The sequence below is a fragment of the Ptychodera flava genome, chromosome 5 (assembly GCF_041260155.1).
Source record: "Ptychodera flava strain L36383 chromosome 5, AS_Pfla_20210202, whole genome shotgun sequence".
In the NCBI taxonomy this organism is placed as follows: Eukaryota; Metazoa; Hemichordata; class Enteropneusta; family Ptychoderidae; genus Ptychodera; species Ptychodera flava.
Window position 1 is genome coordinate 4,609,742 of NC_091932.1, and position 72,089 is coordinate 4,681,830.

At 36.2% G+C, this 72,089-nt stretch overlaps 2 protein-coding genes across 2 annotated transcripts; one reads left to right on the plus strand and one right to left on the minus strand.

Moving 5' to 3' along the window:
- Positions 1-773: 773 nt before the first annotated feature.
- Positions 774-4,871, minus strand: LOC139132800 (uncharacterized). Its single transcript, XM_070699060.1, has 3 exons — positions 4,134-4,871; positions 2,458-2,744; positions 774-1,814 (listed from the first exon to the last, which is right to left on the minus strand). The coding sequence occupies exons 1-3, from the start codon at positions 4,483-4,485 to the stop codon at positions 1,494-1,496; spliced, it is 960 nt and encodes a 319-aa protein (XP_070555161.1). The 5' UTR covers positions 4,486-4,871; the 3' UTR covers positions 774-1,493.
- Positions 4,872-11,889: 7,018 nt separating this feature from the next.
- LOC139132801 (neurofilament heavy polypeptide-like) lies at positions 11,890-59,647 on the plus strand. Its single transcript, XM_070699061.1, has 7 exons — positions 11,890-12,174; positions 40,140-40,479; positions 50,536-50,855; positions 51,842-51,955; positions 54,583-54,919; positions 55,569-55,715; positions 56,711-59,647. The coding sequence occupies exons 1-7, from the start codon at positions 12,013-12,015 to the stop codon at positions 56,767-56,769; spliced, it is 1,479 nt and encodes a 492-aa protein (XP_070555162.1). The 5' UTR covers positions 11,890-12,012; the 3' UTR covers positions 56,770-59,647.
- The last annotated feature ends 12,442 nt before the right edge of the window (positions 59,648-72,089 follow it).

Genomic DNA, 72,089 nt, shown 5'->3' on the forward strand with positions numbered 1-72,089 from the left:
TTGCCTCTATTGAACTCTGGATTAGTTCAATATGCAAATCAAAACTGTGTTTTTAACAAAAGATGTGAATTGTAACACTGCATTATCAGTGATCTGATTTTTACCACATAAACTAAAATGAAGTCACTGAATTTTTTGCCTTTCAAAGAATAATTATCATATTGCAATGCAGTGCCAATAGATTTTGTCCATCTTGGTAAAGACATTTTTGGAGTAAAAGTATGCCATAAATGCAAATATTTCTGAACGTATTAACACTTTTATTAAAAAGTCTCCTTCCACCAGCTATCTTTCCCCAAGATAATCCCATCACAACAAATACTTGGCATTCTGATGTTCTCTTTTTTTACCTCCAGCATAGACTTGACAAATCTACCAGATGTTTTTTTCATGGTACTGTTGAAACTGATATGAAATCATTCCAAATTTTTCATCTCTCACACTACCGTAAACAGAAATCACTAAAACTTAAATACCATTTTTCAAATGGATTTCATTCTCGCAGGCCAGAGCAATAATTTCTGCTCCGCTGACCTACGCAAAAATAAAAAAAACGCCTTTTCGGCGTTGGGTGATAAGACTCGCCGAAGATGGCGTGGTGTACGACGATGATGGATTTTAGCATACACTGCATCACACTCAGTTACTCAACCACATCCTAATCCTGTAAGTTACTACCCCTCGCATAGTAGAACTGTCTGTTGATGCAGCTACCAGTAATGGTACTAATATCATGTCAACAGTATGGAAATAGAAACAGACAAACACAAACATTTTACCTTTTTCAACCAGCACACATTTAATATATATATCAGATAGTTGTTTGATGTATTCCATCAAGGAATTATCAAAAAAATATATGAAAACACTGAATTTCTTCTTAAAAAACAACCCATATAACAGGTTTTCCTTCAAATCTGTACAATGTTTGTTCAAATTATGGATGGAATCGGACAGGAAAAAAATTCCTTTGGCAGCATAATCTTTTTTATATTTTTCATGTTTTAGTACACAAACTATCTCTAGATATATTACACACTTTACTTAGACCGGCTGATTTACCTCCAAAAAATGCATTTTCAGGAGATTTTTATGATGATGGTGAGTTCGTTGGAAAAGTTGTTCATATGGCTATGTACCAATTTCAAAATCAGTTTCCCTTGAGCAGAATACTGTCAAAAGTATTTGCATTGTGAAAGATTGTTACAAAGTTTAGTATCCCATCATGAACTTTGGAAAATCCTTATCAACTATTAGCTGGAATACTTTGTAAATATCAGACAGACCATCCATGTACATGGTCATTCTAACTTACACTCCTTAGAAACAAACCTACATGCAGTAAACTTTTTAAAAAAACCAAACTATTTATGAATGCGAGACCATTTCAAGTATTTCAGTTCAAAATTCATCAGTATAATGAAATGATCAACTTGATTTGTAAAAACAAGTGAGTTTGCATAATTCTGTGGAGTACATTTATACACAGTCATCTACGATTCTACTGCAGTTTCTGTTTGTTCAGTTTGGTTTTCACCAGAGTCATTCGTTCCCTGTTCTTGTTCTAACTTTGCAGCCTCTGCTTGTCTTTGCAATTTCAGCTGTCTCACTCTTTCAGCATGTTCTTTCCTTTTCTGTGCTTTTTCTTGCAGTGCTTTCATCTTAGCTTCACGATTTATCGTTGCTCGGTCAACTTTCTCATGTGATTGTTCAGCTACTCTTTTCTGTGACTCAGCGAATGCATCCAATGCTTCTATCTGTTTCTCTCTGCTTATCTGTGCTGCAAGTTTTTCCTTCATTTCCTGCTCTTTAGCCTGAAATTCCAAAACAAGATATACAGAATGATAAGACAGTGGGATAAGATAACCTACTGTAAATTATAAAATTGATAAAAATTATTGAAGTTCAACTCACAGATATTATCAAATAATTAAAATCTTGATGCTTATAAGTACGATGTGAAGGTTAAATTTCTGATATGAAAGTAGGGCCAAAATTCAAATGACATAGACGATGCCTTCAGTAATTACAAGTAAATTTTTATATTATATAACAGGTAAATGTACAGTACTTTTTATGACTGTTCGTCATAGAAATTATGTATCCTTTTAGCTTTAATTCCAACATACACTAATTTTAAAGAGTTAGTGATTTCAAAACAGATCTCATCAAAAGGGCTTGTTACTTTTCAAATCACATTGTCAGACATCATCAATGTTGTTGGGCACTGTCACAGAATAAATGTATCTAACTCATATTCAGCAGGTTTTGTCCAAATTCTTGAGGATCCTTCCCATACCAACATTAATTAGTTTTAGGTGTCACAGATTTTATGATACTGTTCAGGTTTCTCCTTGAGTTCTCTAAGCTATGGACTGGGCATATAGATCTGGTCATGCATGAAACTATCAGATCTCCTATGATTGTATTTCAAAATAGATAGTAAAGCTATCTTACCTTTCTCCTTTCTTCAGCTGCAATCAATTTGGCTTCCAGTTGCTCCTTTGTCAATTGTTTCTTCTTCTTGCTTCTCTTCTTAAGCTTTGCAAGTCTTGGAGGAGGTCTTTTCTGTTCCAGACTTCCCTCAGGTGATAACAAAACTTCAAAAGCTAGTCCACCCCGTGACTTTGGACGGCTTGATGATAGTAATCCTTGCTGTTGAAGTTCTTGTAAAATGTCATCTGAGTCTCTTGTCTTACCGCTACGTTTTCTTGTTTGTATTTGTGTACCAGTTAGCGTAAATTCTAGTCAGGGAAAAAAATTGATAATAAAGTGTTAGAAATATAAATTACACGCCTGTCTTTGATTATGTGAATGTAATATTATATTTCTGCCGAGACCTAGATGAGCCAGTCCTTGTTATAAAATTATTCTTAGTAGTTGAACCTGACAGATTAATTACCCTGAATTATTAAGTCTCTCCATGACTGTGATCTGCAAATTTAACATGAGCTGCACATGACCGTAGATGTAGCAACAGTAATGTAACTATGATTATATAAACACACCTGCTACTCATACTGTTTCAAAGATAAGAAATTATTGATTTTAGTGTGCATGGCTGACAGGTGAACTTTGCTAGGATTAAATGTTCCATTTTTTAACAGTTCATTTTTAATATATACCTATAGTATCTAAAATACCACGAATTTGGTGATGGCCCATAGCATACACCATCATACCAGTTTTGTGAGGTTTGAAACATACATGGGGAGTTGGGACCGGTGCATTTGAGGCAGAGCACAAGAGATTTTTTCTGACATCCCTGTGTAAACATACCAGAATCGGTAGTGCAACACAATGTTTTCTGTTGGAAAATGCCTAACTGTTCCCATGTCAAAAACCCATGGATTACCGGACTCCTCAGACACTCTAATCTACCCAATGCTCTGTGAAAGCCAGCTTTGTGTTGACACGTTGAGGTGGCCTATCTTCGAGCCCCCATCAACATACTGGATCCCAAGACAAGAGGCAAATTTATTCAAGAATGAGGCCATACAATTACAATACAAGTTACAACAACAGGTTGTACTGAAAGTATATGTGCAATTACGTTACTTTGGACTACAATATTCCATTGCAGCTGCATAGACAAGGACCGGGTCATCTCTTTAACAACAATATTATTTTTACATTTTGACATATGAAGGCGAGTGCTTTATAGACGCGTTTGTTTAATCCCGCAACGGCACTATAGTCGCCATGGGGGTCAACGCAGACATAGCAACGTTGCCCGAATAACAATTATGGTGACCTCTGACACACGAATGAAAAGCCGCTGCAAAGTTTTAAGTCTTATGCGGTGTATTCTCCCATCAATAAATAAGTGCCGAAGTTGTCGACAAGTTGAAACAAAAGCATCAGATCTTTCCGTGTGACACTTCGGTCATGGCCTTTTCTCTGTCTTTATTCGTCTTCATAGCGACAGTAAATATGAACGGCATTGAAAACAGTCTGACGTCACGCGCGTCAAGACACAATGTCGAATGCGCCGCACAGTCTACCGCTTTCAGGTGCGGGGACATACCAATTTCAAATATGTGCGAAAATTACACAAAATTAGCAAATCAATTAAAACTCTTGAAGAATTATACCACTAAATATATGTATATCATAAATGTTCAGATATTTACCTGGCGTACTAGGTCTACCGTCTTCAGCGATCTTATGATGAGCTGGGTCGGAAGTTTCTGTGATAACATGGGCGTAATCTTCGCCGAGACCACTGTCATATGTCCTGGAAGACACCTTACTCGTTGCAGAGCCTACAATTCGTGTCTGTCCTTCTACGTCGCTTTCAAGTGAAGATTCCGAACCCGATCTCTTAGTTTTGTCCTTATTACCATCGTTATATTCTTCAACGAGAAATACATTCCGTTTAGGTTTTTTACCGGATCTCGGTTTAGAGGCTTTCGGATCGATGGACTTAACCCATGCTTCATTTTTTTCGTCGACTATGGCAATTTTTGATGACTTGCAACCCATTTTAGTTGATTAGCTGCGTGGACGGAATACTAAAAGTTGGGCGTATGGTGAACCGAAGTTTCCCCGTATATAGGATTCAGTCAACTGGTCAGTACAGTATGTACACACAAGTTGCAGCAGCCTCCTTCGTTGGTGCGATCCTTCCTTTAGCACAGTCCGGATCCGGGAAGAAATGGCTGTAAAATGTACTGTGGTGGGTGAGAAACTTGAGATGTACTTTGGCGGAATAGAAGAAGAGTAAAGTACCCACTGGACCGAATTTACAGCGAAATCGGTACAGGTGTCTTCCTCTCGTTCAAAAAACGGTGGAACAAGATTGATTGTTGGCAGAGGAGTTGAACAGCTGCACTACAATGCAATGGAATGACTGGGCCGGCGTCAGAGCTATGTATCATGCAAACCCTGCAGTGATTGGCTAGGTGCCGTAACTACGTAAACAATTTGCATACAACAATCCCGTTGTCATGACACGTAACCACAATCTCGTAAACTAAAACCCGAGGAGATACGGAGTATTCCGAGCGTATCCGAAAGCGCCATCTTCGACAAACTTTGAATAACCATGCCATACACCTGCCCTGCCCACTGTATACTGGACACACTGTACACCTTACTCACCTGCTTACCGCGCACTACTATTATTCAAACCATTATAGGCGGAGGAGTAACCAGTTAGCGGGAGTTCTATACTTATGGTATAGGATTGTATGTCTTACAAATTAAATTAGAATAGCTGTAAATGTCTGCGCTGAGTTCTCCTCTCCAAAACTAAACTACGATCTCAAAAATGTTAGTTTCTTTCACTCCCCATAACAGAACTCCCTGCTTCCCAACGAGAATCTACCCGCTGCTGACCGCTGTCGGCTGCCCTCTCCGCACTCGCTATCACTTTGTCTTTGCTTTCCCCGCGACCCGGCCCTCATCACCAGGATCATATTCCTTGCCTGCCGTGCAAGATAATGAAAAGTTGCCCGTCCGCTGATCTGGTAAAATGCCGAGTTTTAACCGCAAAATCATCACGAATAGCTTTTTATTTGCACGAATGGCTTTTTTACTGCCTCTGATGAACTCATGGTATGCAGTTTTCCTCTTCCTTGAGATCTCATCATCGACTGTTAATGCAACTCATTTCAATATCTGCCGATATTAAATATTCACGATTTTAGCGCACTTGGATGGACACCCCGTCCCCCGTAAACGTCTAAAATGACAATATTGAGAGCCCGTGTAGAAGCATACAAAGGTCAAAGTTTTGGTATAAATCTTCACGAATTTCACGCTAAAAAGTAGGCAAGAGCCAGAGAATCGAAGACATGGGTTGGTTTAATTGTCAGTGCTGATCATGCTGATTGCAATGTTAACCCTTTTCCTGCCAGACAGTATCACTTCCCCATCAGCCAAGTCAGTAAAAAGCGGTATTGAGCCAAAACATGACGTATCTTCACCCACTTGGCTTGGTCTGTTATAGCTTCTTTAGTCCAAAAAAATCAAGTTTACAGTATTTATGTTTTCAACAGCTTGCAAATGTACAGTATTATGTTAAAATACACCATATGGAATATGTTGTGTTTCATTAATTTTAACCATCTTGACCTGACGGTGACTGAAATATGGACTTGGCAGGAAAAGGGCGGTAGTGGTTTAGTGACAGTGAGTGGTCTCAGTGGCGTTTGTCGTTATGATTATGATCAACGATATGATTATGATATAATAAATGGGGTGATATTTTAATATAAACTGAACAATATTAGGCCAATGCGAAACACAGAAAGTAACAATACCAACAGATGTTAAAATGACAATGCACATCCTCTGCAAATAAGTTACAGTTAATGGGGATATGCTTTTCAAGTCGCTAACTTCATCATTTTGCTTTCAAAGGGAAGTAGTCTTTGTAAACAACATACACATTGTTGACAAGGATGTCATACTGCACTTATGTATATTAATTGCACATCGTGAGCTGCGTTCTAGCCGATAATCACGTGCAGAGCGTAAGTTTGCCTACAGAGATAATCTTATCCAGAAATCTAACAATTAAAAATGATCACCATATATCAAATAAACGTGCGATGTGCCTGTAAGAGAGAGAGAGAGAGAGAGAGAGAGAGAGAGAGAGAGAGAGAGAGAGAGAGAGAGAGAGAGAGAGAGAGAGAGAGAGAGGGGGGGGAGGGGGGATAGTGAAATAACGTTAAGGTGCACGTTTTGAATTGTAGATATTGATGAGGTCAAGTTAATCACGATCGTCCATCTGCCCTATGGGTAATAAGTCAGTTGTCTACATAGAGCATTCAAGTAGGGACTACGATCCGAAATGTTTCACCCTTTTTAAAACAATTTCCCGCCATGCAGAACGCTAAAGAGTCGTTTTATATTCTTCAGACGAAGTTGCTTCTAAGTGAACGTTCATATTTTACTTCTTGGAGAAAGGCTTGAAGATTTTTGAATTTTTGCTTTGTGCACGTGATTCGATAATTCTTTAAAGTTCCGGAAAAACCACCTTTATCGTCTTTCTACTTTGTTTCATTCGCCATGCTACCATTTAGGCATGAGCTTTGCTGATATTATTCTGGTAAGTTTGGTCGGGATCGATATCGTGTAAATGTGACATACTGATGGTAGGACAATTACTAAGTCAATTCACGGCACCACTGATAGGCACTTAAATTGTTACCCTTTAGTAGCAGGATAAAGTCAGCTGAAGCAACTTTAACGTATACTTTAGGGAATCAAATTTGTCAAAATAAATACTGCAAACAATGATTTAAAGCCAGGATATTTATGGTGCTCGATTTTCAGATATCCAGAATCCGGTAATATTTTTTTTTGCCTACGGACACTCGGTGATCTTACATTTGAATTTGCGAATGAGGGAAGGACCTCTTCAGAAATTTTCAAAATAACCAAGAACAATATGCTGCATCGGAGACTCCCCGGCACATTCAAGCTGCTGTGTAGACGTAATCATTTGTCCGAACCGTAGACTCTGGAGCATCCCATAATATATTATGTCCGAAAGAATTAATGAGTTGCTGCCGGGTAAATTATAGATAATACGTCACTATGTTGTTCGCTTATATACCTTCTGTAAACCATGGTGGGTTTTTTTGCCCCCATATAAAGTACCCTCAAGCATCGAACATACGTACATTCGCATACAAATAAACACAGACAAAAAACATGTCACGATCGTGTCGTCTTTGATGGATAAATACAGAATATATATATATATATATATATATATATATATATATATATATATATATATATATATATATATATATATATATATATATATATATATATATTCCGTGCGCATGCACCTGTACTGTAAAATGTGACCCTCCACCTATTCCTGTGTCTAAAATGTGACCCTCCCCCTTGTCTGGCATTCTAAAACTTGACGCTCTCAAATCACTGCGGTATTCTCCCCAGGAAAAACTGAAACAGTATCAGCCAATTTACATAACAATAAGTTTAATTGTTATGTAAGTTACGGACAGAAATTACAGGGGACTGGAATTTTGGGAGGGAGGGTTGCAATCTATCACGCAAGCATTTTTGAAGGGTCATGCATTTGCCGTAGGGTCACCATACTTTGCGCAACTACAAGGCTGAAAGATATGGATGATATAGTGCTTCATCCAAAAATATCAATATATGGGAGTCTACTATATAAGCAAACTATTGACAATCCCCCACACAACAAGCTATATCTGTACATTAATATGTGTTTGATAATATATGTAAATGTATTTTGCTTGAACAGGGAAGTGAAACATGCATGTTTGTACAAGAAATTGGATTTATGGATTTCATTGAAAATGTTGATTTACTATACATGGTAATCTATGAGGAAACTATGAATAATTTTTTCCAATACAAAACTAGGTAAATCTGTGTATTTGTCTATGCTTGATTATTCATATTAATGTACTTGATTTGACTAAAGTGGTTACAAATGGATTTATGTGCAAAAATTGGGTTTTTCGAATTTCATCAAAATTTTGATTCACTATAAATGGTAGTCTGAATTGTTTGTCAATTTCTGTCTCATATGTTTTTACCTCTTGTCTTTCATCAGTTTTGACTGTTCAAGGTGTTTATGTAGGATACCACTGCATTTTCTTTACTTGTGAAGCTTGTCGATAATGTGTATATATTGAAAAGAATATAATCAACATACGTATTTCGCCGGCAATTTCCTCTTCAGGAAATATCAAATGGACATTCAAAGGTTTGGCCGTAAAATCATATTCTGTTAAAAGTGACCCTCCCCAAGAAAAGTTTATAAAAATTGACCCTACCCTTTGGACAGTTTTCTAAAAAGTGACCCTTCCCTCATTCATCCGGCCCACGTACCCTCTTGTAATTACTGAAGGCTTTCTTGTTAGTTATAGGTCTATATTGCTAGGGTAATGGTTTCCTGATTGGTTTTCTATATTTACGTGCGATGACTTTATCGACTTAGACTTTTCACGCTGTGGTGGGCGTAAGCTTAAGTCTCGACAGACAACCACCACCACCGCCACCACAGCTATAGACCCCTCAGCTATAGGGGAAGCCGAGCTGTTATGTCTTTTCGATAGCTACCGGGATTTCTGTCTATCAAAGACGTCGAGGAAACCAAATGCGTTGTATAGAGCATACAATCGGATAGACTAGTATAGACTTTAATAGTGGGATAACATAATTCCCCAAAACTCCGAAACCTGCACGTCCGACTACCAGGAATCGATCTGTAAGTCAGATATCGCAGTTCTAATTTGGATGTACATGATCACTTCGGCTGCAGCTTCATCAGATTACTGTGTACTGTCACAGACAAAAAGAAAGACTCTCTTTCTATTTGTCTGTGGTACTGTGTACTCGAAGGGCGTCGTACAAATATGCAAATTTCATTGATTACATTATCATCACCATCCTCATCAAGGTATATCTCTGACCTTTATGTGTTACTATAATTCTCTTGCAGTTTCCACATTATTTAGGATTATTTTTCCTCTCAGGTTCCCTGCTTTTCTCTACTTGCCTGAGTAAATCATGCGTATTTGCTGAAAAGCTCAATCATAGCCTTACCCTTCTATGCATATTCCCATTGTTTTTCTTTTGTTTGTGAAATACTTTTACTTGCTCTGCTCCATGAATCATGGTCAAAAGGCCTGGTGTTCAACATGTCAAAACAGGCTGTGTTTAATGTCAAGACTGAATTTTATCTTGGCTAGAATTCATCTGCCATCATATTATCAATACGGTCACATACGCAATTTGCAAGGCCGGTACTTTGTATTAAAACATCATAGGTTAAGATGAAGATTGTTGTACATGTTTTCCAGAACAAACCCATCTAAGTATAGTCACAGCTACCGTTCATTTACAGTTTCTCCCTTTTTCTTTTTCATGCCCTTGGATTCTGTTTGCATTGAATTGCCGTTAGTGCTCACTTTCTTGTAGCTTGTATTTCACACGTAAGCATTTCTTTTGGAAAAACTGCATTTTGAATAGGGTTGCTCACAGCTGACGTCATTGTATTAAATAAAATTTGTCCGCATTTTCAGATTTATAATACGCTTTTGAAAATTACGCATGCAAGAACGAAGAAAACACATCTTAGCAGGCGACTTCTATTGTAACAATGAATACTAAAATACATATTCACGACTCAGAGTACAAACTGCAAATCAGTCACGTATGCAACATTGCATCTTCGCTTGCCCAGGTCTCTAATCCGGGCAGCTGGATGTGCCCCGAAATCAGTAGCGGGAAGTAACGGACCTGTGCCAGCGGACGATAGCGTACAGCTTTATTTAGTAACAAACCTGGAACCGTAAACTACGCTATGCTGTTCTACCACGGGACGAGACCGAAAAAATATCAGAATGTAAGGCCGGCGCCCATGCAGTAGGAGTTGACCGGTCATGAAAATGACCATAAATCTATGAAAAAAAGTATTCGGTGTTCCTAAGGCAAAGGGAAGTAAAGAGATATTTCAATTAGTATGACGTAAGCCACCCACTCTTCTTTCTTAGGGAGATTTATACTTAGACATTGCAACAAAGCATTGCATCGCCTGCCTTGCAAAAGTCTCCTCGAAACGATACTAGTGTCACTTTTTTTACTTAAATTTTTGTCTAAAGAGAGCTGCAACACAAGAATGTGTACATATTTCTGAATTGTCACATGTCCCGCATTCAAATGTAAAGGCAAAATAGCTCAGGATAAGCCCAATATCGTACGATAACACATGACAAGACACAATGCACTCAACATGATACTAAAAAGAACAGCAAATTATGATGTCATGTCAAAGAGTTGCATCAATGGAACATGGAAAATGAGCAGAGAATTGATTGAGATTATTCCAAGCCACAATCCCAGGATAAGTTTAATTTCTTGAGTTAGAAATCAACAGTAATGTGTGCAGTGGCTAGAACGGAACTTTTAAACAAATATCAGATCTAAATTTAACCTCTAGTTCCACTTAGAGGCTCGCCTTGCTCAATCCAAAACCCATGCCAGAAAACCGTTATTTCCACTGCTCCTGCGCCGGCACAATTCCGGCGAGACAAGCCTTTGATGGACTGCCTAGACACTATAGGAAAAAATTGCGGGACTGGAGCGAGAAAGTGACGCTTTCTCGAAATTGGTGAGAATCTCTTGTCATTCTCACTGCTACCGTTGAGAATTTTTAATTTTCTCACCGGTGAGCAGTGAGAAATACACTCCTTGGTGAGATAATAGATTCTCACCGGTGCACCGGTGAGAATGGAAATTCTCACCAAGCACTGTGAGAATGGTAATTTTTACGGTGGGAATGAACCAAATTTCTACCAAATTATCCGATTGGAGGAATTTCTAATGAATTAATAAGAGAGAAAAAATAACACATTGTTACCGTAAGAAAAATTGCGAACAGAGGAGGAAGTGAATAATTCGAAGATGACACAAGCGATTAACAGCCAGCAAAGTTAGAGTTAAATCACCGTATTGACAGCTTGAATACATGTATGTTGAATCGCACCTTTCTCTTTCGGGCGAATCACGTTAGTTATTGCTGTAAGCCTTATCATAAATAGGAGAAAGACGCGGACACGATTTTTTTACTTTCGGTTTCTCAGTCGTATATGTTGTGAAGTTTTCATGTACAAAACTGCCTACCTAATTCAAGTAGACTTAATAGACTGCCCTCTAGCGGAGCTGTGCAAGTTTTTTTTCACGCTCGTGACTTGAGCACATTTGTTGTGGTTTTTAATTTCCTTGATAAATGTTATTTTTGTTACTTTTGGCGGAAATTTTGTGAAACCTTTGGTCGTTTTTCATGACGCGATGGTTTTTTTTGTGTCCGTATATGTGCGGTCAGTCCGGTGACGCACACATCAGTTAATAACTAATTAGGTAGTGACGTCACCAGTGTTGCTTCCATATTGCAACTAACTACTGTGGTACGTGTATGCAACTAGACTCAAGTGTCGTTCCTCTCTGAAGATTTCCGCATTCAAACCACATCTGCAGAATTTCTTCTTCCATATGGAGACAAAAGAAATCGCCACGCTGCAGTTTTCACTGCCAGTGGTGAGTGTTATCGTACTGGTTGGTCTTGTTTTCGTCTTTGGTTTCAAGTCGACTAGCCCTCCCCCGTCGTTTGACTTCGACAGTGATGACAAGAAAAGCAGGAGGCGCCGCGCTCGTGTGAGTATCTAACAGATTTTGTATGCATTCACCGACACTTTAGTGTCTATTGTCGAATTTTTGCCGTCGACAACTAAATAATACAGTATTCTTCCGATATGTGTGGAAATCGCAAGCAGTTATTGTCAGTTTTCTGTTCAATTTGATGATTTCCTCGTGTCTGTGTCCACGTCCACGTAAGCAATCAAACAGCTGATTGCAGTCAATCGTGTGATACAGTATTCATTCATTCATGTCTGTCCTTTGCAGATCAGTGGTGTTGAATGTAAATTTGCATCGATTTTCTTTGCGGTTGAAACGCCCCTTTGCAAATTAACGTAGGCAAACCACCATGTCGTGAAACATAAATCCATCCCAATCAAACCAATTTGCATCTACGCTTTGTTTTTGGTGGCGTAGGAAACAGTACACGTCTTCGACCCTGTCACCGCCAGCGAACATGTGACATGCAGCTGCTGGCAGCGTTGTCTGTCTTCCATTCCACAGGTTGCCCAATTTTTCTTCCAATGGTGTTGTGCGATCGATGAATACTAAAACAGCTCTAACTTGCAATCATCGCGTGCAGATAACGCCGTGTGGTTTGTGCATTTTATTGGCTCCTATAAAATTTTATCTCTGGAGTCTTTCCTGAAGTCGGTCGCTAAATAAATTTTGCATACAGCATGAACCCAAGTGGGGGATATAAAGTAAATAGTCACCCGAAAATGAGGTCATGGCAAGATCGCACATGTACACGACAACCCTTGAACTTTCGGTGGTTCCTTGTTAGATGGAACAGATGGACCCTACATTCAGTGAAAATTTTTGCGTTGAAAACTAGATGTAAAAATCATTTCATCAGTCCATATGGTGGCTTTTCCTTGACAGATATCGTCCCAGCTGTTTCCGTTTGCCAGAAGCAACGTGACTTGAACACAATAGTACAAAGTGAATGTATTTTTAGTAAAATCACAATTCTGAATCCCGTTTTTGAAAACCGTTTCCATCACTCCTTACCATTTATTAAATATTACTGTTGCAGTGAAAAAATGGTATGAAAATACCTCAAACAACTCAGTGTAACATTTTTGTAAAAGATGGTTATAGGAGAATCACTTTCCATATATTTTCATTTTAATAGCTATTTATAAATCCTTTTTCGTCATGAGATAAATTTGTAATTTTAAGGTCTGTTTGTTGTGTCTGTTTTTCTGTCACTTTCTAATTGCAATTCATGAGCAAAGTTGATGTTGCAGCATTATACTGATTGGCTGTTTAAGCGATGATTACATTTTGTCATGGTTACTGTGTGCATTTCATTGGGTCAGAAATTGTGCAGCCAAATGGCAAGTACATATTTGAAAAAAACCCTACAATTTAGGAAACCATAACCAAATATTGGAAAGAATCATATTTCTGGTTCAGAGTCTTCCATATTGCACACCTTAATTACTTCACTTTTGACATCAGCAAACCAAAAACTGCAAATTATTTCTACCTGCCCATTTGGCAGATTAAAAGGAAAAATTTCACCTGTCCAGAATATTTCCCTACTACATTCATTGGCAGGCAGTTATATCCCACTCTTTTAATATAGTGTTTTTATGCGAAATATTGAAATTCATTTTGTGCATGTTGAAAAAAAAAGGATTTTAACCAGTTGCTGATTAAACTTATCATGAACACATCACATTTCAGTAATGTAATGCTACAGTTGGTTTAATTCATTGATAATTGTCTTAGAGAAATGTCCAAAGTATACTTTGTAGGCACTTAGATATAGTTCTATTGAAAAAATCTCCCATAAAGATTTAAAACTGTATATATCCCTATTTGGCATTTTGAAATAATGCCTAATGGTTGGCCATTATTTCTAAAAATAGAACGGGGACAGATACACATGTTTACTAACACTAGAGTTAGCAACAAGCGGTTTTGAGTTTCCTCGAAGCACTGGCATGGCATTCTTATCTGTAATTAGCATGAACACTATCTGTAATTAGCATGAACACTATCTGTGATGTAATCCAATCATGTAAATGTCTTTGACTAATACATATCATTTTCTGGATTTTCTACCTTTCAAAGTAATATGATTATCCTGTGTCCTGTTTGTCACACAATGCTCATAAGTCAGGCCTTACAATACTCACAATCAAATCGATAATGGGCAGAATTTTTAGACATGATCGTCAAGCTTTTAAATTTTTGGCAAAAGTAGAGGGAATTCTACTAAAGCAGATATGATTGTATATAAAATGAATTAAACATTCAGCCAATAACTGAAAAGACAATACAGTTTATATGTAAGAAGTAGGGACAGTTTAAGCATGCACCCTAGAGCACTTGTCAGCACTAAGACGTAATAAATTGTTCTTTATGACATCATGCTTCCATTGAATTATGCATATGTTCTGGGTGAGCAAAGTCCATAATGGCGACTATGTAAATGACATCCGCCACAATTTATTGTTTTTTAGCTACTATAGACTATAGTCTATAGAAAGAAGCTATTGGGATGGGTATCCGTCCGGCGTCCGTCATCAGTCTGTATGTATGTATGTATGTATGTCCGTTTGTGAGGCGTCCGTCCACTCAAATATCTTGAGAACCGCAGTACTTACTGATTTGATATTTGTTGTGTAGATGTCAAATATGATTTTGAGAAACTATTTTTTTTAATTTTTTGATATTGTTGAAAATAGGCAAATTAATGCCAAAAAAGGTATTTTTGGTAAAAAATCTTCTTCTTCATAACCGCTGGTCAGAGAGCTTTGTTATTTGGTACACAGCTCCGTAGGGATAACTCAACGTAGATTTGTTCAAATTGTGATGAAATATGCAAATGTGTATTTTTAAGGAATTTTTTTGTCATTTTTGGTCAAAGTTTGACTTACAAATTTAATTCTTGTACTGTATAAACCCTATCAATTCACCCAGAAAAAAAATAATTAATATGATTTTAAATAATTGAATTAATTAGGAAATCATCAAAGCCAAAATAATTTTAGTGTGGAATTATCAGAAAGTTCAACTTTTTTTGACAGTTCATAGTGAATTGAGGATTAAAACATGTAAAGGCAACTTTCCTGAATCCCAACTTTGATATATTCTGAACCACCATTTATGTTATCTAAAAGAAATTGCTCATAATAGTTTGTCATGATAGGGTGGTCAAATAAATAGAGCTAGAGAAAGTTCTAATTTCCATTTATGGTTGACTTGGTAAGGATAAAATAAGATTACTTTTTGAGGAAAAAAATAGAGTGGTCAAAGTGATAGGGTTTTTATGGTAAAGCTGGACTATAAGATTCCTCATGTGCTATTTATAGCAATTATGCAATCTGTGTAAACAGTGCAATGAAAGTGTAACATGATTCCTTATAATGCTTTTGATGACCTTGAACTTCTTAAGTTTTAAATATTTGTCTCTTCAGTGTGCTTTCTCTGAGTACGTACAGTCTCAACTTATTCAACAGAACTTAATTACTATTATAGACTAATATAGTCTGATGAAATATGCAAATCTGTATTTTGACGGAATTTTTTTCCATTTTTGGTCAAGCCATCCTGAAATGAGCTATCAAAGATATCCACCTTCTTCATCAATACATGTGTCACAAAAGGTTATTCTCTACATAACACAGCAGAGCTCTGTCAACTGTTGAGTCGCTTGTTTTTTTAAAACCGCTGGTCAGACAGCTTTAATATTTGGTTTACATGTCCCTAGGATGACCTTAGTGAGATAATTTCATACAGTCAGGAAATACTTAATTTTGTATCCATGTCTATAGTAGCTTCAGGGACTTTGGCCCTATGTTTGTTAACTGTTTTAACCCTTTTCCTGCCAAGTCCATATTTCACCACCAGGTCAAGATGGTTAAAATTAATGAAACACAACGTATTCCATATGATGTATTTTAACATAATACTGTACATTTGAAGGCTGTTGAAAACATAGATACTGTAAAGTTGTTTTTTTTTGACAAAAGATGCTATAACATACCAAGCCAAGTGGGTGAAAATACGTCATTTTTTGGCTCAATACTGCTTTTTACTGACTTGGCTGTTGGGGAAGTGATACAGTTATTACTGTCTGGCAGGAAAAGGGGTAAAGTCAATGAACATCATTGTGCAGCATTTATGCAATAGTAGATTAACAGTGGTGGTAGTTGTAATTATTTTGTGTGTGAATTCATTTGTGTGTGCATTAGTGTTGTACGTGGTCATAGCATTGAAATGAAAGGAATGTAACTCTTGAATCGGTTGACACAATGCAACAAGGCAGTGTGCAGTATTCAGAGTGGTGTCTCTTTCTAAACAACACTAGGTACACATGTACTCTGGCTTCCATACCATGGTCAGTTTGTTTGCTTAGCTCATCAACGTGAACAAACCTAGTCAAATGCAAATACTGAGAATCACAGTCTGTGTGGTACAACAGAGGTAAAGGAGCAGGTTTTTATCAGTTTTGTCTGAGCAAATTTACTAATCGTACATCATTTTCAAAGGAGAACTAAGGACTAGCGCAACCAAACAGTCAATATCAACAAACACTAATGGGAGAACCAGGGATTTAGGACTGCCCCTTTAAATGAGTAACAACAGAAATTACATGTACTTTTCTCAAGTACTGAAAATCAGTAAATAATATCCGTCAATGGTTGCAAGCTGTGAGAAAAAAAGGAAAGAAGACGCGTGAAAATGAACTTAGTTCTGCTATGCTTGTGTAAATGGTATTTTAGTATTGGCAAACACTGTATCAAAAACCAGATGAACTTTCCGTTGTTACATTACTGTGAAACTTAGAAGTATCTGTCTGAGATAGAGGATGATAAAGTCTTAAAAGTGATGGCTGGGATTTGTCTGTCAACTTTGATGAAACTCAAACAGCCACCATCCATAGTTTTTATTGCTTAAACATTTTTATTGCCTTTATTTTAGAAAATAGGAAGCATTGTTGTAGCCTGTGTCTGTATTTTTCAATGGAAATGTCTTATATATGACAAACTGTGTAAGACACATGTCAGACACACAGTTCAGAATTCTCTAAGAGTGACAGAAATTCTTCAAGTACAGTAAAACACTGATACACAATGTGTTGAATGTCGTTTGTCCTCCAGTTTTACTATATGTCTGTCTAGTGGTTTGTGGCATGAAGAAGTTTTTTATTTTTTATCATAAAAATGTGTAAGAAAAGAATGAAATATTTCTCTTTAATATCAATACAAATTAAGTCCAGTTCTCTGGATTTTAATCAATATTGTTAACAAAGAAAGTTTGTTAGGGTGACATTTTTAACATCAAGTTAAAGTTAATATCATCATTGTACAATGTTATGAATGCTGCCTGTTACCTATCAGCTCTCCCCCAAAATGGTGAAGAATTGTGCACTGAGACAAAAAACGTGTTCTCCATAACAAATCAGCATACCATATGATACAGTGGATGTATGATGAGTGTTCTAAGTGGTGTACAGAGCCAAGTTATGCAATGTTTGCTGCATGAAATCAAGTCTGACCCCCTAAACAAGTCATAATAAATCAGGTAGAATATTTTCTTAGGTACCGTAGCTAAGGGTCTATGCATGTTGTCATGGTAATATCACATCTTACATGATATTACACTGATGGGAAAGATGTGAAGATGTTGTTTTCTGGTTATTGTACCCGAAATTTTAAAAAAAGAAGGTTACGTAGGACCAATATGGTGAATTTGTGCAATCCTGAGACCAATTTTATGGGATGTAATGTAAGTTAGAGTTCTTCATGCAGGCGTACAACAGAGGTGATATTATTCCATCTGTTACAGGTTTTGTGCATATGTTGAAAATTCAGAGATCGGTTTGATAATGAAAGAATTAATGAACCAGTGCCAGACGGCCTTACAAGACAGGTAAAGGCAGCCCCAAACGTAGAGGCATATATGAGTTACAGTAGTGCCATAATTTACAAACTGATGAATTCAAAACATCACATTAAAATGTATGACTCACCTATTCTAATTCTGATGACATAGAAGTATAACCTGCATGCTGGTACCATCGCTTTTAAGTGTGCTTTAACTTATTTGAAACTAGTAGCTTGATCAGTGTGTCCAACATGCCATTATTCAAAACTACTGTTACAGAAACTATATTGATGGAAAAAAGCCGGAGTACTACTGGAAACTGATCACCAGACTGCTTATTCCCATATAAATTTCATGAGAACGTTTATGTTTGATGTTTGATGTTTGAATATAAGTATTTTTACCGTAATTCCAGATGTTTAATGGGAATAGAATAATGTTCACTAAAGTCTTGGTAAAGCCATTGTTGAAGGATTTTTCAGCGTGAAGGTTGTTGAGACTGCTTGCTATTGTAGACGATGCACAGAGTGTGTATGACGAGATGCAGGCAGTTTCTGTCATTGGTAATGGTCAAACATTAATTATAATTTTACAGATATTGTAATCTATAAATTAAGTTTTGAGTGTTTCTTAAACTTACCATGAATAAATATTAATGATCTGTTCATTCTTCAGGACTTCCGTTGTAAATAATGCAAGCATGAATTGTGACCCAGAACCATGTATATTTTATAAATGCCCTGGTACTTGAATACATGAACCTAGGTATATCATATATGTAAGCGTAAAGTGCTTTGCTATCAGACTACACTTAAAGGTCTGTATTTTACCTTCCATGACCTGTTTTATGTTTGCCTCAGATGCTTAAATACTTCCTGCCTTTCATAATAGTCAAATTTGTATAATATGATGATTTGGTCCCCCCACTAGTATGACATTACAGTTCCTTGTAAACACTAACATCCCCATGGAAACACCAAAAATTGACCCAGACACATTTTAAATAAATGTTGCATGATGAAGACAAGAAACCTCAATGTTTTATATTATTTCTATGTAATACTTCAAATAAGTCTGTAAGTTTTCACTGTTGTGAAATGGTTTATGATAAAACATGTCTTCTTATCGTCATTTGTGTTGTTCCCGTGGGAATGGTCCAAGGGCTGATAGTTCAGCCATATTTGTCTTGATGTTATGATAACAAATAATTTATGACATAGATTTTATGGATTTGTACATGTACATCTAGTTTTTTACATTGTGGATAGGATACATTATGTGTGGATAACTGAATATTTCAGTGAATGTCATTGCCAACTTCAAACTTACGCTTCTGTTTTACTCTTGGAGTAATCCTTGTCTGTGATTGGGCAGTGACCTGAAATCATCCAATGAATGATGTGTAATGGTGTTTGTGTGTTGGAGATAAATGATTCCTTTACAACTCTTGTTATATCAATGACAATGTCAAAACCTGTATGTAGTGGTATCAGGTTTCTGTAACTATGCATTTAAAAGAAAATGTGGAAAATGTTCCATTGTTGATGCAAGTTCAAATTCATGTAAGTACAGTGAAAACCAGCTTATTTTGATGTGATCAGTGCAGAGCAATTTCTTTGAAGCTGGTTTTCTATAAGTACTCCAGTGAGTAGTGAAGTTCTGTACTCAGAATCCTTTCAAGTTGTTGCTAAATTTAGAGTTTCATCATACTGCAAGGCTCTACTTCCATCAGGTACACCTCAGGAAAATTAGTTTGCTCTGTTGGTGATTAGAGATCTGTCTCCATGGTAACAGTGTTACCAGGATATCATTTGCAATGATTCAGTAAGAAACAGAGATATTAGTGTGTTCATTGTCCCTCCACCATGATGGAGGGACTGTTGTATGTCTTGGTACAAGCTATTATGATTTACAGATGTATGTGAGAGTTTATTGACAACACAATCATGAGACGGTCACCCAGGACTGGCAGTTTCCTTGATATGATTCCTGTGACAGTAGGCAGCATTGTATTGCATTGGGAGAAACAAAATGCTGTGTAAAAACATGATTTAAGGGTAACTTGGTTAGTGTTGGAAATTTCAAACCACTACTACTCCACAACGGTTTCAATTTTTATCAACTTATTATGTCCTGAAAGTATTAAGTAGGCCAGTATTTTTGAGTTAGTATGAATGAATCCAGTAGATAGCATCATGTTTATGCTGAAAGAACTGGTGAAATGTATTGAAAAGCATTGTTTTTCAATCTGAGACAGGAACAATTTCAAAAATCTTGGCACAGAACACTTTGAGTTGACCCCATGATCTAAGGTCAAATACTTCTTTCAGTGTCTAATATTAGCAACTCTTTGCTGCCAGAGATCAAATAACACCATGGTAAATGTTATTGTTTCTGTGTAACTGATATCTCCTTCAATTGGCCAGTGATCATATCTACGGCATGCTTGATCACTCCCTTAGACTATTTTGACAATCAACAAACACAGTTTATACCATTGTTCATGGCTACCAACGTCTTCATAAATGTATTAAAGGTTCATGCAGAGACTGTGTTGGGATACCTTTGTAATATCTAACCAGCAGTTCAAATCTTGCAGATAATCAATAAAATGCACCAGTCTTTGTTGATCAACAGGTCTGTTAGATTCCATGGGATGAGAGTAAGTCGGGCAACGAGATACATGTCCTTTGTATACATGGTACATACTGTGTAGGAGGTTCCATATTTATGTACCTTCATGCATTAGCAACTTTTGTCAGGCATCTAGTGGCAAGCTAATATTTTCATGAATTCAAGGGGGACCCCAGTTGACCAAAAATGCAAAATGTCACAGAAATATTTGGCAAATACATGTTTATGGCCTATTAAAGTGATAACAGATATGCATGTACAGGTACTGGTAAATAGGTTTGTTCACAATTGACGTCAGTGTTCTCTCATTAATATGCAAAAATAAATATTAGTCTGCATTTTTAGATTACGCTTTTGAAAATTACATATGCAAGAATGACGAAAATACATCTTAGTAGGTGACTGCTAGTGTACTACAGTCTGTAGCAATGAATACTAAAAGACATATTCAAGACTCAGATTACAAGCTGCAAAAAACAGCCACGCATGCGACATTGATAAAATTTCTCCGCATTTCAAGCAGCAGTGTCTGATGTTGCGTGCGGACTGTTATATTAAGTAACAAACCTGTAACCGAACAGTGCTATATCCCAGCATGTGACAGAGCAATAGGGTTCATGGTGGCCATGGTAACGACATGTGGCCCTCAGATGACTTGACGGGGAAAGGCATCATCAACACCAAAATCAAAGCTGATGAAAATGAAATATATTGAAGATAATAAAAAAATTCTTTTTGGAAAGAAACTTCAGGAATAAGTGTAATTCAAAGTTTATTCTATTTGCACACAAACCTGCAATACTACAGATAATTTTGATGAAACTTAATTTTACTTGAATTGTCATATAGTCACAATATGATATTTTATGTAATTTTTACCGTGACATCTAATGTGACAAACCTCATTGTTCAATGTAAGTTTAAATAGCACATAGCATTCATATGTATACTGCATGTGTCATGCTGTATTTTGTACAAACAAATTTGTCACACTTTCTCTCAAAAGTTCTCTTTGGACGACCATTGATAAACAATTACAAGTACCATATTAACAAAAGGACACAATAACTGTTCGACAAGTGTAGTTTATAGTATGGAACATTTGTCTGTATTTACTGTTGCTAGGGAAATGTTACACTTATACATGACAACAGAGGAATTTATGGTTAAAAATTTGAAAGATAATGGAAGGGGTGTATGATGATTGTAGGATTATGGCTCCTAGTGTGATTGAATTAGATTTGCCCATGGCATTGACAGTGAAACCATCTTACCTTGACTTTGTGTTCATATACATGTATGGCCTGACAGCATAGTTTTCAATCTGTCATCTCCAGTACATGTAGTTTGTATTAAGGTTCAACCTGACCATGGAATACTATTGTGCAAACTGCAATCTAAATTATAAATTAAAACTTTAACCCCAAATCCCCTAAATAATCATTGGTATGATTATAAGCCCTTGAAAATAGCAAATTTTTCTCTGCCCCATAATGTACATTGAATAAAATAGCATAAAGAATCTTATGACTGTGATATTTGTATATTCAAGTGGTAAATTGTACAAAGGTAGACCATTTGATTTTGTAGGGGTGGTACCATTTGATTTTGTAGGGGTGGTACCATTTGATTTTGTAGGGGTGGTGCCATGTGATTTTCTAGGGGTGGTCTAGAAGATGAATGAGCTAGCATTGTCTTTTCTTTCATCCAGTTCAACAGGACATTATTTTTTGTCAACTTTGTGAATTCTTGCAACTTTCTTTGCACTAATCTTTGTTTTTAGTGGGTAATATTCAAAAAACATTCTGAAGAAGAAATGTATGATATCAAATGTATCATATAGATAAATGTATGATTTTTATTGATATGCCCATAAATTTTATTCAGTGTGCAAACAGTCAGGTTCTGGTGTCAGAGATGGAATATTTTGTACAGAGTAATAAATAAATAAATTTTAAACAGGTTAATAAATAATACCAACTGAATGATTTATGATAAAACCAGTACAGCAGTAATATTATAGTACCGGAGTGTTTTTATCGGGAATGATTTTATTCATCAGATGGAAAATTCAAAATAAACTATTTTATACGAAAAATTGAAAACTTCTGGGTTTTCAGAAATACAAAATGGATAATAACCAATTTTGTAAACTTTTTGATCAACTCATCAAAATTTGGTAGGTGACATAACAAATAACAATAAATAAGTTTTGTTACAAATTTTATTATTCTATTTCGGAAGCCAGTGAGGTCACACCAATTTTAATGTAAAATTAGAATTAGGCAAACTTGTTGACAGGGATGATACAGAAACTGCCTAAAAATCTTGTTCTACCGTACTTTGTGCATCAAAAGTGACATCTTTAGTATTAAGTATCCCAGTGTGACTTCTCTGTAGGTTTTCTACGTACACTTGCGAACTTATGAAAAAGCAAGCAGTATTAGATTTTGAAGTTCAAATTTATTGTGTGTCTCTGGTTCCTTGCTTTAAGGACCACTAGCAGTTCAATGATCAATGTTTTTATAACAGATTTCAATTGATGACAACCACATGACAACCACAGTATCTTATTTTAATGCCTGCCACTAAAATATCTGCCATTTGGCTTGTTTATTAACTTTTCCAGACACACACTTGTTGTTGACAACTCACTGTGCAAAGGACCAAACTTTAATTGTCAACAACCAGGGCAACATGATATGCTTACGTTATTAAGCCAAATACAGGGGCATTCCATCTAACACCGTGTATTTTTTAAAAAAATCACTTTTATGCAAGGTTTCGTTCAATTTTCAGTCATTTGTTAATCCAAGACTAAAATGTTGGTAGGGTTCACTTTCTAGCACGACAATCAGTTGTAAGTTGGATGAAAATGCAGTGTAAATTTATGCAAATATATGTAATATAAATCGGTCAATTTCCTGTCTTCTGTTTTCTCCAATTTCCAACATTACTGATCAAAAACATTTACCTCCCTTCTGGCTGGGTTCGGCTCAGGTTTGTGAAATTGTTATATTTCATCTTTTAAATACCACAATAAACAAATTTGTTTGGCAATAAAGTTCTTACATTGAAGAGTAGTGTCACTTTTTCTTACGACTTTGATCGCTTTTTAAATGTCAGTCTTTCAATTCCTGCCATTTAAGAAAATGAGAATAGATAATGCCAAACAAAATTGTTTCTTTTAAGAAGTTCTAGTTTCAAATGAAATATTAAATTTCATAACGTAATATTCTTTTTTACTTAAATTAATTTTTATTATTTTTACCAAAATTAAGCTTTTTGACCCCATATATATGTACCCCTTCATCCTTTAAGTAAGCTATTGCTACCATTCTAATCTTTAAATCCTCTGCTTTTTGAAAATTTACATTGTTTTAATGGATTACCATGTCATCTTTTCTAATAAGAATTGCTCTGAAAGTGAAAAAAGTTTGCTGATTATTAAAGTTCAACGCCAACATAACTTGGCATTATCACAGGCTTTGTTAAGAAGAAACTAGCTGAGGACCAGAACATAAAACTGAAAAGCTGTCAGTCACTGCATTCACTGTCTTGCAATGATATTGTGTAGGAGTGAAATGGGAAACACGGCATTCATTATCTTCTCTCACAACTTTGCCTGAGGGAGCACTGAAAATGTGATACTGCCAAAACATTGCACCAGAAGGGCGTGCTTAAACTGAAAGTTCATAGCCAGAAGATAACTTTTAATTGATTCTCTTTCTTTTGTGTGATCTTTCATTTTTTCATGGTGCCATCTGTATCTGAATTTTTGTAATAAATTGTTTTTAAATGTCAAATTGCGATTGATATTTTATTAAAAATCTTCCAGGACAGCATGTGGGTGTTTTTGTCAGAAAATCATATTCAATATTTTGCTGTTTTCACTGTATTAATATAATGCAAAATAATTGAAGTTATTTTCAGACTCAAGGTAAAGAGTACCCATTAGAAGTAATTGTATGTGACGTAATATGAATAGTTGAATAATCATCAAGAAGTGCAATTTCAATCCATATATTAAATGAATTGGCAAATTATCATTTTGCGTAATGTTGGCGTGTAATACTGTTATATTTTAATTTCTCGGAAGACTATTTTGTAGTTTAAATATTGTCACTAAGAGTTCAAGGAGATCACTATGTTGAATTTGTAATTATCTGTATTCTACTTGGATTCAATAGAAATGGACAAGTTTAGGTTGTCTCTTGAATCATGTACAATATATTTCTGCATACATGTATTTACTGTCTGTGAGTATCACTGGAGAGCAGTACATTGTATAAATCCAAGCAGAGAGTTCGACATTGGCCAGTTCCAGTGTACAAAATATAATCAGTCCGGGTCAGCTCCAAAATTGGAGACTCATTATGATAATGTATTCCGGCATTCAGCCAATCATCGACCAGATTACATCATTAATAAAGTACGGGTCACGCTGTGTCACAAATTACCCACCAAGTGTGATCGGCAGTTTTGGGCCGCTTATTAAGCCCCTGTCTTGTGAATTTCGACGAATTTCGACAGTCAACATAATCCACGTGTTCTGCAGAAGGTCATGTCCAACAAGGAGTCCGATTAGTGAACAAATATTCGAAATATTGACGATTCATTTCTACCCCAAGTTTATCGATTTCGCTCAAGTACCGAGAATCATTTTGTGGATGTTCGTCATCTCTATTAGAAATACTGTTATAAAGGTTATTTGTGTAGGTACGCGTATAACATTTTGCAAGAAAGAAGAGCAATGTCAGAGCTTTAGAACGATACCTGTTTTGTAGTTGTCAAACGCAGACTAAAAATGGTACGCGATTTTGAAAATGTGTTGACAGAGTGGCCACACAACTGTTCCCCATACGGTAGAATTTGTATCGCTGCCATCTCCGACACAAATGGGGTATTCTGAACGATCTGTGTAGGTACACGATTTATATTTCGCAGGACTTCAAGCCAGAGTCTAGGAATCACAGCGATATATGGGGTTTGGTTGTCTTAGCCAGAATAAAACTGGTACGCGATTTTGAAATTGTGTTTTGACAGAGTGGCCACACAACTGTTCGACATTATGACAGAATACGGCGCGGGAGTTCGACACAGTATGGCGTACGTAACGAAGGACGCATGTGGAGGTTGCCAATTTTTACTGATGGCGCGCTGGCCGCTGATTGGCTAATGAGAGGGGGAAAATATTATGGTATAGCGCTCCAATTTTGGAGCTGACCCGGACTGATAATGTATCGTAGGCCATTGAGAGTGTGTAAAATACAATTCATTGTGGGTCAGTGAGAATGTACAAATTACAATGCATTGTGGGTCAGTGAGAATCTACAAATTACAATTTATTGTGGGTCATTTAGAATGAAAAAATTGCAATGCATCATGGGCCAGTGAGAATGTAAAAATTACAATGCATCGTGGGCCAGTGAGAATGTACAAATTACATGTACAATGCATTGTGGGCCAGTGAGAATGTACAAATTACAATGGATTGTGGGCCACTTAGAATGTGCAAATTGCAATGCATTGTGGGCCAGTGAGAATGTACAAATTATGATGCATTGTGGGCCAGTTCGAATGTACAAATTGCAATGCATTAACTTCTAATAAAATTATGTCCAAACAAAATACAAACTCAGTATCATCTCGGCTATGTAGATACCCAAGAAAACATAGAACACTGATAAACTTGAGGCATCTGAGCCTTCAATATTTTGTCTACAGCAGTCCTGGTTCAAAAATATTATCTTTGCAAAATTCTTCATATTTAGGCTGTGTGCACTTTGAAATTGAAAAACATAGATCTTTTGCTCAACTTTATGAAATTAAACTATAATCTATTCCCTTTTGAAGTTAAGGTAGCGAGCGCTTTGAAGTTAAAAAAATTAGCTTTTGCTTGACTTTTTGAAAGGAAACTATAAGCTATTCGGCTATTTGCCATCGAATTTAAATACAATAGTTAGGGGTCACCATGCAAACTTTGATACTGGAGAAATAAATACCTAATATTTTAATATTGACAGTTAAAATTCAAAATGGCAACCATCCTGTGCTATTACAGAGAGGGAAAATGTAAAGTTTTGATTTTCACAAAGAAAGCCAGTGAAAACCCCATGAGCTTCAAAATGAACCCCCACAAGTGGTTGACCAAAAAAAACTGTTGTAAAACTTAAGCTGTTAAGTTGTAAGACTTTAAAGTCAGAAATCTGTCTCTGAAATACATTATAAGTACATTTAATATGCAGCCAATCGTTCTGATGGAGACGTTGGTAACCTCTGATATGGTCAGATATTATACACATCTCATATAATTGTTATTATTGCTGAAAAATTGCTAACAATGTGATATGTACATGTAGTGCTGAGGACAAATTCTCACCACAAAATTTAAAAAAAACTGTAATGAAAATCTTCCATCCATAACCAGACAAGGCCATCTTTTGACAGACCTTCATGTAAACCTGTCAATAAGATATGAAGCTGTTTGTTAGCATACAATAGTGTTCACAGATATATTGTGACCTTTGAACTGTACATGTACCTGGTGATATCTAGACTTTGGAAGTAGTTCTGATATTGTATGTAATGATACAAAAATGTATATTGTTGAATTGCTGATTTTGAATGAATTAATATTGTTGGTTCTGGCATTAAGATCAGTTGCTGCTGCTATTTGAGATTTTTTGGGTGTTGTTACCCTACAGAACAACCACACGTGCCTGTTGAAACGATTACAGGATTCAATATGCCACATTGTTTGAAATGACATTTCAAAAATGACTGAAATACACTTACCGCAAACACCTTACCCATTACTGGGCTGGTTTAAATTGTCTGAGTACGTGATGTGAAGTATGATTTCATAACAAAAATTTGGGACAATTTTGTCATAACAGGAAATCTGAAAAGAGGTTTTTATTAAAACACAATTGAATAAAGCCCAAAAAACATTACTGAACTTTACATACATGGGATATGACCCCTGGACATTTACATATATGTATGATACATATTGCATTGGTATAGTTTTTGTTTCCAAAAGGCTTTGATAGAAGAACTCTACTCATTAGAGAACGATTGCGATCTGATTGCTTGAAACAAGTGCACACACAGGCAATAGCTCTGATGAAATCAATTTGATCTTCTCAAAGGTCGGGTTGCCTCCAGATGGAATGGTGGCATGTTGAACCTAGATTTGTTTGCATCACAAATCAGGACATGTTTCTATTTATACCAAACAGGTGATCAATACATAGATTTCTTCTGAAAATCAATGGACTACGCTTCATTTGTGCATGTCTTGAACATTTCAGGTGGTACCATGCCAAGCCTATCCCTCTAAGCTTACATCCAATATAGCTAATTCAGCAAACCACTGCTAGATCTATCTTAATGGTTTCCATGTTTAGTAGTAGTAGCAGTAGTGATTGCCAAGATATTGGTACAAAAAAGATATATTTTTTGAGATAATTTTTCTCGTTTTTGGCCAAAACATCTTTTCTAATAATGCATGCATGTTCATTACCTTGGACTTTGATATTTCAAAGTTTCGTTATAGTACTAATGAAATGGGAGCATTTTCTGTACAGTTTGATACGTGGGTGGAGAATAAGTAGCTTTTACCTTTGATATTAAACATTCCTGCGCAGTTTATTCTCAGGGTTGAATACTGAAATACCATACCGATCAGTGAAAGGTCAAGTTTGATTCAATGTGAAATTTATGGGAAAAATGATATAATCCAATATTAATTGCAAAGTAAACAGTTGAAATTCTCTGTATAATTGTAAAGTCTCAGAATTGTCAGTTCTTTATGTAGTTAGCATCTTATTTACCATTTGTGTACACATAGATTTGACAAGTCCATTAAAAACTTGACAGTAGCTTTGTAAACAGAATGTTGAATTGTTGTGTTACAATGAAGAACATCATTTAAACAATATGAAGTGATGTAAGATTTGGGGAATCTCCTTTTCAACCATCACTATCTGGAGAAATTGAAATTCTAATAATCATGGCTCATTTAGGTCAAGTCATTGTAAGTTTTGCATAATGTGGTCCAGATACCAATGTACATGAATGTCAGTCTTGTCGGTTTGAAGAAAACGATACTTGTAGTATGTATCATTAGTAGAACTGGCAATATGATTTGCCCTTGTGATAATAGTTTGTCAACTAGAATTGAGGAAATTGCTGTTTTAGCTTTCATGCATGTTTTAAGTACATGACAAAATTTGTACTTGGACAGGTTACACACACTGTACATCACCTACATGTATGTACACTAACTTTATATGTATATGATGGTTATACCATCAGTAAGGATTTTACATGTGCCTATGAACACTATAACTGTACCATATGTCTGGTGTGCAAGATATGACTAACTTGACATATACTCATAGGATTTTTAATTTGAAACAAGTGAGTAATCAGGACAAATTCAATATTAATAATATTATTTCCAATATGCTAAGGCAGACACAATATGGCAGAGTAAAAAAATTTGATCTCAAGGAATTTATAAATTCTACTTGCTAGGCTGTAAATATGCCCTTCCTCTCTGTTTTCCTTTGTGTATGAAGTGCACCACAAATGGTGAAGCCTATGAGTCACCGCAGGTTGCGTTGTCTGGCTGGAACCATGCGATCAGGAATGTGATAACAAATAGAAAATGGGCAGTCAATGAGTACTTATACTACTTCAAAGTTCATTGTGAGTTCTGCATGTTTCACAGACATAATGTTCTACAACGTGCTATCCTCTTTTCACATATTCTATCTGAGTCATTATTAATTAAGGCTGCATACATGTACCAAAAGTAAAACACTTTGAATCTCGCTTGTATTATGAAAATTAATGAAAATTGAAAAGGTACCATCATTTGCTGTGACTTCTTCACTTTATTGCACACATTCAGTGTAGATTGCTGCTACAAGACCATACTTCTACACGTACCTCATGATCGAGACTCTCTATCACAAACTGTTTTTCTCCGTAAAAGCTCGATCATCAGTAGCTGTGACTATACACAGGTGTGAATCACACAGCCATTCAGGCAAGTACAGTACTTAATTAGAGGTTATTTTTGATGGCTCCACCTTCCCACCTGAACAGTTAATGGCGCTAGGTACTCATCAGTCTGACTGTGAGTGAAGTATCTCATTGGATGCTATTTATAGCTTTTGGTTCCAGACAGCTAGACATCGCAACCTGTGGCATGGTTTCTTGCTAATTCCAGTCGCGTGCTCTGCGGATTCAAAATCTGGCAGGCAAGATGAATTCAGGAGAATCTTGTAAATGTCAGGATTCTCTGTGAATTACCAGTACAACAGAAATATGGCTGACTAACAATTTGTCAATTCAGTCTATCGGCGTTACTCCATGATATGAAATGACATCAATTACAGCAGTCTTGTACTGACATTTCCAACCAAGGCTTTATATTGCTTTTATATCTAGTCGTCAGATTTCACTGTGAATATGTTCATACATGTAACGGTAGATATGGTATTTTCCTCACAGTAGATAGGATTCATTTCTTAGCTGAATGCTGAGTCAATACAGATGAAATTAAGTGAGAGTTATTATTTTGTTCATGCAACACATCACAAAATCAACTTGGGATCACAAATACCATCATTTGTACCAGAGTGTCTGTCAGGGTGCTACCATCATCCGACCAGTCAATGTTAAGATTCAGAATCAGAGCTGTTATTAAGTGTAAATATATAATGCTGAAGGGGAAATTAGAAGCTTTTGGCAACTGCCATCTGCTATGATTTGAAAATGTACTCCTAAAGACCAACCACTTCTCCAATCCCCATTCCCATCTGGACAAATTCTTCATGGAAACCCTTTCCCAATTTTTGTAATATTTCCCAACTCTTTTTCTCATCATGTTACTGTGTCTTTCACCTTGGCAACCCCACCAGCAACCAAATTCCACTCTATGCCCACCTGATGGCAGAGCCATGATGATAAAGTATTGCCCCATATCCTCTCCCCAGGGCCCACCAATGATGCCCCATAACTTGTCAACACCTGTCCACATGAACAGTGATGGCTGCTCCTCGGTGCACTGTATGTCAAGATTCTTGTGTTGTGTAGCCATTATTTACAAAGAAACACACAAATCCAAAAATGTTTGGAACAAATCTATTCAATCACTGTATCTTCCTGATTTGCTGATTTTGTTAAAATCACTTTTAGTTGCTCCATGTTGTGAGTGTTTGATTATCATGAACAGAGCAAACTGTCAAAAGATTAGCATACAAGATATCTTCAGAGACGACAATGTCTGAATGACAAGATTAGGCAATGAAAATAAATTCAAGATTTCTGTAGTCGCTGCAGTTGAGTGGAAAGCATTCTTGGATTTAAATTGATAAGAAAAATAGGATAAATAGGACCCAGGCATACATACATGTAGAGTACTGCAGATAAGAAATTGAATGAGATAAACCAGTAAGGATTGCACGACAACATGTATTGAGGAATTATCTGAAAAGCAGCCTTATCATTCGGTTCATAAATTTTAGACAAATTTACTCTTGCTTTCCTGCAGTGTTGATAAATCTTTCATGTTGCTGGTTTGGTGTTTGGTAGAATGTGACCTGAATGAAAGATTATATCACTTACCAAGATAATGATATAAAGATGTTGTATCTATTCAAGCTAAAATGACTTAAAATTGAATCTATGGTATTGGTGTAATCCTGGAGGTGACAGTCTCTCAGCGTTGCTAAGCAGATGGCCATCAATCTCAGTACATGTGTTGTATTGTCAAGGGTCAGGTACTTACCACTTAGGGGTATATCACGTTCCTCAGGGTGAAGATAGAATACAATTTAAATCTTAAATTGTTATGATTCAGTCTCTAAAATTCTTGTTTACTGTTGAAGAGTTTCAAGACTATAATGAAGTGAGTTTAAATGAAACATCAGATCTATGGATGGTATTTATAATATGTGGTCTGGTACCAAAGTTTGGATACTGTATGTATGGTAATAATTTTTCTATTTTTATGCTTTCACTCACATGTGACACTAAATCCAATAGTTACAGTAAAACGTGGATGTTTAAACACATGTTTAATATTTGTAGAAAAAAAAAATTTCCCCAGTTACAAATTCTAACAGACACAGCTTCTTCATTGGTATTTTAGCAACAGAAATTTGCTTTGTGGATTTGGACAGAATAGATACCAATAATACTGGAATTTAGAAAAACATTTCTCTTGTCGGGTTATGTTGATGTTCAATTGAGGAGGAACTGACTGTGACAGATACACGATTCCCTTTCCATCCGTACATGTACCTCTACATGTATCTGGTATCAATGATATCCCGGATATCAGGGAACAATATGTAGGAATAAGGATGTACATATCACTATGGCCTGAGCCGCCTCATTTTGATAAAGGATCAGATGTTTATGAGTGGAAATGCTTTTACCACATGTGGCAACTTGGATAATTATTCTTATGAACAGTGTTATGTGATACAACAATATTGAAATTACCAACTTAGCATGCAGATACAGTAGTACCAAAGATTATAACAAATGTAACTCTAGAGTGATTTTAATAAACTCAGGCCTGACTACCATATAGTAGAATTAGTTTCCTTGTCCAAAGTAGCCTCCCAACCTAAGAGCCGCCAAGCCTGCCTACCCAATAGTCTCCAAGCCAAAAAGCCCCTCAACCCAAGCGCCTCTTAACACAATAGCCCCCTACCAAATAGCCTCCCAGCCTAAAAGCCTTTTCAACACAAAAACGCCCCCCAATTGCAACCTCACTATGATCACACGTGACAGTATAGTAGCAGTTGTAACAACTTTGGTCAAAGTCCAGACCCACTGTTTAATTAATACATGGTTTATATCCCCTGCCCAAACATTTGTAGAACTGTGTTGTGCATCAGGAATCTTGGACATGGGTTAAATTCATTGATGAGATGTGGCTGTGTCATGGATAAAGCCTCATTATATACTTTTATTCCAAGTTTTGGCCTGGATGACATCACGCCATAACATATTCATCACTACATGGTTTGACCCAAACCCATTGTTATCAATGGTAATTGTGAACCAGCTGATAATATTTGAATTACAGTCATGGGTAGAATGGCTTTTGCCTGAAGCATTTGATGAGCACAGTGTAGCTACAGCAGCAGAATAGGATAGGAAAACAGATGATTTAACAGCTGCTTGTCTGCATATTGCTAAACTCATGTAACCTTTTAAGTCAGTGACCTGAAATACCCTTGTGTTGCGTATCCTTACAGTTTACCTCTGATTCCAGGTTAGCTTCCTATCTGTTACCTGTATGGATCAGTGATAGAATTATCTATCCATATCAAAAATGACAACATAAATAATTAAATGAAATTCTAGCTTCCATTACTGATTTACAATTTTTATTTATTCTGTTTTATTATTTATTATTTATTTTATTTATGTATGATCTCCATGATATTCATGACAATTTCATGTCTGTATTTGAAAATCCCCAATAGCTCTGTGTCTACCTGTACAAGGATTAGTGTATCGAATCTACAAACTGTTGTTGTTACTAAGAAGTTACAAGATCAGCTGTGCTCTACGTCTACCATGCTTTGCAAATTTTTCTAATCTAATGCATCAGATATTGTTTTCTTCTTTTTGTAAAATTTTAATAATGCAGCTTTGTACTGTATATTATTTATCAGATATTATTTACCTACAATGAAATAAATATGTCATATGGAATTTGTCATAACTGAGAGAAAACAACTTTTAAGGAGGTGGGTGGGGGTGGGGTTGCGTCGGGCAATGGTTCAACGCCATGGTATCTTGATTTGCCGGTATATTGTTTGAATTGATATTCAGATTTTGTAAGTTTTGTACAATTCTATAAATTCTAGTTAAATACTATAGATTGAAAGATAAAAATGTACTCTCATTGTGTATGTACAGTAGATCACAGAGTACACATACCTTTTTGAAACATATGTGACTTTGTAATGTCAAAATGGTCAGCTTTAAAAGTCAACCATAAAGTTATTTTCAAGTTCATCATTTTGGAGGATATTAGTGAAAGCTACTGTAGCTCAGTTACCCAGATTGCTCTATGGGGCTCTCTCCCGGGGGTGGCCGGAGAGAGTCTTGGTAACCGAGACTAAGTGAAAGCAAAACATTGAGTCATTGTAAATGCCGATTCTTGGTGAGTAGAGTGGCTAAAAAAATATTTTCTAAAATATTGAAATGATTGTAAAATTTGGAAGAATAGGCAAGGTAAATACAATTATACATTGTATAAGCAATTATTTTTGAGAGTTTGTGAAATTAGCAGCCAGTCAACGGTCCAAAATGCAAATAATCATGTTCAGAGCTCAGTTAATGCGAGAACTTACGGAAAACATTCAGAATATTTTCAAATCTTTGCATTGTGCTAGATTTGATGAATTTTTGATATTAAAAAATAATAAAGTCGGTTGGGTGAAAAAGTCCAGGAGGCCATTTTGGACATTTTGCCATTTACAGAAATAGAGGTTGTTAGTGTTTTTTAGGCATGCACTAAAGATTCTTTTTGTTTGGTATTTACCTAAAGTTATAAAAGTTATATTTGTTGTTACTTGAAAGTGGACAAAAAATATATAGGTTGTGTCTTTTAGAATACTAGTGTGGTTAATATAAATTTATCTATTCAAATAGGGACAAAGTTGAAGGTTTAGAAGGTCAAATGACCTTTACTCAATACTTGAAAATATAGTTTCAATACTTAAAAGTATAGTTTTTATGAAATTCTACAAATGTTATTCCAACGTATTAAAAATAAGATACCAAAATAATTAATAGAATTAAAAAAATATTCCGATACCTAGTTCAAGCATCAATTCAAAATATTGCAGGAAGTGTGACTGAGGGTATCTTTTGCTTTATCTCATTTGAAGAATGAAGGACTGTCTGTGAATCAGACACTGCAATGAAGGAGGTACTTACATGTACGCTGTGGAACTGTGTATCCGTGTCATTGTGAATGCATGGCTAATGACTGACATGAAGTGTCAATAGAAAACCAGCTAGTAGCCTTTGTGATCACAATGAGTCACAGCTTACAGGTACAGAGTTTCAATAATATTGGCTAGCCATGATGTTATTAGTGTTTCTTTTAACTATGAAATTAAACTCCCAGCCACATCTTGTAGAGCATCTTGTTCTATTTTGTGCATTAGAGTGCAAGTGGCATCAGGGAACAACAAAAATGAGTTAGTCTGTACAGATGTAAAGTTAAAGGGGCAGCCTCCAATCCCTGTTTCTCACGTTAGTTGTTGTTGACATTGACTGTTTATGTGATTTCAGTCCTTTGTTCTCCTTTGAAAGTTGTTCATAGTCAATCAATCTGCCCAGGGATAAAACTGATGAAAAAACTGCCCCTTTAAAGTGTCTATGCAAAGTGTTGTGGCAGTCTGTAAAATCACCTAGCAAGACATGATGATCACTGATATAACTATGTGCTAAGAGCACCAATCATTGAATAATCACCAATGAAGAATGAGTGAAAATGCAACATTGTCTGCTATTTGAACTCTATCGAAGTCATTCCTTTGTACTTGTGACTTTGTTGATCATTTTGATGGCCTTGGAGTCTGTATTTACTTAATATTGGTTTTCATCGGTTATAATTGGTTAAAATTGGTTATAATTCATCAGTTTTATTTCAATAACAGCTAACTACGTTAACTGCATTCCATACTGAATTTTCAACTGCAATAAATTATTTTCTTGGCATTTTACTGCAGCAACACATTAATTTTTTATTACCACAGACCAGACTAAATATACATGGAGGACATGAAGATATTACAATCTTCAGGTGAATCTTCCCAGTGTCACAATGGGCAAAGTAAAGTGGCATGCTTTTTCCAGGGGTGGGGGGTTTGGGTGATAATGGGGGGAGGAACGCAGTCCTGAATTGAATACAGGTGTACTCTTTGTTCATTGACCAACACAGGGAGATGACTATTCATTATGGAAATTCACATCTTTTGTATAGTCTTACCCTACATGTAGCTACAGGGTAAGAATCGAAAGACAATGTAATCTTGGTTTACACTGAACATGCCACACTCACAGTACATGGATTTGAGGCAGATGTTCTCTTAGGATGTCAATGGTCACATAGTTCAGATGATGAAAAGCATATATACATGCCATATATATTGAACATCATTCACCCTGTAGGATTCAATGGAAACTTGTTGATGACATATGCAGCAGGCCACGTAAAGCAACCTGAAAACATCTTCATACTGATGACTTCTGAATTAAAAAAATCAAATTACACATTCAAATAGGGAATCTTGTTTTTAGAAAATTACGCATAAAAAATTGATAGACTGCATGACAGCAATTTAAATATATCAATGCATCGTTCAATGATGAAAATTTTTCTTTTTTTTAACAAATTTTTGCCTGTCATGGAAATAAAGCATATGATTATCATTTGCAATTTTGCCCGAAAATTTTGAGCAAAAACTATGTAAGAGAGGCAGTTAATAAAAAACATAGTCCAGACAAAGCACTATATATCCTCAAGACAGGTGACCATTTGCCTAATTCCTGACATCAGTCAAATGGTCACTGCCCTCGGGCACTCAGTTTCTTGTTTAGGCTATAATGTATATTGCCTCAGTATAGGTCATTAGAATTGCTGTCTGGAATGGCACATCTAGAAATAAAACCAAGGTTCACACGATGTGTTTCATTAGTCTGAGAGGGCAATTTACTATTAATGCTTGTGAAGAGTCCTGTGATTTGATCATAATCGTTTTAATGGTGGTTGTAAACTTGCAGAAAAGGTTCCACAAAAGAGGTGACTGTATTTGCAATATCAACGTTAAAGAATTATAAAAGAAACTTGCACTTGCTACAACAAATTTGGAAGTGAAATTTACACAATGTCATGTAATATATCTTGATTTGTATTTATGTTTTAAATCATACTTCACAGTTCTTTTGCATATTAATTTTTCTCACCTGGTGATTCAACGTCTACAATTTAGATGATTGCTATGCTTTTGCCATTGTTCCAAGTGTTAAATGGAATTGCAGACATACATGTATAGTCCAAGTGCTGATTTCACAGCAATCACTGTTGCATGAAACGGTTGCCAAGGTAACCAAGCATAAGACCTTTCAATGTCCTTGGAGCGATGTTTCCAAGTTGAAACCAGATGAGACATGAAAACCTGTCATACACTATTTATACCCTTCTAAATCTTCCTGCTAAGTTCATCTTGTCAAGTTGATTTAAACCAGTAATCCCATGTATCCTGACAGAATTGTAACATCTGATGACCCACAAAAGCATAATTTTCACAGACTTGGCCTGACATGACATAGTGAGACTCTCCACTCCTCATCAACTTGGTGATTTTCACAGACTTTTACAGTACCGTACATTGAAAGTGTATATCACAACTGTGTGTGTTACAGTTGTCTGCTGGACACCTAGATTGGTATTCATATTTTGAAGGAAGCAAACACATTAATTATTGTAATAATACAAATGACAGACTTTGTTACCTTGCGAAAATGAAACATATTATTCCTCTCCCTGATGTGATATGAATATGGAGAATTATAATAACTGTAATATTCCCAGTCTGAGAGTGAGTCTTTGCCTTGGTGAGTGATCAAAACTTGGATAATCCATTTTGATTCAGCTTGCTGCTTTTTTTTGGAATTTATAAAAATATGCTGAGATGTTGAAATGTGTCACTATAACAAAATTGACATTGGACTTTTTAAAAATTATTGATTGTGATTTGAAACCTCATGCTGGCCTCTTTTAGGCAACAGCGAGGAGTATTATCTTTAATTTTAGCAGATTTTGACGTTGTGGGGTGGAAACTGACTCAAAAGAATGCATGTCATTGCCTGGTTAGCTACATTACCGGTACATTAACTTATCATTTGATGATAATCAATAAAAAACTGATACCAAGCTTGTTGGCATCATATCAACAATGGTTGCTTTGTACTGGGACCAAATAGAGATACATGTACATGCATTTGTCCTAGATGTTTGTTAGATTTTTATGGGAGAAATTATGGTAGCATTGGTCAGCCCAGCTGACAGACAGAATGGTCCAATAAAGTAGTAACATGGTGTCTATCATCTACATTTATCTCTGTATCTATATACTACTGTACTTGCATCTACATGCACCTGAGCATGAAGTGGGTAGTATGGCAGACTAGGTATAAACTTAAACCACATTGTGTAATATTTCACACTCTTTATATCAGACAGTAACTATATTTTAGGTTATGACCTAGTTTTAATGGATAAATCATGAAGATGTTCCGGTATGTGATAAAAAAGCAAATAAAAAAATCATTCCATTTCATTATCATGGTGATTCTGTCAACAGACAAAATTTTACATAGCTTTGAATATTGAGAAAGATACGTGTTCATGTGACAGGTTATGTGAGAAAAATTTTTAATATCAAAATTATACTTACTCAACTTTATTGCTTATGTAGCTTCAATGTAATAGTTCAGACATTTTTATAACAGTTGATGTTAAAATGAAACAAATCAGTGATCTGGAACCTCCACATAAAGTACAACCCTAGGGCATTGAGGTAACATAGCATATTTGTGTCACCTACTTCTCATTATGTACGGCTTTGATTTGGTCAATATTGAAAACGCTTTAGTCATAATAAATACTTAAGTAATTTTTTCGAATTTTGAAATGTTTTCTTTTCACATGTTCAGACTAAAATCTTGCTTTAACAGAATAGCTTGACTTCAGATTGAATTGAAACTTACACATATATACATGTACTTCAGATAATTTATACATATGTAGAGCTGAGTGACCTGAGTAGCGGCACACACTCACTTTAACAGTTTTTATTTCATGGGAGGCAGTTTCACAATCAATGAATATCCTGTATTAAGCAAGGATTGAATGTTTAAAAAAACCACCCACCTGTTCTCTGTCACCATGGAGACTTCACATCACGGTGATCTTCTGAAATTAGCATGGCAGTTGTCAGACACTGATGTGACTGCAAAGCGGATCATCAACACATGTCCTTTTAAAAATAAACCTGTGATATTACACAGACTATTGTTGTAGTAATTCCTCTATCTATAACTGCAGAGCAAAGTTTCAGGGTTAATGATTTAATACTACAAGCTTCTGAATGTGTTTTCATCTTTTGAGATATCATTCATAGGAATAATGTAAGGATCATGGCATATTTTACAAACTTGATATGGCATATTTTACAAACTTGATTAAAAAAACACTGAACAGTTTCATGATTTTGATTTCAATCTACACCATATTATTTATAGTACAGTATTGTACAGGCCATATTTAATTACAGCATTGAAATAGGTTTCCAAACATGCTATAAGCCAAACATTGCCATAAATTTATGATTATCCTAACTAATCCAGGACCAGTGATAAATGTTCTTATACTGTATTAAGAAATGTGCCATCCTTCAGAGGATAAATTGTTGTGTATTAATGTAAGGCTAAGATAGGTGTTCAGTGAAGTCATTTTTGTGCCCAAAATGTCACATATTTACAATGTAAATATGATTGAAGTATTGCCATAGCAATTCTAGAACATCATGCAAAGACATATGATTCATAAAAATGACAAATAATTATTCAGTATACATAATAATTTTGGTTTTATATTGATAACCATTCATTGTGATGAACCATATGTTTCATATTATATCTACAATTCATCCAGCAAGTTCTGTGGGTCAAAGGTTATTTTGGTTCAAAGGTTGTTATGTATGTAGGTTTGACAAATGTTTTTGTGGTGTAGCAATAAATGCATATTGAGGTCACAACATTTTTAAACAATATGTTTTCTATGAATCTGTTATGCCATGAGTCGTTTGATATTTGTGAACAGTTTGCAGAAAGTCTGGTCACAGTATGTCCATATGTATTAACATTGAACATGTAGGTACCCCCGATACGGTACCCCCTCGTTTGTGCTTTGTGCAAATTTTGAGTTATTCTTGAGCTACATGTATAAATCAGTGGAAGAGTGAATGATGCTGAAATGTTATGAAAGTAGGATCTGCCAGACAAGGCACATATAAACATTGAATTTTATAATCACTTAGTTACCAACCCAGTACATGATATATGTCTACTTGATGTATAGGCAATTATCCATGTACTGATTGATTATACATTGTGTATATCAAGAGTATACTTGATGTGTGTTATTGGAGACGAGACGACAGACTAGATGTGGCATGTTGTAGGCAAGGCTATAGACTTGTTGTGTGATATTGTAGACGTACCAAATACTACATCCAACTTAGATTTTCATGTTCAAATGCTTTATGTACAAACCAAATACTACATCCAACTTAGATTTCCATTTTCAAATGCTTTATGCACATTTAAAAATGCTTTGAAATTTGCTGATATCTGTGCTCTTTTCCCATTTTGGTCAACAGAGGGAGAAAGATCAAAAACCACTGACAAATGGTGACATCAGCTCTGAAGATAATGCCAAGAGAAAACCATCTCCATCACCAACATCCCGGAATAATGAGAAGAGGGAAGAATCTTCACCACAATCTTCTCCCAAGGATAAGAAACAACTCAGCAAAGACAAGAAGAAAAGCCTTGATGAGGAGAGTACCGGAAAGAAGAAAAAAGTGATGAAAGAAATCCAACAACAGACAGGTCAGCAACAAGCTGTGTCATCCACTGCAACTCAGAAACAAGCACCAAAATCACCACTGAAAGTCAAACAGGATTCTACCGAGGCAGAACCGACTCTTGAAGATGAAGGTAGGTTTTGTTTTCTAATTATACTCAGACTTTACAGACCTATGTACCATCCCATTGTTTACCAATAAAAATTATTCACTCTTTGGTCAGATAATTAGATAACATTCATTTTTTTCAAAAAAGTTGATTTCAGTCTTTTAGATTCAGTCATCAATGTCATCTCATTGTTCTCCTTTAGGAAGGAATGTTCACTCAATGGTTCATTGCTGATTTCCAAGTAGATGCTAGTCTCACAACGAAAGTGATTTAGTACTTACTTTTGACATTTAGCAAAGATGGTGACACAAACTATATGGACGTAAACCATGTCTTAAGTCCCAATAGCTGTGAATGTGTAATAAACCAATCTCAAAATATCCTCAGTTTTCCAAGAGTTTTCTTTTAATAAGACCTATTAAAGACTGAAAACGTGTATAACACTGTCATAAGTGTCGAAAGTGGTGTATAAATTCAAACATTTTAACATAATTTTAGATTTCCCACCAAAAACTAATCATATGACGGAGAAAATAAAGATTAAAACAACAAAATCTTGGCCATCGTGTGTTGTGCATTCAAGTCAATGGCATTATGCTTATTTCTGGTACGATCATGATGTGTATGTGCAAGATATGCTGTTTTTTGTACTTTTCCATGAGGGCGCCATTTTATGAGTGTGGCACCCATTTATTATTTCCACCTGTTAAAAGGTGAAGGCATGGGCCAAATCAGTGAGCAGTGATACTTCTATACACGTCTTCCAGTTAGCACATTTACATGAATCAACTTTGGTTTGAAAATAAAATCATGAAAATAATGCTTAAAATTTGCAGCTATTGGGGCTTTAAACCCCGTGCGGGGTATAAAAGACCCTAACTCATCGAAAATTCATAATGGCGCTTGAGTGACAACTGGCAACAGCAAGGTAGACCGCTCCGTGAAAATCAACCAAAGCGTTTCTCAAACAAACATTATTGGCATACCATAAACATAGACTGTTTCATAAACACGAAGGCCATACAGAGGTATGTAAGGGTGCCGGAAATCGACAAGTGCGGGGCCAAAGTGAGGGCCAGCACAATCAAAGTGCGAGCGAATGTGAGGGCTTGAAGTGAGGGCTCTCACAATCGAAGTGCGAGCAAATGTGAGGGCTTGAAGTGAGGGCTCTCACAATCGAAGTGCGAGCGAATGTGAGGGCTTGAAGTGAGGGGCGCCTTGAACCGATCAAATTCGGGCTCAGACATACGAAAAATGAGAGTCAAAGTCGTTTTCAACGTTGAATAAAAATTTGCTATCTCCAGAACACAGTCGCGGCGCGGCATGGCTCTGTGAACAGTTGAACGGCTGAGCGCGGAACGAGTACACAATGACCTGCGTACAGAACCCATTACATCATTCGTGTTTTTTAGTCACCGCATTTCAAATATCACAGATATCCTTTTTATTATTAATACATGCAACTCAAGCGAGCGATACTTCTTCTGGTACCATTGTACGACTATAGCGCGACTGATAAATGTGACTTCAGTCAAACCAGTTCACGACCTGGGCACGTGAACTCTGATACTGTTTATCCGACATGGCGTCGTATGCGGAGTTTTTGTCGGAGAATTTTCGAAGAAAGAGGAAACTTTTTTGAAGAAATTTTAGAGTGGCTTGTTCACCAGATAAAGTAAGATCATGGGAAAATGTATTTTTGGAGACTTGTCTGGTTCTCTATGATTGATTTTTTGAGGATAAAAAAAATTCAATAGCTACTAAAACTGAGAAATCAGACAACAGCAAATGACAAATCTTTTTTACGTTTGTACTGACAGTATGCTTTTTATTTTCTCTGTACACAAAGTTTGATAATCATTTCAAAAGATCAATTGCATCAGAATATCAGGGGTCATGAATGCTTGTAACCTTTACATTTTGTTAACAATGATGGATATTTTACCTCAATAAAGAATGCCATTTTGGTCAACGAGCCCTTGAATATTGTTCACTGAATCAATCTCATGGTCAATTATATTGTCACAGAAATCATAGCTATCTCTGTGTAGTCAGCGATTGAGCAGTCATTAGATAGAAATTTGACTGTCTCCTTTGTTTCATACTATATAATCAGAAAGCTCTGCGACCTTGCATCACATTCATACGTTGTTTGTCTGTAGCGGAAATGATTGTGCCGTCTCTGGCTCTGAAACTTTTAAGCCAACGACTTGATGATTAGAACAAGCAATCTATCGGCGAGCAACACATCGCGACCGAATCACTTGCTGTAAAACGAATATGCATCACCGTCCTATGCATGCATCGTGTATCAGCCTTGAGATAAACATAAACTCTGTGACAGGCATGTAGGATGCCAAAGACATTTTGTGCATTTACGTTTACAACAACCTAGACTTAGTCGATCGTAAGAAAGGTGGTGTTGAAACATATTTCAACTGAACGCAGTGGCTATTTCCCAGTAAAATACGTAACTCTCTCTCTCTCTCTCTCTCTCTCTCTCTCTCTCTCTCTCTCTCTCTCTCTCTCTCTCTCTCTCATGTGTCAATATCGGGTGTGGTCTCTCAGCGTACCGTCATTCTAATTTGTGTTAGATGGAAATGATCATTGCAGTTTAATCTTGAAATTGGCCAAACGTCATAACTAGACACTTAATTAATTATTGTCATGGTCTGGAGCAAGTTATCAGCTTGTATAAAAGTCGGAAGTTTTTGCTTCCGAAGGGGCGCACGCGTAAAATACTGAACGTGTAACTAAAACTCACCGTTGAAAATTTTCAGACTTTCAAAATTAAGCCGGTTGTACTGTCAACAATAAATAAGACAGAGCAATACTGCCGACCTCAAAGACTCCGCGTATTTTTTCAACCTTACCAATGCAGCAATGGCGAGAGTACGAAGTCTAAAAATATTACATCACGGTATTTGGCTTGAATATGCCATCGACCCGATGAACACGTTAAATTCGGACACCTGAACCCTGACGCTACCCTGACGCAAAACCTGTAAGGTGGTGAAATCTCCGATATATATCGGATATTTACTTGCGATTTGACAGAATCTATTATCGTCTAGTATCGAAGCTAGAGTCATTTCTCAGAAGTCGGGTTTGACCAGAACTGTAAGGTAGTGAAATCTTAGATATGTATCGGATATTTACTTGCGATTTGACAGAATCTAGTATTGTCTAGTATCGAAGCTAGAGTCAGTCCTTGGAAGTCGGGTTTGACCAGAACTGTAAGGTGGTGAAATCTCCGATATATATCGGATATTTACTTGCGATTTGACAAAATCTAGTATCCTCTAGTATCGAAGCTAGAGTCAGTCCTTGGAAGTCGGGTTTGGCCAGAACTGTAAGGCACAGGGCAAGTCATTCTAGTATCGTTTAGTATCGATATTTGTGGCGAAGGGAAATTCGTCTTGGTGTGACTGATGGACAGACAAGCAGACACGATGTGTTCTGTAATTCTGCTACAACACACATTTTATTCCGTGGTTCTACTTCTATATATACACAAAAGCATAGACCCTCGAGAAAAACGGGACAGGCAACTGCTGTTTTTGTTTTTTGTTTTTTGTGCGATCTATCTTGGAATATATTAAGTTTATTTGCCAAGCGGTCCCCGACAACAATACTTCGTACTTAACACTGAATCTCATTAACGATCAAACTGACGTTCTGAATATGTACACTTTGCTCTTGCATGGCACGTTCCGAGTAATGACACAGAGAATTTTGAGGGTTTTTTGATACCAGTCATGGTGAATGTTCTGGTAACGATGAAGATCACAGTTTTTCTCGAGGGTCTATGACCAAAGTTAAATGTCAAAGTCGACATAAAATAAAAAACAACGGAAAGGTCAGATTTGCATGTTATGGCTTCATTTAACTAACAAATAAACTAATAGATAAACTGACGCTGTGAAATCGTCATTAGTATGTGTACAGAACCCTGGATATAAACAGAAAATATACTATCTGTTTTGCATTATTTCTGTCGGATTTCCATTCCCGACAATATTAGAGTCCCCAAATCGCCGAAAAATATAGGGTAAATATCGGAGATTTCACAGATCCGGCGTGCCGAGGCACAGGGCAAGTCATTCAAGTATCGTCTAATATCGATATTAGAATCCCCAAATCGCCGATAAATATCGGGTAAATATCGTCGATTTAACAGACCGGGCGTGCCATGGCACCAAGCAATTTATTCTGGTATCGTGTAGTATTGATATTACAGTCCCCAAAACGCCGTGAACATCGGCGGTTAACACAGACGCGGCTTCCCATGGGACAACCGCAGTTCATTCGATTCTAGTATCGATTCTATAGTCCCAAAATTGTCGATATGTCAAACTTCGATACTAGATTGTAAATACCCGTTATTTAAAAATTGTGCAAAGTCGCGCCTTCATGAGTGTCGAGAGACACTTGAGATTTTGAACGACGTGATCAGTCGTGTGTCATTGTCATGGCATTAATATCAATAACGATAATCGCCCAATGGACTTGTCTCAAGTTTAAAAGCTTTACAAGAAAGTGTTTTTCAGTCCTGACAGTGTATAACCTAATCATGGCGATGACTGATGTTTTAATATTTCTGCCTGTCGCACATATAGCGTTTGATTTCACTTTGACAAGCACTTTGAATGTGCGATCCCTGCCCGATCAGTCAGTCGCCGATTTTTAAAATCAGCCAGACATTATATTCTTCAAGAAACTCAACGATGTAAAGATTACAAAATGCCTCATTCATATTTTTACGGTGTTTGACAATTTTTTCCGTCAGGGACGTCATGTACTTTAATAGCCGTTCGCTCATATCGTGAAGCTTCGATCGATGCTGTACAAATGTAGCTCCATGCATGCTCATACGCAGGGCTGCGCCGTTTACACTTAAGTGGAGATCGTATCGCGCTTTTAGCAGTGACTTTGATCACAAGTCTTCATTCGATCAAGGTGAATTTAGTACTGATTTTCGCAAGTCTCAACCCTCAAATACGCTCTCACTTTGATTGTGAGAGCCCTCACTTCAAGCCCTCACATTCGCTCGCACTTTGATTGTGAGAGCCCTCACTTCAAGCCCTCACATTCGCTCGCACATTTGATTGTGAGAGCCCTCACTTCAAGCCCTCACATTCGCTCGCACTTTGATTGTGCTAGCCGTCACTTTTGGCCGCACTTGTCGATTTCCGGCACCTTTACATACTGCCATACAGGTATCGCAAGTTCACAAAGCCTTTTAAAATTGCGACGATTAGGGGAAAAATCGCTTTCGTAACAAAGGAAATGGCCCCCAGGGAACAGTCGTTCCGCGATTCAAACAATTGTCAATCATTCAGTGACGCGCAGAGGTGTAAACTGGTCAAACATTTGCTGTGCATACGAGAATAATTACGATGTAAACAAACCATGTGTACGCTTAGAGTTACATGTATATTGGCGTGCACACAGAATGAAAACTTCGTGGTTGTCATAAACTATTTTACTAACAAGCGTTTATGATGCAATGACATCGCGAAAGTGAGCCATTTTCGGTCGTGACTTAGCAAGAGATGAGTCAGTACCGGTACGATGTATCCTTGCGAAAAGTGCGTACACTGTATTTTACAGAACTGCAGGCAGAGTCCATAGTTTACAATGACATCGAAAACAACTAAATATTAAAGCATGGCGGTAGCCTCCATGATCAATTTAATTACAGTCAGTCAAAGAGAGCCACTTTTTTAAACACCCCCAAATCTACGGCCGAAAGTACCGGTACGCTACAGTCGCTTTTGATATAAATGCTAGCCCTGAAAACGGCCGTATGGTTTGTGTATATGTACACGTGTTCTCACACATGGCAATGACATGTCGTGTTCGGAGGGTTGGTAAGGTTTTGACATACCGGTTGCCCCAGTAATGTTTGGACTTCTGTTATGAGAATTAAACAAAGCTGTAAAGACATCAAAACAGTATTTGTCAATGTCAGTTCAAGATGAGCAAGTGAGCGTCATCACCCGATCTTCTTTGAAAGGCTTAGGCCTATTGATAGGTGTGTCCGAGATCGGCTCATTGAGCTGGCACTACATCGTAAGATTTCGACAAAGATCGGACTTTAATTTCTTCAAAAACGAAGATATCTATGAACCCAGTCTGTGGTTCACCCCATTGCTCCGAAAATAAACATAACTCGTGATGAGTTGTCCGAGGTCACCCTCAAAGCAACCGAGCGGCCGACCTCGATCGCTCACAGATATCGTGGTACGCGAGATTCATGGAAATCTCGATCCTTCCGTGATGTAGTGAACTTATGTTATTACCTTCTCGTGTCTATTTATAGACAGAGAAGGTATTAGAGTTGAAAACAGTATGCTGGTGTCAACTACTTCCGTCTGTCAAGACTTCCGTCTGTCAAGATCCGTTGACGTTATATGCCATTGTGATGGGTTATATCATAAACTGGTGGGGGTGTTCATGGTTCAGGTTGAGGTGTAGGAGAACGATTTTGAGCTGTGACAAAAATCAAAAGGGACTTAGCGGCATAGCCACAGTGTTACATGTAAGCCTTTCTCCAAGGTTCTTAGTTGACTACAATCTATTACAGACTACTGAGCTGACGTTAGGGGTACTCACTTTGTGTTTGCTCACCCTGTGTGCGCTAGTGTTTGGTACTGAGTTGCGTGGATGATGGCCTCACGTGATATGGGCCTGTTGCATAATCTGCAGATGATCATATGCCTCTGAGTCTGAAAACGGTCATTGTGTAAGCCTGTCGGCATTTTCCTTGCATTTTTTCTCATTTAATTTTGCAAAATATCGGCGAGTACCTCAATATTTCAAGATAACTCTTTCTTCCCAATCGTTTCCTTGAGTTTCAGAGTCATATGAACGAAAATGAGTGAAAGTTTTAGACAGGAAAATCGGACGTCGGCCATGTTCAATGTTCACAGTACAATCAGAAGTTTATGTGGAGGAAATAAACTAACAAACACTATTCATGATGCCCGCCCTCTAGAGGCAGACCTTCCTATATGAAGTGCAACATTTGATGCTTGTGGAAAGCTTGACCACACAAAGGAGCATTCTAACTTTAGAAAATGACAAAATGAATAAGAAGCTATTCTGAAAATGTCAAATACTGAGAAAAAATGCGCAAATATTCAAAATAAACAGGTTAACTGACTGGTCAGCTATAAAAAGCAATGAAAATGTTTATGATCAAAAGTTTTTGAGATGCGCACATTTTAACAAATACAGAAATTATTAACATTATAAATATAAGACCAAACTATTTTTCAGGGATGGGACAGGTTGGAAATGAGGGGTGAGAGACAAAGGCACTCTTATGCTGCATGTGGATGCAGCCACACCATTTCATTTACAGCATACTTATTCACTGTGTTGTGTTCAAGTTCCATATTGTACTGACTGTCATACAAGGATAACATAAGCAAATCAAATCAAATTAGAAAAGGATCAATGCTGTTGTGTGGATTTTGCTGAACACGGCTGATTTTAATATTTCGCCCTACATATTTGGTATCCAGCAAAGGCATATTTTGATGTAAAGTCAAAATTAACACTACATTGCTTACAATATATGTTACCGTTTCTGCATGAACTTTATTTTTTAAATTATAGAAAGTACTTCGAACAGATTAACAATTATCGTGATGTCAACCCATGATTTTACATCACAAAGACTGTAATTCTGCCAATTTTTTTATTTTTCAGTCATTTTATAAATTTTGCACTGCACAAGATGATTGAACAAATTGCAATGTTTGAATTTGTAAACTCAAAGAATAAAAATCCTTTGGTCACAGATTAAATTATTTTTTGAAAAGAAATTTACTCTTAAACACTTTTAGCATATATTCTTTACACGGTCATGTATTTCAAGGAAAATATGCCTATTAAAAAACAGTAATTTCTTCACTTTCAATTTTTTTTGTATACTATGACAATTATCAGCCATGAGGTTTTACAAACACAAGACCAGATAAGCGTTTTCATCATTTCCACAGGACTCTTTGGAATATCCTTAAAAACAGTTAAAAGTGACTTAAAATGATCACTTGGTATACATTTAATTTACAGATGCCAGGTTGTGTATTTCACATGCACTCATGTCAGTAGGAAGTGCATCATTACTATTTTGGACTGTTAATTCTTATTTCTGAATTATTTAACTTTTTTTCCACATTGAACTATCTTTAGGCAGTTTATACTGTAGCTTAGAATTTTTTTGATTGATGTATTTAATCATCTTTTGGGTTCTTTGGGTCCATATCCTACCTCATGCCCCTACATCATCAACTATTTACCAATAACTCCATGCCAACAACCAATTACCTGACCTGGCCACACATTAGAGAAGGTACAGCGTCATTGACGGTATTTTTATTTTAGCGATCGGTCATGACGTCGCGTCGTTCACCTGTTTTCCTACCATTTTTCCCGAACCGTGTTCTCAGTCAATATTCAGATAGGTAATTCGTGTGATTTCAACATACGAAATTGCCAGCTTCGGATTATTTTTATTTTATTACTTTCTTGATGATTATTTCCACTACGTACGGCGCCATTTCCGTCTGTAGATATGGTGGTCAGTAGCCGAATCATTGTCAAACGATGACATGACCTGAAACTTCAGTAAATCAACTCAGCACGTTCCTATTTTTATGAAATTGATATTTTTTCCTTCTTTCTTTTTTCTTTCGCGTATTGCGAAGGCTGTACCTAAGCTTATAGTCAGAGCGTGATTTGAGAGCAAACAGATTACGCAGATAATGCGAACGATAGCAACCGTTACCAACAGACTCATTATGCAGAGCCATGCCCCAAAACGCCCACCCAAACTTGGCATTAATCCGGATCCCGGTCCATTTCGCCCCGGGCTTTAATGTCTCATATAAGTGTCGCTCTGCATGTCCATACATTGCAAAGTAGTGCATTCCTTATTATTGTACTCGCAACACATACAGACTTCATTGCGAATAAGGAGAGATCATTAATATCATTGCATTTTAAAGATCACTAAAATTGTTAGAATGCCTAGGAGGGAAAAAGGTTGACAATAAAAGGAGTCATTGGTTGTTTAGTGGGTGTGTTTTCCCTGTCACTGATTGTCATGAAAGTGAAATCTATAAAATATTTACTTCACGATAAGATTTTGTTTAATGAAGTTTATTTATGTCTTTGGTCACAACCTAACCAGGGAATTCTGTAGATTACCTCTGAGAAAATTAGACAGATAGTACATAAAGTACAAACATCCTTCGGGAAATGATTTAGGTAAACCTGTCTCATGCTGGCTTCTACCATGATAGTGATCTCCATTATCATACATGTATTATTACTCTTAAGTCTTAATCACTGAAAAAAATGAGATCACCAAAAGTGTTGAAATCAAAAGTAGAACACTTTGACCCCAACCTCTTATAACTCATTTAATCATAATGGAAAGATTTTAATAGGGTTTTTATTTGTTCCCACAAAAAAATGCCTCGTTAATTGACATATTTTTGAACACAGGAAAACTTTTGATTGATCTCAGAAAATATTGCAAATATACATCATTTATAATTTCTTTTAGATTTGAAATTTTACCAGAAGTGTAGAGTAGTAGAATACAGACATTTGAAAAAGCAGAGAGTGTGGATAATGAATGTTGTAGTTTTCAGGTTGTAAAATATTAAGGTAGTATGCGCCTCAAAAGTGATAGACTTCAACTTTTGCTCAAACTTTCCTAAAGGACCTTCCACCATTCTCTTTCAAAATCAAGAGTAAAAAAAAGGGGCCACCGTGCAAATTTTGGTACTAGAGAAACAAATAACCCATGATTTATGGATATTTAAAATACAAAATGGCTACCATCCCTGTGTTAACTCTATTGAGAAAAATAAAATTTTCGAATTTTGAAAAACTAAGGTTGTGAAAAGTTTTCTTACACCAAGAGCTTTAAAATGAACCCCCCACAAGTGGTATATCAGAAAAGAATTGTAAAAGTTTGAGAGTCTGAATATCTGTCCCCGAGGTGCATTCTACCTTAATGAAAATGAAATGCTAATGTCACTGTGAATGCTATTTCAGGGGAATGGATAACTCCTATGACTCGTCGGGAGAAGAAATTAAGTCGTCAGCACCAGAAGGAAGAAGAAGAGGCTGCCAAGAAAAGCAGTGTGGAAGAAAAGAAGATGACAGAGAAAGTGATTCCTAAGTCTCCTCGACCAGTGAGTGAGAGAAACAGAGAGGAGAAACAAAAGGAAATTGTCAGTGATGAGAAAGAGAAGCCAAAGAAGATGACAAAAGATGAAGCTAATGAAGAAGACAAGGAAAATGTGGAGGTACAGAATGAGGAAGATAAAACACCAAAGAAGAAGAGGGAAATGAAAGCTAAAAAGGAAGTCAAGGTATGAACAGAGAGAGAGAGAGAGAGAGAGAGAGAGAGAGAGAGAGAGAGAGAGAGAGAGAGAGAGTGAGAGTGTGTGTGTGTGTGTGTGTGTGTGTGAGTGTAGGGGAAAGATAGATAGATATGACAGAGATGTATGTATGCATCAGAAAGTGAGGAAAGACAGCAGAGGGGCAAAGAGGAGTGGATGGGGATGAAAGAGGAAAAGAGAAAAATTTGAACAAAAGAACAGGGCGAGATGGAAGGAGAGAGATGCAGATAGACTTAAAAAACTTATAAACAGATAGACTAACAAACATATAAACAAATAGCCAGACAAACTGTGGTAACACAAGGATTATATGATGCAAAAAAAAGTAGAAAAGAAACCATTCTATATTCTCTGCTTTGATATAATGCAGGGCTCGAAATACTTTTTTTCAACCACCTGTCCACTGGACAAGTCAAAATAAAAAGTACCTGTCCCAGTGAGAAAAGTAACTGTCCAAAATGGCATAATTTATTCTAAGAAACTATACTAATTTCAATTCAATTCAACAAACTCATGCCTGTATCATATGCAAACTAGCTTAACAGCGCCCTCGGTGTCGAGATAGCTTTGAGAATCTCCCAATCTAAGATATTTGAGACGTGACCTTAGATAAATCAACATGGCTGCCTCCTGTAAACAGTGATTAGATATTATCGAACTTTCTTTTACTTTTTTCTGACAGGTAAATATCCAAATAATAATTTTCAAAATTGTAAAAGGTTACAGGTATATAAATTTAAACTTATGAATATTTGCTGTAGTCAATTGGTTGAAATACTGGTTGCAGGCTGAAAAAAACCTACCTGTCCACTTGGACAAGTACTTTTCAAAACTACTTGTCCCAGGCCAAATTTCACTTGTCCGGGACAGGCAGACAGGTATTATTTCGAGCCCTGTAATGTACATTAAATTTAACTATTGCCAAAGTTTGACACTTGAAATTTATGTCTGCTTAGGAGGAGGAACCAGATAAAGATGCCAAAGAGTCTGGAGATGTTAAGAAAGATTTGCAGACAGAAAAGAAGAGTCCAGAAGCCAAGGAGTCTCCATCAAAACGCAAGGACAAGAAGGTAATGCTGTAAAGCTGTTCATCACATTGTGTACAGTTAGATTAACACATGACATACTCGGTTTGTAAGAAAAGTCTGTATTGTGTGCTGTTGGTTATCATTGTAACATTTTAGAAAATCTGACACTTGTTTAAACCATCCGTAGTGTAGCAAGTCATTTAGATAAAGCATTTACCCCTAAATAGGGAAAAAAGAGAGCAAAAAAGAAAATAGAAATAAGAGTTTGATATGAAATATAAACCAATAGCTCAGTAGTTATGGTATTCAATAGTCTCTTGCAGGATATGGTTTCATAGTGATGTGTGTTAAACAGAGAGATATGGTATCATATGGTTTCATAGTGATGTGTGTTACACACAGAGATATGGTTGAAACGTGATGTGTGTTAAACAGAGAGATATGGTTTCATAGTGATGTGTGTTAAATAGAGAGATATGGTTTCATAGTGATGTGTTTAAATAGAGAGATATGGTTTCATAGTGATGTGTGTTACACACAGAGATATGGTTTCAAGGTGATGTGTGTTACACACAGAGATATGGTTTCATAGTGATGTGTGTTACACACAGAGATATGGTTTCATGGTGATGTGTGTTACACACAGAGATATGGTTTCAAGGTGATGTGTGTTACACACAGAGATATGGTTTCAAGGTGATGTGTGTTACACACAGAGATATGGTTTCATAGTGATGTGTGTTACACACAGAGATATGGTTTCAAGGTGATGTGTGTTACACACAGAGATATGGTTTCATAGTGATGTGTGTTTTACACAGAGATATGGTTTCATAGTGATGTGTGTTAAATAGAGAGATATGGTTTCATAGTGATGTGTGTTACACACAGAGATATGGTTTCATAGTGATGTGTGTTAAACAGAGAGATATGGTTTCATAGTGATGTGTGTTAAATAGAGAGATATGGTTTCATAGTGATGTGTGTTACACACAGAGATATGGTTTCATAGGATGTGTGTTACACACAGAGATATGGTTTCAAGGTGATGTGTGTTACACACAGAGATATGGTTTCAAGGTGATGTGTGTTACACACAGAGATATGGTTTCAAAGTGATGTGTGTTAAACAGAGAGATATGGTTTCATAGTGATGTGTGTTAATAGAGAGATATGGTTTCATAGATGTGTGATAACACAGAGATATGGTTTCATAGTGATGTGTGTTATACAGAGATATGGTTTCATAGTGATGTGTGTTGAACAGAGAGATATGGTTTTCAAGGTGATGCAGACAGATCTGCCATCAGCAGGTTGTCTGGTGTAGAGTGGATGCTGCAAATATGGATGTGAATTCTTGTAACATCTTTGTTAGGGTGGGATTGGATAAACGGGCAGTAGTGGTTGGTAATTGGATTGTGGAGAGACCGTAGGTGGATCAAGAGATACTCTGATCAATTACTGTCTTCTTAATGGTTGCTTTCAGCTTATAAATCAAGTGGTTTTTTTTCACAATGTTCCAGCACGTCATTAGGCATGATTGTATGCATAGACCCTGCATGGTCAATGCTGTATGGTGTCAAGAAAGTGGTACTTGATTTTCTGACAGCAAACACTGATGAATTATCTGTCTGGTTTTAATGAAGACTTCCATCGGCCTTCCGTCATGAAGGCCATGATTCTCTGATATGATGATGTGAAGTAGTCATTGTAATCTAGTCCACAGATACGTTGATCTGCTCTGTGTAGACAGCTATCTTTGTAGCCCAGCAGACTACAAGATCACCGGCGTATAAAGAATTTTCATTAGTCTCTGTAAGCTGGCTTTAGGCTAACCTTGGTCCATGGTTCATCTAAACATAAACACATTATGTCAGACAAGAGTCTGACAAGTTATTGCTAGTTTATACAAAATACAAGAGGTGTCTAGAATTGGAAAAAAAATATTGTTCAGGTGACAATTGATGTGTCAGTTAACACATACAAGTCAGCTGTGGTTCTACACTTCAGTTGAACTTGTACCTTCTTGCCTCAACATCATTAATTATTCATCACTTACTAAGTTATGAAATGAAAGCAAGTGATACAAAGCCTGAGTTTTAGGAGTCAGTTTCAGTTGTATTGGATAGTATGGTAGTAATGTGATAACAAGATCACAGTCCTAAGTCCTGGTCAAGCTATTGAAATTGAGCAGACAGACACTCCTGACCATCCATGATCTTGTCAATATTTCTTACCTGATTCCAGTACCATGGAATGGTTACACAAACTATTCAGAGATCAACAAACTCCTGCAATATGCAGGAAGAATGAGCAGTGACGCATTATTAAGTCTGCGTCTTTGAAAATTTAGAGTTCATGTACTGTTTGTGTGGGTATCTGATCTTTGTGACACTGGCAAACTCAGCACGCACACAGTCAAAAGAGTTGTTCAAAAGTTTTAGAAGTCAGTGCCAGCAGTCGCCATGATGTAGAAAATTTTGGTTACACATGACAAAAATAAAAGTGTGTGAACGCACAAAGTTTGTGCAAAATGTCTTGATTTTTTACTAAAACTAAATTTTCACAGCTGGCAAATTTTAGCCGACAGCCAGTTGTTTTTGCCGGCTGCCAGCTATTTTCTACATCCCTGATAGTGTTTTAAATGTACAAATTTCTATTTTTTTAAGGGTGAGAAAAAGGTTACAGAAAGTCCAAAGAAAGAGAAGCCATTGACAGATAAGAGTGATGCTCCAGATGGGAATGAAACTGATAACAAAGAAAATACCACTGCCAAGGAGGAGAAAAAGGAGGAAAGTCCGACTGTTGTTGGTTCACCCAAGAAGACTAAGGGGTCACCTAAGAAAGAGCCCAAACAGGCCAGCCCAGAGAAGGCACCTTCCAGTCCACCTAGCCCTGAGAAAAAGGCCAAATCAAGTCCAAAGAAGAAACCACCTAGCAGCCCCAAAAAGGAAACACCCAGTGTTAAAGATTCTAAAGAAGTTAAGGAAACCAGTGATGAAAAAGGTAATGTACAAAATAAACTGTGCTGTCAGTAATTAATTGTTTTTCCAGAATAAAATGAATTGGTTGTCAAAAAATGAGCTATTTTGTGTAAGACAAGTGGATGTAAGAAGTGGAAATTGTACGTGTGGCTTAGAATAAAGAAACAGTGGTTGTAGTTACGAGTCAAACACTGATATATAGTGTCAGCTCTTAGCACATCAAGCATAGACATAACCTGTAGGCCACCTCTCCACTCCTAAAAAGGATGGTTCAGTAACCCACTGTGATGGTGACACTCTGCCTATGCCAACTGTACACAGCCCAGATTCAACAAACAGATAAACACACAGAGAAACACAGAAACACTCAAACCAGGTCAGGATAATAACTTGGCTTATAACTTGACTCAGGACAAATTGTCCACCAAGACTGAAGCCAACCATATGATGACAAATTGTGTTTGTATTCTCTATGCATCTAAGGCTGAAAATCATCTTGTTATCAGACCTAGTCTTATTAGATTTTAGAACTCTAGACATAATTTTTAAGTTGTACTTCAAATTTGATATACCCTCAGGTATAATTGTAGTAGTTATCCAAAAGAAAACTCACAGTTGCACACTTCCAGATCATGGGTATCCTGTCTTACTTATTGTTTTCATATGTTCAGATAAGAGCACTATTAATGAGGTAGCCACTGAAACCAAAGATTTGAAAGAGACAGAAAAGGCATCAACAGAGGAGAAACTTGCTGAGACTGAGAAAGTTCCGGAGACACCAAAAGATGAAGATCAATCAAAAGCTACTCCTGACGAAGGTAATGGACTCAAGAGGGCGCTGTTTGTAACTGGTCTCCTCTTTTCTCTATTATTAATTCCTCCATGGGTGTGGAGCAATGGTTTCCCTATGCCTCTATCAAACTCTTTTAACAGAACATAAGGAAATATTTTTTACCCATAAACATCTTTATTTTTTAGCAGATTCTTAGTCCATTAATTAATGAACAATTTTGAATGACTCTAGTCATGTTGCCATTACTTCTGTGTATTCATCCAATTTTTACCATCTTAAAGATGAGGATGGCTTGTTGATTACAAGATTACGTGATTAGCAATTAAAGATTAATGAAGGACAATTGGTAATAAACTAATGAAGGCTGTGTATAGGGTTAATGTCTTAGTGCATACCTTACTATTGTACATCTTACATCTGTGGTTTTGGAATTAAATGGGCTGTACTTCATATAACGCCATAACAATTTTCTTCTAAATTGAAACCAGCATGATCTATGATGCACATTTGACAGCTGCATTGCTGTATATTGATCACCCGAGACAAAATCCTAGCAATTGTCCAATGCATGCAATGGGTCCTTTGAAACTATTCAAAGTGAACACACAGAGACATACTAAAAGGCAGAGAGATTAGGGTGCCTGGAAATGGTCGTCTGTTTTGAAACAGACTTTGTATACATGATACAGTGATTTTAATGCATTCATAATTCTATTGTCCTCAATGCAGATACATGATAATGATTTGTATATCCTACCAAATCTAAATAGTCCAGAAAGAAGAGCTTAAAGGCATACTGTCACCTGTTCCAATTTTGCCACAGTTACCATGGAAAGAGAAAATCTAACCAATCACAGATTTTAAGCGGGTGGCCGCTTTTTAAAAACAGCACCCTCACATGGGCATTTTGAATACCAAGGAACGCCCCTTTGACCATATATGGGCATATTTAGATTACAGGTGACTGTATACCTTTAAAGGGATACCTACTGAGTGATATTTTGATCTTTTTCATTGTAGATGACTGGATAGAGGCTAAACCACAGAAAAGGAAGAAGAAAGTCAGAAAAGATGTGTAGATCAGCAGACTTTGAAGAGACTCACAGTAAATTAAACAAAGTATATTTGTCTGTATGGAAGTTGATGATGATCCTCCTCTAAAGTTTTATTTTTTTGAAAAATTATAAAGACTCTGCTTTTATGAGCTCACAAGCATTCCTAGTAAATATATATGTATATGTGAAATTTTTGAAAGAAGTGAGAAAGACAGAGAGAGAGATGGAGTGTTGGAGAGTGAGGTGAAGTGATGTTGTTACAAAATTTGGAATGTAAGTAAAGTAGAGGAGTACATTGTGTGAATTGAAGGGGAATGACACTGATTTTAGTGAATGTCACTTCAGTCAGCGATGGGTTCTGTGTTGTCCAATGCTGAAATGAAAGCCTTTTCAGTTCTTTTGGGTTCTGTGTTGTCCAACGCTGAAATGAAAGCCTTTTCAGTTCTTTTGGGTTCTGTGTTGTCCAACACTGAAATGATTGAGAGATATACTGTAGTGAGGGTTACAGTTACTCTGGCAGATCCTGTAATGTCATTATGTAATGCCATGCACTGAAAGTGCTGTTCTGTTGTTATTCAGTAGCACCGATGTCCTTTATAACCAACACCCATGAAGTATACCCCATAGACAATACATATGCCATTGTAACAAAGAAGCAGGCTGATTTTCTAACATAGATGGATCAAATTTCACTGTTACTATTGAAAATAAGACATGTTGAAAAAAAAAACAAAAAAAAGCACAAAATATAAAAGATATGTCTATATAAAAAATGATCTAAATATTTAATCTTTTTAGGGAAATAATTTTTTGACAGATTTGAGCTGATATGTTCTATTTTCATGTGTCAAAATTATCTTCATTTGAGCTATTTTTAAAGATTATCAGATGTTTATGATGGCAATTGATCATATCCTGTGATATTCACAGAAAGTTTACAGAGTTGATGTTTTTGAGAATCCTAGGGACGCCTTTACACATCTCAATCAAGAGTTGTTGGAAGCAAAGGCGACTCTGTTATTGTGTAGGCCCTTTAACTTGATTGTCCAAATTGAATAATACTGACCATAAAAAGCTTTAGATAAGTAGTCTCAAGGCTTAATCAGTCTTATTGTTCAGATACCTGAGAGTCAGGTATAATAACCTCATCAACTCAGCAAAGTTCTTTTTTTTTTCCAATGCGTATTTCTTTTCAATACTTACGGGGGTCTCTGAGATAGTCTAGTCACTGCAAAACATATCATTACAAAAAGCCTATTAACCAAAATTATTGACTTTGATGACGACAATGAGAAAAAAATAAAAGATTATATATATTTAAACAGATTATTCTATACGTTTATTGTGAATGAAATGAATGAAAAGGACATGTATAAATTGTGTGAAATATAATTGTACTGTTCATATGAATGTCAGGCAATTGCAGAGATGGTGACAGTTGATATCATGATTGTGATATAATTCACCATGATATAAATTTTATATTGACCTCTGGTCAGGTTTCAGAAATTGCCATGGTTCTGGAATAATTATTAATAATCTGTCTGTGATTAGCTGTATTCAAATAAGAAGCAAGAAGAAAATGATAAAGGTTGAATATTATGCTGTGTGATTTATTATTGTAACCAGTCTTCAAGTCGACTGATGGCAATTATAGGAGAGAAACTCCAATTAGTGGTTTTGAAGAGGGACATTCCAGTACAGTTTGCACTGTCAGAAAGATCAGTTGAAATATTCTGATCATCATCGCTACAAGTACTGTCATTCAAATTTCTTGTCAGCGTGGTCACTGCTCACGCAGATCAGGCGGATGTGACTAAATGTCACAATATAAATGCTGCAAAAATCTGCAAGAGATTCTTAATTACACCATGCTGTCAAATTTAAACTGAACATTGATGTTTTATACTATGCTTCTGATCAGAAATGGCTTTATCAGTATGACTGTCTCCATGTGTCTGTCTGTCTGTCTGTCTGTTCTGTCAACATCCAAAGTTTAGAAATATCCATCAAAATAACATAATGGCTAAATAGCTCCTTTCATTAACTACTCCTGCAGTGAATTTTATACAATATGTTTTGGATGTGAAGAACACATGTAGCTGCTTTTTAATAAAATAGCAGAGAGGAAGTGTTGATTAGAATCACTGATACAAAATTTTAATAATTCAAGAACTGAAATGCATAGAGTTAAATAGACACTGAAATTGCAGTAGCTTGAATTAAACATAGAGTCACAACCAAACCATCCCAAATATTGTGTATTTTCTTGTTCAGAACACAAATTCTAAATCAGATGGAGTAGAGTGAAATATATTTTTCCATCTTTTGAATTACAAGTGTTGTAGTACTTTATATGGTGCGCAGACAGCCGCCAGTAGACATCACAGATTTTTGAACATCCTGTTATCTGATGTGGCTGAGTAAGTTACTTTTAGGGAGTGTTGTAAATGTTTTAATCAACACAGGGATCATCCAATGATTGATCAGTGCAGATAACAAATGTATGAATATAGAAAGTACATGAGATGATATGAAATCCATGATAATCAGAAGGCAAAAATCCAATTATTCCTATTATCAAAATCTCTTCCACCCTAATTGTATGAGCTTTTCATCGTATCTGTATGGGAGTATTAACTATACTTGCCTTTGAAAAAGACAACGTTTTGGAAATATTTACAAGATATTCAGAGTGTAAATGGCAGTACTATGTGAGATTCTAATTTGAATCTCATTTGCTCCAGTTTTAATGCTTTTGCCAATATTTATCATATGAGAAGAAAAAAAAAAATGGAGTAGAGAGTGTTGGAGTAAACCCCTCTTTCTCTTTCAATTGAAACAGTGAAGATGTACCTTGCACGGTTTTATACTTTTAAAGTAATATACACAACTCTACAAATTGAATTTGAATTGAATCAAACTTTGGAGTGAAGATGAGCGTAAGTGATGACTTTGTGTTAAAATAACTTAAAAATTGTGTGCTTCCCCAAAGCGTGACTTTGTTTTTTTCATTTGTATTTTGATGTTATATTTTGTGAAAAGATGATTATAATGAATCCTGATAGAATGTTTGCAAACTAAAATCTTTCAAATAGTATAAAATGTTTATACTTGTGTGTAATGTCCATGTGCGAGGAAATACCCCAACATCGCTATCAAGAGTCCAACATACAATCATGTTCTGCAATTTCTAACCAATGTTCCATGGTATTTTGTGGTTGAGTTATTTACATGACACGGCAAGTTGCTGACTTGCTTTCATCTTGCCATCTCAGCAGTATTCAGTGATATGATCCAAAGTCTCACAGTAGATATTCATTCCTCTATTGATACACAGCCATATTCTTTGCTGTCAACACTGCATATTCATACATAACACCTTAAAGCCACAATAACTGCGAATGTTTAAGACTGATCTCAAAATATCTTCAGTTTTCACAAGAATTTGAATAAGACCCATTAAAGACTGAAAAAGTGTATAACACTGCCACAAGTGTCGAAATCGTTTTAACATCATTTTAGATATCAATGCCAATTTAAAAACCTTATCATGTGACAGAGAAAATAACGATTATAGCAAAATGTTGGCCATCGTGTGTTTTGCATTCAAGTAATGGCATAATGCTTGTATCTTTTGTGATGTATGTGTATGTGTAGAAAATACTGCATTTTTTGTTCTTTTCCGTACATTGCATTTTATAAGTGTGGCACCTGTTTATTTAGCCTGTTAAAACACATAGGCATGGTCCAAATCAGTGAGCAGTGATACTTCTATACATGTCCTTCATGTCGTTAGCATATTTACATGAAATGATATTGGTTTGAAAATAAAATGAAAATAACGCATAAAATTTGCAGCTATTGGGGCTTTAAGTCTGTAAGTCATATTAGTAGTGAATTAAAGTTGTGAATGAGCTGCGGTTAGACACAGTCAAAAGCTCTGATATATGTATTGTAACTAGCAAATGTTGACCTGTTATTTCCATAACCTATCTCCTTGATTTCATTTGTATACAGAACCAATTCTGTACTCAAATCTTTTGCATTTACTTCAATCGCCAGTTTTTAACATCAAATAACAGGAACCTGTTGGTCAGTTCAGGAAACCAAAATATGCACATAGATGTCATATGTGAAAATGAAACTATGCTGTGTTACTATGGCATTGTTACTCATCCAAAACTGTTTGACTACAACGAAATTTGTCAAATTTTCATAAAAAATGAAAATCCTTGTGTCATTAGCACAGTTTATCAGAATTTTTAATTTGACCTGAAATACGAACGAAGGGACAAATATTTACAGTAAACAAATGGAAATATAGATCTCACTGTGAGAGTTGTATTAGTCAGGGTACAGGTCAAAGGTCACTGGATGGACCTGAGGTACAGTAGCTGAAATAAATGTCTGAGGTCATTTGAATAATATTGTGAAAGAGGTCTTCCAGTTGAGAAAGGTAAATATATTCAGTGGGATACAAATGAACACTAGCTAGCATCATTTCCAATGAAGTGTTTGATAGAATATTGCTGTTAGAATAAGAAATAGCCAATAGCTATGTGATAGTGGGGGCTAAGATACTGCATATTTGAATGAAATCAAACCAATGAATAGATCTTGTTTGCTTTGTATTCAAAAATGGTTTAAAACTACTAAATTGGCAAGATTAAATATTTTTATCTAAACGAAAATTCACTTTATGAAAGAGGAGTAAGGCATGTAAGATGTTATTTTTGAGATGGCTAGTTTTTTGAACAAAATCATGTTGATATGAAGAGTTGAATTATATGCTGCTAATTAAAGTGTTGCAACAGTGTTGTCGTAGTCTTTTGAATTCATAGTTCTCTTGACAACAGTGGCAAGATTTTTATCAATCTTTTTAAAATTTGATGGATCCATTTTCAGTCATGGCTTTGACCATGTAGTTATCCTACTTGTCACAGAAGTGGAATTTATGTAGTTACACAAACTGTGAAATGCTTTGTGATTGGAGCTGTAGCAACTTGTTTTTCCTGATCAAATTCTCTGAGGCTGTGATTGCAAATGTATGACTTTTTAAAAATTCATCTTAACTGCCAGTGACTTGCTTTGATATATCAATCAATTTTATGGATAACCTAGTGCAATGGAATGGTGGCTATTTACACCATGTCAGAATTTAGAATTCAATATCAGTGGTATATGATTAGATTGCTGATATATTTTGCATACCAGTGTAAAGACAGTAACAACTCCTGATGTAACTTGCCACATGGTTTTCCTTGTAAAGATGTACCTTTTGACGAAATTTACAAGTTATCCATGAAACTGTGTCCACCGTCAATTTCATCTCAACACGGTCCCTCCTTGTGGAGGGACCGTGATCTCAAAAAATATTTTGTTTTGCACTTGAAAGCACTACAGTCGATTTTTTGGCAATCGTCAACCCTAGATTTCTGTTAATCAAGAATTCATCGTATGAATTCCTCAGAAAGTGTGTTTTTTTTGTTCCAGTTTCTCCCCAAAGTTTGTACATGTGTAACCGAAAACTACAATTTTGCGGTCATTTAGGCTGTACCACAGGAAAACAGGGATGTTTGGGTTACGGTTTCCATGGTAATTATTTTCTCTTCAATTCAGTTTCATAAACGTGGTATATAATTAGCATTTGAAGTCAGAAAGAATTTCGAAAATTTGAAAATAAACCATAAATTGACCTGTGTTTGACCAGGTAACACAGTACATCTGTCTGAAAATTTTCATGAAAAGTTAAGATCGACGGAGTCCACTATATTTATACATGTTAATCTTGTGAACAGTTTTGACCTCCAAAGACGGTCAATCATTACCAAAAAATATTAAATTTATCATGACTTGTCTCTGTATATGTTATTTCTCATGACTGTTTAAAATTATCCTTTGTGAATAAGGAAACACAGTTTACTCAAGAATGCTTTTCTAAATAAATTTTGATGGCAATTTTGCGAATCAAAATCTTGAAGCAAAAACTTTGCAATATTGTAGAAACACAAGAAAATCAGAAAGCTTTCTCAAACTATGATGTCATGCTTTCATATTTGAACAAGATTAGGTCATGCACAGCACAGAAACCAAATAGCAGGCTAGTTTCTACTGTGCAGTCAGAAACAACACAATGTAGTATTATATAGCAAAACAGTGAATTGCATTTGCTTTTGTGTTTTATCCAGCTTGAATTTTTCAGTTTTTGACCTAGTTGTGAGAGAAGCAGGGTAGTCATGATGGCTGTTATGAAACTTGGCATATTCCCATCATTGTGAAAAAGTTCAACAAAATGTTTTCTTACTCAAAATTTTCGGAAAAATACAAAACTCCTGTTTTGACCGGAGAAGATTAACAGTAATTCAGGATTTGCTTGACATAGTTTGGACTCTGGTTGAAGTTTTCTGTTTGTATTGGGAATTCCAGGCTGATATGTAGGCCACTCATGAATACTCACTTTCATTATTCAAGCAAAAGCACGGCTTTTTAAAAAAATATTTTGCAAATTAAACAACACAACATGAAGTTTTATGAAATACGCTTAACATATGTATCTGTTTCATCAATGAAGTTCATCTACTATAGTTACAAGGTGCAAGCATTTATGAAACCAAAACTGACAGTTTTCGTGAAAGAGAAAAATTCCACACCAAAAACACAACAACAAAAAGACAACTATATGAACTTTATTTAATTTCTTAAACAATATGTACTTGGTTTCACTTTTGAGCTATTGTTACCATGGTAACTTCAACTCGGCTTTTGCCTGCATCCCAGAATGGAAAGAAGGGTTTTAATCAGATGAGTGCATTCAGATATTAAGGTTTGTTACTTCATTATTATGCTTTATTCATTCACCCCAGAACGTGGTTCATTCTGTCATTTTGAATTGGCTAGGGTGATTGATTACAGGGAAATACCGTGACAGGGTCAGTATACAAAACCATCCTTTCAGTATGTCTAATTCTGAGATCATCTGACCCACTTGAAAAATTCAAGAAATCACTCTCCATGAAGTTTTTGATTGCAAATGATAATAGTGTCTACTTGATACGATCATTGTGAAATACTCCGGTTGTGTTTTACAACTTGATCTGATTATTTGAAAACACACTGATAGAAATAGTTATCTCTATTACTTTGAAGCAGTAAACAGTTACAAGCATCTCCATACTGTGAGTGCTTAGGATTAATAATGACAAAATGTTTGTAAGTTTTATCCACCTTCCTGATGATTGTGATACCAAAGAAATCTTTGTAACTTCAAAGACAGAGTGTTTCACTTGATCACAATTGTGGTAAAATCTACTTGATTTCTTGATGTTTTTCCTGAAAAAAACTCAACTGTTTACGTTGAAATTTCAACAAATTGATACATCCATGTGTAAATCTTAGTAATTTCACAATATAACTTACAGTAGTACATTGCAGTTTCCGTAATGAATGAGTTACAATAGTATGAAGTATCTGGTATACCGCCTACTCTATTGAAGCAAAAGTATTGTTCTCCATGTTTTAAATTGTCACTGGAATTTTTCTTTTCTTTTGAGTTTTCAAATATCTATTGAATCTATCAGAGTTTTTAGATGCTGTAATTTAAATGGTTGCTAGCAATTCTGAAATGGTTAAACCTGATGGGATTGTAAAACTGAAAATTCTTTCCAGTTTGGGATGTTGGTATTTTTTTCCAGAATGTGTATTTGACAAATGCTTTTAAATTATTAAAAAGGAATTCCAATAAAATGTTTCTCTCTCTTAGTTTTTTTCTGTGATGGTATTTCGTTTTTATTGACTTTTACATATTATTTTTATCATAGCAAACAGATCAGTTGACATATCGAATTGACAAATACCAAAGAATTAGTACCAATCTGTCTGTAAATTATGTTTTGATCTTGACTTGAATTTTGTGTTTGTGCAACTAAAGCCACCGTTGTGCCCGGTGTCACACACAAGACACGATATTGACAGCAGTATGAAATAGCGGCCACATTTTCCATATTACTTTCTTGAAATACCATAGCCACCATTGAGGGCGCACCTTGCCTGTAAATGTGTGATGATTCAGAGAAATTAAAAATATGCTTTTTGAATTGAGATATTCAGTCAAATTCTTTGTACCATGAATGTTATGTTCCCTTCACCCTTAGATAAAAGAAACTTCGGCCTTTAAATTTTCTTGGTTACCTGCTCTTGAAATGTGACTAGTTACGCCGGATAAACAAGAAATTTGTTGGTTTGTAACAATGCCAAATGAATACAAGGAAGTTTACTTATTTATTAATTCACGCATTTAGAGTTTCAAATTGTAGCTACTTAGTGATGCAAAAAGTGAAAAAATATTAAGATAGATAAACTCCAGAGACAAAAAATGTAAACAGGTGACAAAAAATCCTCATAAACATGACAGATTGCTAAGAACAAAGCAGGAACAGGATAGAAGACATGCAATCACTCGCATTTCTACGCATGCTCGAGGTTGAATTTTACGCGATCGCACCAAGGTGTAATGTTTTTGTTGAACAACTCAAATTTTCCTTCGTCCTCTTCAACACTATAGCCATAAATGTCGTCAGGTATCTTGACCGATGAAAGGGGACAGTTTTGTCATTAGCTTTATCTTCAACCAAATGTGACAACTTCCAAATGAGAAAAAACGACTAGCATCACCTAAACAGTCAACAGTCAACGAGGAGGTAGTTGCTATAAGGTTAGACATTGATAGACCCTTGGTAAGCGGTAAGGAAAAGAAACGAGTCACCAAGCAATTGATTATCAACCGGCAAAATCCATACTGTTAAGTTGAATTCGTCGTTTTGTAATAATGATCAAAAGTCAATCATGAAGAAAGGAAAATAGTTTGATTTTAATGTATTAAGTTTCAAAGAATTCTGTTCCACGATACATCAATGTCTGCGCATTCAAAGTAGCGAAGGGCTTGAGTTTAATAGAATTCACCTTTGACCCATTGTCCATTTCGGAGACCGACAGACACCTGTTTGAAGCATTTGCATATCCATTGTTTCAGAGAGGAGAGTAATTTCAATATTCGTCAACATGTGTTAGAATTTATTGACTTTATGCTTTATGTGTGTGCTCCATGTGCGTGAAACATTGAAGGCGTGCTCGGTAGATCTTAATCTAAAATAAAAAAAATGTGGCAATCCACCCTACAGTAAGTAACATGACATGACCCTTAAAAGTGTTCTGTGAACACTTTCTCTCTAGAACTCCTTTCACCTACACGATCGATGTCAATTTTGACAGTTACAGTAAAGTGAGTGTAATGCATGTTTTCTTCTGATTACGCCTGATTTACAGCCAGTAAAAGGGTAAAAGCCATCAGATCGCTCCGGATCCTTTCTAGTTACAAAGCAGTTGACTGTTTGGTGCAATTTGGACAGATTTTTACGAGAAATTGGTGAAATTCGGTGATATTTTCAAAAATTTTAGGAGTAATTTCCGACATTGAGGGCGTACTCTCATACGCTTCAAACCAAGGGACGGTCATATGAATCAAACTTCGGAGGACAGCGTAACTGAGGAAGAAAGTATCCAATAAACTGGAAATTCTCTGACGTTATTTTGACCATAATATAGGAGTTCGGTTTTCAAACTCTATGTTAATATACAAATCAAAATGCCCTCTGGAAACATTTGCTAAGACGATTCACACCGGTCGTTTGAAAAGACATCGAGTCCAATATGACTCATAACTTTAAATACACAACCACTTTGATAATCGATGGAGATGTTTACAAGGGAAAAGGGACGAATTTCAGATAAATTCAGTCTTACTGTCCTTTAAAATAGCTTTTAGAAACACGACAAAGGCATTGGGCGAGGAGGTAGTTGCTATAGGATAAGACATTGGTAGACCCTTGGTAACCGGTAGAAGAAAAGAAACAGGTCACCAAGCAATTGGTTATTTATTCACTGGTAAAATCCATACTGTAAAGTTGAATTCGTCGTTTTGTAATAATGATCATGAGTCAATCATGAAGAAGGGAAAATAGTTTGATTTTAATGAATTAAGTTTCAAAGAATTCTGTTCGACGATACATCAATGTCTACGCATTCAATAAAGTAGCGAAGGGCTTGAGTTTAATAGAATTCACCTTTGACCCATTGTCCATTTTAAAGAACGACATGACACCTGTTTGAAGCATTTGCATATCCATTGTTTTAGCGAGGAGAGTAATTTCAATGAGCAATGGTTCGTCAACACGTGTTAGAATTTATTGGCTTTTTCGTGTGTACTTGATGTGCGTGAAACATTGAGGGCGTGCTTGGTGAATCTATTTCTAAAATAAAAAAAATATATGATAAGTTTACATTGCCAGCAGGAGAAATGGGCCACATGCTACGGGGTAAGGTAAGGAAACATGACATGACCCTTAGAAGTGTTCTGTGAAGACTTTCTCTCTAAAACTCCTTTCACCGACTCGATCGATGTCAATTTTGACAGTTACAGTAAAAGTGAGTGTAATGCATGTTTCTTCTGATTACGCCTGATTTACAGCCAGTAACAAGGTGAAAACAATCCAGATCGCTCCGATCCTTTCTAGTTACAAAGCAGTTGACTGTTTGGTGCAATTTGGTCAGATTTTTACGAGACATTGGTGAAATTCGGTGATATTTTCAAAAATTTGAGGAGTAATTTCGGACGTTGAGGGCGCACTCTCTTGCGCTTCAAACCAAGAGACGGTCAAATGAATCAAACTTTTGAGGGGAACGTAACTAACTGAGGAAGAAAGTATCCAATGAATTACAAAATCTCTGAAGTTATTATTTTTACAATAATACAAAAGTTCGGTCTTCAAACTCTATGTTAATACACTTTTCAAAAATTGCCCTCTAGAAACAGAGAAAGGCTTTGTAATGATCATGAGTCAATCATGAAGAAGGGAAAATAGTTTGATTTTAATGAATTAAGTTTCAAAGAATTCTGTTCGACGATACTACGCATTCAATAAAGTAGCGAAGGGCTTGAGTTGAATAGAATTCACCTTTGACCCATTGTCCATTTTAAAGACCGAAATAACACCTGTTTGGAGCATTTGCATATCCATTGTTTTAGCGAGGAGAGCAATTTCAATGAGCAAAGGGTTCGTCAACATGTGTTAGAATTTATTGAGTTTTACGTGTTTACTTCATGTGCGTGAAACATTGAGGGCGTGCTCGTTAGATCTTAATCTAAAATAAAAAAATTATGACAAGTTCACGTTGCCAGCAGGAGAAATGGGGCACATGCTACGGGAAAATCCATCCTACGGTAAGGAAACATGACATGACCCTTAAAAGTGTTCTGTGAACACTTTCTCTCTAAAACCCCTTATCTATACTGTACTTCGAGAAATGATAAGTCGAAAAACTCACCATGTATATTACATAATTTCTCCTTTACAACGTATAGTCAAAAGGCGGCGGAATTCCAAGACCTATAAAACTGTATTGCAAGATTTAGAGAATATACTCATAAAAAAATACTTGTGTGGACATCGTGGATTTTCGCCCCAGACTGAAGACAAAAGACCTTTAAACCAATATATACGCATATATATATACCTGGTGACACAACCGTCAATCAAAGGAATTCTCTTTTGCAACGAAAAGATAGTAATTATATACTAATCTTCGAAACGCATATAATTGTTCATTACCGACATGATGGATGTCAATTTTGACAGTTACAGCAAAAGTGAGTGAAATACATGTTTTCTTCTGATTACGCTGATTTAAAGCGATTAAAAGGGTAAAAACAATTCAGATCGCTCCGGATCCATTCTAGTAACAAACCAGATGACGTTTTGTTGCATTGCGGTGAGATTTTAACGAGAAATAGGTGAAATTCGGTCATATTTTTTCAAAAATTTGAGGAGTAATTTCGGACATTGAGGGCGCACTCTTATTCGCTTCAAACCAAGGGACGGTCATATGAACCCAAACTTCGGAGGATAGCGTAACTGAGGAAGAAAGTATCCAATAAACTGGAAATTCTCTGACGTTATTTGTACCATAATATAGGAGTTCGGTTTTCAATCTCTATGTTAATATATAGTTTAAAATGTCCTCTGGAAACAGTTGTTGAGACGATTCACACCAGTCGTTTGAAAAAGACATCGCATAACTTTAAATACACAACCGTGCACTTTGATAAAAGATTGAGGTGTTTACATTAAAAAGTGGACGAATTTCAGGTTTAACTTCAGTCCTACGGTCCTTTAAAGTAGCTTTTAGAAACACGACAAAGGCATTGGGCGAGGAGGTAGTTGCTATAGGATAAGACATTGGTAGACCCTTGGTAACCGGTAGAAGAAAAGAAACAGGTCACCAAGCAATTGGTTATTTATTCACTGGTAAAATCCATACTGTAAAGTTGAATTCGTCGTTTTGTAATAATGATCATGAGTCAATCATGAAGAAGGGAAAATAGTTTGATTTTAATGAATTAAGTTTCAAAGAATTCTGTTCGACGATACATCAATGTCTACGGATTCAATAAAGTAGCGAAGGGCTTGAGTTGAATAGAATTCACCTTTGACCCATTGTCCATTTTAAAGTACAACATGACACCTGTTTGAAGCATTTGCATATCCATTGTTTTAGCGAGGAGAGTAATTTCAATGAGCAATGGTTCGTCAACACGTGTTAGAATTTATTGGCTTTTTCGTGTGTACTTGATGTGCGTAAAACATTGAGGGCGTGCTTGGTGAATCTATTTCTAAAATAAAAAAAAATATATGATAAGTTTACATTGCCACCAGGAGAAATGGGGCACATGCTACGGGGAAATGAACCCTAAGGTAAGGAAACATGACATGACCCTTAGAAGTGTTCTGTGAACACTTTCTCTCTAAAACTCCTTTCACCGACTCGATCGATGTCAATTTTAACAGTTACAGCAAAAGTGAGTGTAATGCATGTTTTCTTGTGATTACGCCTGATTTACAGCCAGTAAAAGGGTGAAAACAATCCAGATCGCTCCGGATCCTTTCTAGTTACAAAGCAGTTGACTGTTTGGTTCAATTTGGTCAGATTTTTACGAGAAATTGGTAAAATTCGATGATATTTTCAAAAATTTGAGGAGTAATTTCGGACATTCAGGGCGCACTCTCTTGCGCTTCAAACCAAGAGACGGTCAAATGAATCAAACTTTTCAGGGGAGCGTAACTGAGGAAGAAAGTATCCAGTGAATTACAAAATCTCTGAAGTTATTATTTTTACAATAATACAAAAGTTCGGTCTTCAAACTCTATGTTAATACACTTTTCAAAAATTGCCCTCTGGAAACAGAGGAAACGCTTTGTAATGATCATGAGTCAATCATGAAGAAGGGAAAATAGTTTGATTTTAATGAATTAAGTTTCAAAGAATTCTGTTCGACGATACATCAATGTCTACGCATTCAATAAAGTAGCGAAGGGCTTGAGTTGAATAGAATTCACCTTTGACCCATTGTCCATTTTGAAGACCGACATGACACCTGTTTGAAGCATTTGCATATCCATTGTCTTAGCGAGGTGAGCAATTTCAATGAGCAAAGGGTTCGTCAACATGTGTTAGAATTTATTGAGTTTTACGTGTTTACTTCATGTGCGTGAAACATTGAGGGCGTGCTCGGTAGATCTTAATCTAAAATAAAAAAAATTATGACAAGTTCACGTTGCCAGCAGGAGAAATGGGGCACATGCTACGGGAAAATCCATCCTACGGTAAGGAAACATGACATGACCCTTAAAAGTGTTCTGTGAACACTTTCTCTCTAAAACCCCTTATCTATACTGAACTTCGAGAAATGATATGTCGAAAAACTCTCCATGTATATTACATAATTTCTCCTTTACAACGTATAGTCAAAAGGCGGCGGAATTCCAAGACCTATAAAACTGTATTGCAAGATTTAGAGAATATACTCATAAAAAAATACTTGTGTGGACATCGTGGAGTTTCGACCCAGACTGAAGACAAAAGACCTTTAAACCAATATATACGCATTCAACACCTGGTGACACAACCGTCAATCAAAGGAATTCTCTTTTGCAACGAAAAGATAGTAGTTATATACTAATCTTCGAAACGCATATAATTATTCATTACCGACAAGATCGATGTCAATTTTGACAGTCACAGCAAAAGTGAGTGAAATACATGTTTTCTTCTGATTACGCTGATTTAAAGCGATTAAAAGGGTAAAAACAATTCAGATCGCTCCGGATTCATTCTAGTAACAAACAAGATGACGTTTTGTTGCATTGCGGTGAGATTTTAACGAGAAATTGGTGAAATTCGGTGATATTTTTTCAAAAATTTGAGGAGTATTTCGGACATTGAGGGCGCACTCTTATGCGTTCAAACCAAGGGACGCCCCAAATTTCGGAGGATAGCGTAACTGAGGAAGAAAGTATCCAATAAATTGGAAATTCTCTGACGTTATTTGTGCCATAACATAGAAGTTCGGTTTCAAACTCTATGTTGATGTACAGTCTAAAATGCCCTATGGAAACAGTTGCCGAGACGTTTACAACGGTTGTTTGAAAAGACATTGAGGCCCATATATGACTCATAATTTTAAATACAGAAACTTTTATCTATTTCACAACCACTTTGAAATCCACCCTAAGGTAAGGAAAAATGACATGACCCTAAAAAGTGTTCTGTGAACACTTTTTTTCTAAAACCCCATTCACCTACACGATCGATGTCAATTTTGACAGTTACAGCAAAAGTGAGTAAAATGTGTTTTCTTCTGATTACGCCTGATTTAAAGCCAGTAAAAGGGTGAAAACAATTCAGATCGCTCCTGATCTATTCTAGTTACAAACCAATTGACTTTTTGGTCCGTTTTGGTCAGATTCTAACGAGAAATTGGTGACATTCGGTGACATTTTTAAAAAAAATTGACTAGTAATTTCGGACATTGAGGGCGCACTCTCTTGCCATTCAAACCAAGGGACGGTCAAATGAATCAAACTTTCGAGGATAGCGTAACTGAGGAATAAAGTATCAAATGAATGGCAAAATCTCTGACGTCATTATTTTTACCTTAATATAGGAGTTCGGTTTTCAACCTCTATGTTAATATACTTTTCAAAATTTGCCCTCTGGGAACAGAGGAAAGGCTTTGTAATGATTATGAGTCAATCATGAAGAAGGGAAAATAGTTTGATTTTAATGAATTAAGTTTCAAAGAATTCTGTTCGACGATACATCAATGTCTACGCATTCAATAAAGTAGCGAAGTAGTCTGGTTCCCTGACCCATTTCCCCGGTAGAGGGCGCCTATATTTACCCACGCCCTCTACCGGGGAAATGGGTCAGGGAACCAGACTAGTAGCGAA

Excerpts from the sequence above, each read along its gene's own strand:
- LOC139132800 (XM_070699060.1), bottom strand. The coding sequence starts at position 4,485 with ATGGGTTGCAAGTCATCAAAAATTGCCATAGTCGACGAAAAAAATGAA. Across the intron at positions 2,745-4,133 it reads CGGTAGACCTAGTACGCCAG|AATTTACGCTAACTGGTACA; the intron begins GTAAATATCTGA and ends TTCCCTGACTAG. Across the intron at positions 1,815-2,457 it reads CAGCTGAAGAAAGGAGAAAG|GCTAAAGAGCAGGAAATGAA; the intron begins GTAAGATAGCTT and ends TTGGAATTTCAG.
- LOC139132801 (XM_070699061.1), top strand. The coding sequence starts at position 12,013 with ATGGAGACAAAAGAAATCGCCACGCTGCAGTTTTCACTGCCAGTGGTG. Across the intron at positions 40,480-50,535 it reads ACCGACTCTTGAAGATGAAG|GGGAATGGATAACTCCTATG; the intron begins GTAGGTTTTGTT and ends ATGCTATTTCAG. Across the intron at positions 51,956-54,582 it reads CAAAACGCAAGGACAAGAAG|GGTGAGAAAAAGGTTACAGA; the intron begins GTAATGCTGTAA and ends TATTTTTTTAAG.